The sequence below is a fragment of the Momordica charantia genome (genome assembly GCF_013281855.1).
Source record: "Momordica charantia cultivar OHB3-1 chromosome 2 unlocalized genomic scaffold, Mcharantia_2.0 BLBB01000002.1, whole genome shotgun sequence".
Classification (NCBI taxonomy): domain Eukaryota; kingdom Viridiplantae; phylum Streptophyta; class Magnoliopsida; order Cucurbitales; family Cucurbitaceae; genus Momordica; species Momordica charantia.
The window spans coordinates 4,418,147-4,479,094 of record NW_028275160.1 but is presented as its reverse complement, the minus strand read 5'-3'; the positions used below and the strand labels follow the sequence as shown (position 1 = coordinate 4,479,094).

The following is a 60,948-nucleotide window of genomic DNA, read 5'->3' as shown; positions in this document are numbered from 1 at the left end:
GAAACGTCGACATTTCCATCAACATATCCATGTTTCTACGGGTTTGATATTGACATGAGGAATAAATCGACATTTCCATCATAGTTCAAAAAAATCGACAAAATATAAAAAATATCAACAAAATGTCACTCAGATAAACATAATATTAACTAGTTTATAAATAGGAAAATATTCATTTGTTAATTTAAATATTTTTTTATGATTTTTTAATTTTTATAACTTTTACATAAATATCCATTGACATCGACATTAGCATTTTATCAATATTTCCATCTATATTTCTATAAATTTAAGACCTCGACATTTTCAACGACATCAACATTTAAAAATTTATTGGCAACTAATTATGTTTCTTGTTTATGAAATATTTTCAAAATTGTATAGAAATCTTGAAAATAATAAAAAACAAGTTTCTTGTTTCCATTTCCAATTTATTACCAAACATAAACACAAATATTGTTTGATCAAGGCTTGGCTAACTTGTTGTTAGTATCTTATTTAATAGATTACCAAACACCATAATACTTTTATATGAAAAAACATAAATCCTCATAATAGAACTAGCATTAGAGAATATACTCGAAGAAAGAGAGAAAAAAAAAAGGTAGCATCAGAGAAATTAGCAAAGTTTTATATGTAATCAGCAAATGGTTCTGCTATTAATTCGAATCTTATTGCATCTTATGATTGAATTAATCAAGCTTTGCTGCTTCTCACATGCCTTTGGCAGAAGGCTTTCAGCCTCCGGAGGCCATCTTCAAGAGTTGCAATATCAAGTGCAAAAGATATCCGCAGCCAATTCTTCAACCCAAACACAGCGCCTGGAATTATACTTAGATTAATGATTGCTTTCTCTATGAATTATGATCAAGTTTCTGCAACAAAACTGAACTAAAAGTTCCACTATAGAGCTTACCGGGAAGAATAATGACAGATTCCTCTCTAGCCAACTGAACACAGAACTCAATATCATCTTCAATGCCTTCCAGAAGGGATGGATCAAGTTTCACCTGCAACCAAATGGAATTGTTTTGTTAACTGTAAAAGGCAAAGATGATCATAAACGTCGGGATCAGGTTACACACAACTCGACAGCATTCGACATAGGAAAACGCAAAGATTTAGTTTACAGCTTTGTCTTTCTGACCGTTGGAATGATCCGTATTGGTTGATCATAAAATGCATAGCAAATGCTTCTAAACGTTAAATATACATTGACCAACAATGTTCTAGTTTTGGCCTTACCATCATAAACATGGAACCTTCTGGTTTATTGGTACAACTGATGCAGGGGATTTCCTTCAGTCCCTCACAAAAGGTATCTGCAGCCTCTCTTAGCAGGTTGTTTATACTGGAGAAGAAATCCTCCTTTGTTGTCTCCAGAATCTGAGGAATGGCTGCCTGATAAACGCACACAACAGGTTACAAACCAAGGGAGTTTTGGTTTACATCTCAATGTATGTATGTTACCAGTTGAAACAAACCTGAATGATAGTGGCAGGAACCATCGCAAAACTGATATAGTTCTTGATGCGCTCAACAATCTAAGCAAAGACAAAAGACCATAAAAACAGGATGCAAGGTTTCGATTCTTTCTCACAAACAGATATGCAAAAGAAAGATATCAGACCCCAGAGTGATGAAGAATTCCATGTGGGTCATTAGCCACAAGCCAACCAAATCGCCATCCAGGTACAACACATCTCTTAGATATTGATCCAAGGGTGATAACAGGGGCAATTGATGAAAATGCTCCCATTGGGACAAATGGGTTACAGCCAAAAGTGAGATTGGCATACACTTCATCAGAGATTACCAGAACCCCAAGTTTTCTTGCTGTCTCTGCAATCTGAAAGGAGACCACAAATGAAGTTTGGCCCTCTCTTTTCTCGATCAAATTATCCGCCAGGAAATGGATGAACTCACCTTCTGTAGATGCTCTCTTGTGTAGACACTCCCGCAGGGGTTTCCTGGGTTGACGACGACCAACGCAACAGTTTTCTCGTCTGCCAGAGCTTCAATGGCGTCGAGGTCGACTTCCCAATCCTTTTGAGGAATAAGATCGAAATGGCGAGTTTCAAGGTGGGCGAAAGCAGCTCGCAGCTCATAGACGGGGAACCCTGGCCTTGGAAGCAAGATATTGGCGCCTGGGGAGGAAGATAGAACCGTCAATATGGTTTGAATCCCTTGTATACACCCAGATGTTAAATAAACATCATCCGCCGCTACACTGAACGGAAGATCACGAGATAGATGATCGGCAACTGCCCTAAAATTACCGATTGAAATCGATTAAATCACACGATTAACACAATGTTCAACTCAATGGATACAAGAATAGGAAGCAGAAAACGAAGAAGAGCTTCATAATGATGGCACAAACCTTCTTGCCTCCGGAATACCAAGAGTAGGAGAATAGCGTTTAAACTCATCAGAGCGAACGGCATTAACGATGGCGTCTTCAGCCGCTGCAGCAGTACGGTAGCAAGGAACGGAGGAGGTGTCGCCATGGCCAAGAGGAATGACGACCCTCTTGTCTTCGTCATTGAGGCTCTGCATCAGCCTGGTGGAGACTACGTTGGCTGAGATCCCCGGCGGCTTGAACAGGTCTGAGTTGCTCTCGAAACGCCATTTTCTCGACCCCTTTTCCATGGCCTCTTCCAATTTTCAAAATACCCACAGGATCCTGTACTGGGGTTGTAACCAGCGATTGGGGAAAAGAAGAAGAAGAAGATTCAACAAAACTTCACAGAAAGAAATTGTGGGAATGTTGTTTAAAGAGTTACAGGAATGAATGAACTACTCCGGAATTTTGCCGCTCGCGATGCTGAGGATAAATAATTTTGATGCAGAGAAATTAATTCAAACTGGATGGGACATACTGCAAACTCAAAATATCTCGACAAAGTTGAAGTAAAGACGAACGAAATCAAACTTTTTTTAATGTAATAACATATGAGTACGGATTCAGAAAATTTTCTAATAAACGACATGTATTTATAAATATATCATTACTTTTTTTCAAAAATGTCACAAAAATAATTTTTAATTAGTAGTATCTGGTGTAAGTTTACAATTTATGTCATTTTTGTTAAATTTTAAACCTAATACACAATGCTATATATAAAAATACATGTACTTTTGTGTTATCTTTGTAATTCTCTCTTTCCAATTTGTAATCATGGTAACTGATAAGTAGTAGCACTGTTAATGGTTAAATACTTAAGTTTTATCCTTTCTTTTATTTATTTTTTTCAAAAGAAAACAAATCTTTTGTTATATTTATTTATGCATTCATCTCCCCTAATTTTAAAAAAATATATATATATAAGAATGGATTTAATTATCATGCTTTCCAAATTAACTTTTTGAAAGACGACAATTATAGAAATAAATCCAATAGTTGTATCAAATGCAAATTCAAAGTAAATTTTGGCTTTTATAAAAAAGCTACTGCACATTGGAATCAATTTGGTGGAACTGGAACGCTGGCTGAACATTGAAAGATTTGTTGGATCGCCCAGAAAATTAAGATTATCTTTGGACTCGTTTGTTTTTCTGAGAAGGTAGACGTCAAATATCTATAGATGCATGAAATTTCAGATGTTTGGAATTTTAAATGTCTGACAACTTCATGTTTGTTTCGAAGGTAAATTTATAAGGATATCTGAAAATATTTGGAGTGTCGATTTATTCTTGAGAATGTGTTAAATTTATAGAATGTTTCAAAGAAGAAGATATGCATATTTATATAATTTATAAATTCATTTAATATCATAGATTTATTTTAAATAATTTTATTTTTTATATGTTATTTTGTATAATAAATTAATTCATATTAACTTAATATATATTTCATTTTTAACTTTAATAGTTTTCGAAAAAGATAATCATATAGTTTATGCTATCTTGGTGAAATTTATTTATCCTATCATCACATTATATTTTTTAAGAGGAAAAATATCACAAATATGTTAGTTGGTAAAAAAAAATGTTGCTTTAAAATTATATTTATGATAATAAATATTATTAATAATGTAATTCCTTCAAAATTTTAAAAATAAATGGATATATTATATAATTTAATTGCAATTTATTTTACATGTAAATCTAATGTACAAATATATTTAATAGCATAAAGTTGTTTATTAGTTATGAATACATTAATTTATTTTAATTATAAATTTGAAATATTAAAATAAAAATGATAAAATATTAAAAATTAAAAAAAAATTGATGAAAGAAAATATATGGAGAAAAAATGAATGGAAAAATGTAAAAAGTAGATGCTCTCGACAGGGGAATCTTGGAAACTCGTGTTTCAAAAGAGCATCCAAAACCCATATGGGCATCCTAGGATACCCGAGCATCTCAAGATTCTCGAATATCTTAGATTCTCGTAAAAAAAACGTAGGAATCCAGATGTCCGTCCAACGGAAATCTCGGATTTCCACGAAACAAACGACCCCTTAGAAATACCAGAGTTATTTCTATGAGGGACATTGAGAAATTCGATGATGAAATCTCTTAGTATATAAAGAGAAAATGGTTTGGGATTCCCTTTTCCCTCATTTTCATGTGTTTGGCCAAGTTCCTTGATGAAGTGCATTTCCTTTAAACATTTTAAAATAATAAAAAAAAAACAGCTACTATTCATATATGTGGATCTCTATTTTCATGAACTTTGTGAGGATCTTTATTTTTATAAACTTTGTGAAGTTAGTGTATGCATTCTATTAGTTAGATTAGTTTCTAAACAAATTGAAATTATTTTAATTCATTTTGGTTTGATTTCTTATCTTTAGTATTGAGCACTTAAATTAATTAATTAAAATTTAAATTAATTAATTAAAATTCTATCAACCAGCATTAACACCTTCATCTAGTAAACTAACTCTAAATTAGAACTTCAAATCTCTCCCGTGACGTAGTTGATATACTCAAAAAAAAAAAAAAATCAAAATCAAAATCAATCATGCACATGCAATTAGTTACATGTCATATTCAATAATTTTTCCATCACAGCTCTATCCCTACGAAACTATTGTTTAAATTATATTTTCGTCCCCAACATTCAAAACTAAAAATAAGTATTCTGTTATGTTGCCAAACCGACCTCTGACCAGAAGGTCATGAGTTCGAACCCCCACCCCGCAATGTTGTACTAACAAAAAAACAGTATTCTGTCATGTTATATTTCATGAACTTTACATAAAACTATTTCCTCATCATAGAATATATAAATATGAATAATATTCTTTTCTTTTAGCACGCTGACTTACATTGTGATTAACACAACATAATAGCAATGAACAAGAATAATTCTTATTTCTTAGAAGAGAAACCAACTTAGAGGAGCAACAGTCGATCCATTCATATCGTGTATATGCCAAGGTAATTCATAACATATTAAATCATATATAAGTGGCCACTATAATTTGAACTAATTCCTTCTAAGCTCTTTACTATTGACATTGGTCCTAATCATGATGATTAGACCTCTCGGACAATTACAGAGTGGATTCTCCAGGTTCCCAATTAAAAATGAATGCCTTGAGAGGGACAATAACAGTTAAAGCATGGCTACTGTCTGATTTTGATAATCTATTCTACCCCAGGTGAATTAAACTCAAGTTTCATGATTTTTGCTTTGCCTTTTTCTAATTTCTCCTCATCAATGTAAACGGATGAAGTTATTTCTGTTACCGTAGATGCCGATCCATTCCGGCAGAAATTCAAGAACAAGGTCCTTAATATTTAATACAGCAGCTGAAATGAGATGGACTTTTCAGCAGTGGGATGTTACAGAAGTTTTGACACCCTGGAAATGCCAGCTTCATCCTTGAAGAAAAGATAAAATTTGACTTCATTAATTTCACTGAATGAAAAATCGCACCTTGAACATAGCCATTATGTTATCTCATTCCACGACGTCAACTGAAACATAGCTACAGGAACGCTGTAACAAAAACCTCCAGGATTTCATATTTACAGATTCTCTCATATTGTATCAGCAGGGTATAATTAAAAATGTTCCTATCACTAAAAGTAAAAGGTATGGAAAATTGAATACCAAGTTAAAAAAAGATATGCGTATAAGTATCAGGTGTTACTTGTTAACTCTGCCCCTTTCGGCGATATCCTAGAATCTGAAATCAGATAAAGGATGATGGATTCAGTGAACCAGCAAATCAACTTTCAAAATTAAGTTCCGATAATTGATGTCCAAGAAATAAACCAAGTTATTACTGACTACTCACCAAGTGGTCGCTACTATAGTTGCAATCTGCTTGAAGTTCTGCCAAAGTTTCTTTGCCTTCCAAAATTTGTAGCTCATATTTGAGTGGATCGAAGACAGGAGACATGATGACAGGACCCTCAATTGAGATTGAAGTATTTGTGGTCGATTGATCATCGCTGGTACTATGACAATCTTTCACCGACAATATTTCAACTTCATCTGCTTGTAGAGGTGTCTTTCGAGAGACATACTGTTTTCAATGCATCAAAAATGGAGAAAAAGCGTGATAATTGTTAGAGACATGAAAAATCATTGAGCAAAACATCATCCAGAAATAACTCTTTCATTGAAGGGTAAGGTCATTAAATGGAACTTACTTCACGTAATTGTTCAACAGTCAAACTTGGACGGCAGTGGAGATGAGGCTGCTGCAAACTTGGAGTACTTTCTTTATCCACTGAAATAAGAAGAAGATGGACATCTAACTGCAATGAAGAACAGGTCTTCATAAGAAGATGGTGATTGTGAACCAGGAGGGATGGGGATCATTGACACACAGCAAGTGGTTAAAGTGTCCAGAGAGATGCAAGAAACTAAAAAAAATTTCATTTGCCAGTAACAAACGAAACCCAGTAAGATATCAAAGTAGGATAAGAGTATGTATGACAAACATCGACCTACCCACAACAACAGACATTGTTCCGTACCTCATTACTATTTTCTTCCAGGCCTCGCAGATAATTGACTAACTTCGTTAAGCGACTACTCCTAGAACTTTTATTGCTGGACCCACCACCACTCCCATGCCGTGTGTTACTACGTACACCACCGCGACCCCAACCAAGCATTTCAGAGTTCAAGACAAGACCAGGAGAAACTGTTCGGTTTTCTCTGCTCATATCTAAATCACTTTCAGCACATCCATCAGTGCATCCACTATCTATATTAGCTATTGACGAAGAAGGCTGAGAGGATCGAACTGTGGGATGTCTCTTCTTCCTCCTTTGCCTAACTTCTGTAAATCTCTCATCAGCAGAAGATGAATCTTTGCCCTCGTTATTATCATCTTCATCCTCATTATCTTCATATCCTGACACTTCATCTCCTCGACCGTTTTGTCTCCTCAGATGAGCATTCCTATGGTTGCGACGCGACCTTGTTAGAATTCCACCAGCCATATCCTTGCCTAATATGCGTTTCTTACTGAGTGCTTCTGATTGTCGCTGAAATATTTGTGCAATTGATTCCTGAATCTGTACTACAAAACACGAGAACATGAAATTACACAAGCTTGGACAAAAAAGACATTAAGAAAAAAAAAAGGCTCTCTGGATTTGAAATGTCCTGTTAGAGTCTCATAACATCAAAGTTAGTTCACAATGTTCATTGAACAAGCTATGGACTAGGAAAATTCACTTCAAAATGTTGTTCTGAGAGTCAGCAAGGAAAATCTCATTGATGAAAATAACATCTCAAAATTCAGCTTAAAGTACTATAAAATGCAAGCAGACTAGACATGTAGCTCGGAATGGAACCTGACCTGTTTATTACGATTCCTTTCCTCCTCGTGAAATGTTAATTCCTGAGACCAAAATCAGAAAATAAGTGCCACCATTAGGGATATAAAAAGAAAACAAAATATGAGACAAGCGACAAACACCTCCTCCTCATATTTATCAATATCTGGATAAAGGGCAGCAATCAGTGCATCATAATTAGGATCATCTCTCAAAGAACGTCTACTGGCACAATGTGTGCGGCAAGCAGGACATTCGTTGTTCCTAAAGTTACAAACATAATACAATAAGTTCATGGTATATAACTTATTCTAGTTCTCCATAATAGACTCAACAATAAGGTGAGGAGATGAAACCAACATAAAGTTCAAATAGAATGGTATAGAAATGACAAGGACTAATTCATATACCCCAGCCGCATTGATTTGTCAATGCATTCTCTACAGAACCGGTGCAAGCATTCCATTACGGTTCGTGTTTTCTTAATAATCCCTGTCAAGGTCAACAAGATTTCTGCTTTCTTACTTGATTAATAAGAAACAAAGAAGGTAGGATTTCAAAGTGATCTACCTCAAAATTCAAATAAAGAGGAGCCAGAAGATTTGTTCAATTACAGTTTACAACTCTCTAGTTTTAAACAGCAGCCAAATGCTGATTTATCTGAATCGTAAGTCATAAAACATATGCCATGACAGTCAATATTCATGTATTTCTTCTCTGTTACCATTTTCCTTCCTTTTTCTTAAATAAAAAACAAACTCTCGAGAAAGAAAGTGCAACCCAGAGTCAAAAAGTTACAAGGAGGGGCCTCCAATCATTTAAAATTAAGAGTAAAGAATAATTACAACAACAGCAACAGCAACCAAAAAAAAAAAAAACAGTCTCCAACTTTTCTGTTAGAAAAAGCCAATAAAGAGGGTTAAAATGGCCACACTTCAAATCTTCTGTTAGAAAAACTCCGAGCCCTTAAAGATTATTCTGTTTCCCTCGAATCAAAATTCTGTGCCCCAGCTCTCTATTTCCCCGTTACTGTTTTCTTGAGAGTTGGCTTTCTTATCATTGAGGTTTTTGAAGAACATATGTTTATCAACGACATTTAAAGCAAACATACCAAGACAAATTGGGCATTGCACATCTCTCCGAATGCCTGACAGCTCTACAAAGACAAATCTGCACCACAAATATTCAGGATTAGAACTTCAAAGTTCAGTCTTAGGTAGTTACAATTACAAGGGCAATATGAGTTTCATGCAGACACCTTACATAATTACATTGTTTACAAGAACTGGTATATGTGTGAACCCACCAACAATGATGGAGGAAAAGAAAAGTAATAGATCAAATAATATCCTCAATTTCTAATAAGAATGAAAGTATATAGGTTATGCACGGATGATTCCAGATGTTAGGAAAACTTCACACTAAAAATGAATCTTGATTTCTATGTAGAGCTTCTAATTAAGAATATGAAAAATACAAAAAGTGGCTAAGCCCTAGCCAACGGAGACTAGGGTACACCAAGTAGATGTAGATCTAGTAACATACTGAACTTGTACCTGGTCTCTTAAAGGAAAGATTGAAAACCCATGATTCCTTTCTATCATACTTCACTTTTTTTCTATAAAAAAAGTGCTTTCATGAAAAAAAGTGCTTCCATGAAGGAGAATAAGTACCAAATAAGGCCATATAAAAGTACCAGCTTAGCCTAAAACTTTGAAGTAGCTTCCACCAACACTTCTGAATCAAAGGGCAGCCTAGAAACAAGTGATTTAAGTTTTCCCCCACTGCATATTTGCAAAGGATGCACCAGGAGAAATGTCTATTCTGGAAAGCCTCTCCAACACTTTCTAGAACCAACGTCCACATGAACAATATAACTTTAGGGCATTTCTTACTCCAAATCACCCTGACAAGTTCATTGACTATACTCAAGCCTTCTACAAGCTATTTGACATTCTATATTTTACAAAAAAAAATTAAAGAGTTGGTTTTTCCACGGAACAATCTTCATATTTTCAATCTCCTCAAGCACAAAATACAGATCTTCTCTTGGCATTTATAAGAGCAAATTTCCTTAAGAAATTAATTTAGGCCCCAAACTCCATACGGGAAGTTTTATGGGTTGGAAAGGCTTATTTAGAGCCTTGCTTCTCAGAAAAATCACAGTGAAAACAGAGGCTAAAATGCCCACTACGGCAGTTAATACTTAAAAGTTTAAGATTAAAATTCAACTGTCAACAAAATGAAAGTCATGGTGATCATGTGAAATAACCTAAATGCTAAATGTCAAATTCTTTTTCTGCTCCAGATCTGAATGAAGTAGGAGACACCCACGTTAGTAAGATGTATCTTACACTACAGACAATGGGGTTCGAGCAAAGTCAATGCCTCCTGAAGTTCTAGATAGTGGAAACAAGTTACTGCAAAAGCTAACGAAAGGCTCCGGAAAAACCACTACGAATGGAAACAAAGTTTCGGCGTGTTTGTTTATGGATGGCACGGGTAGAATAATAACTATCAAAATAACATACAACTTCGCAGTCATGTTACAGGAACCGCGCTCGTTCAAACTCAACGGATCAGACTGTAGAATCAAATCTCGCAGCATCACAAAATACGAAATTCTGAAATTCATGAAAGAGTAGCAATTCACACGCATTAACTAGACCCGGATCCCAAGCATGCAACTACTTACCGCTCATTAAGTCAACCGCGCCGTCTCACGGCAATGCCGAAATGAGTAGCAGCGCTTAGCAGCTGTATTTATTAAGTCGCATTCTCTTCTTTAACTATGAAGGGAACGCATTAAGAGAGCAAATGTTCGGGGAAAAAAAAACCACCATACAGCTCCAAATGAACAACAATAGAACACTACCGAAAATGGCAATCGTGCAGAAAAGAAGAAGTAGAAGGATTTAAAGGAAAGTACTCCGGTTTATCTTCAGAGCTAGAGGATAGGCTTCCTTCGGAATCTGAAAACACACGACCAGCTTCAGCAAATGGTAAACCAAGCAAGAAGCAGAAGCAGAAGCACGGAATTGGAACCATAATAACCAAGCAAACAAAATCCAAGGAGAAGGAAAAAGGAAAACACGTAACCTCTCGCTCCGGTCGCTTCCTCCAATTGCTTGTGTTGCTTTTGTTCGTCCCCTTCGTCTTCTTCGCGCCCTTCATCATCTGGGTCTCCTTCCTTCTGCTGCTTTTGCTGCTCCTCCTCTTCTGCTTCTATTTCAGTCTTCGGCTCGCGTTCCGTTCGAGATTGCTTGGCATCTTGATGGCTGAATTGTTGGTCTCGAGGCTCTTCTCCGTTCAGACTGTCCGACCAAGAACGTTTATGCGCAGGCATTGACAAAGTGAGAAATAGAGAAGGATTCGGTTTGCGGTGCGAGCAGTGAGGTTTTTGTTAAGGAAACAGAGAAGACGAAGAAGAAGAAAAGAAGAAGAGGAGAATGGAGAATGAAGAAGAAGAAGAAGACGACGAGGAGGAGGATGGGAGATTTTCGCTGCAAATTTATTCTTTGTTATTATTTATTAAAAATTATTTAATTTTTTTCTTCCTTTGCTTTATTATTGTCTGATTAACATAAATTTATAATAATTAGTACTCTTTTTTTTTTTTTAAGAGAGAAGATCGGAATCAGATGTGTTACGGCAAAGCACATATTAGCGCAGTGGACGGCCGCCTGTCACCTTGGGTAATTTCGTCAATTTCCTTCACCCCATTAATATAATTGTAATTAGATTAAACGTTAAATATATGTTTTAACCAACAATTTGTGAGTTCAAATTTCTCCCTATAAAGTTTTTTCTTTTCTTTTTTTTGAAAGAATTTTTTTAATTTAGTTTATTTAAAAAATCTTAATTTGATCTTGGTATATTTTAATATTTTTAATTTCATTAGTGAATGTTAAAATTGAATACTGATTGAGTTTAAATAATTTTAGATGACGAACATATTCAACGATAATTAACATGTACTTCTTCTTTCGAAGTTGGAGGTTTCATCCCCTATATTCTCAAATTGTTGTACTAAAAAATAATAATTTTAGATGATAAATATAAATTTACCATTGATAAGCTTTAACCTTTTACCAATAATGATGGACTAAATTAAGAAATTTTAAAACATAAAAGACTACTTTAAACTAAAAAAGAGTTAAATTGAAAAACATTATAAGACGAAAGCATATATTTAGCAAACATTAAATTAATATTTTCATGCTTAAAACAAATAAATTTGTTTGCTAATTTTCAAGTTTTTTTTAGTACAATATAGGTGGGAGTGGTGATTCAAACTCACCACATTTTTGTTTAAGATAGATATCTTTTGATCGAAGAAAGTCAATTTGAGTCATGTTCACATTGATGCTAATTTTCAAATTTTTCTGTACACTTCTCATGATAGTTTATGACATACAAATGATGAAAATCACATTCTTTCTCTTAACAAAACGAATAAGTCTTTTTAAATTAAACGTTATTGTTTAAGTGTAGAATTCAAATCATTTATTTTGAAATAAATATCAACAATTTTATAAAATTCAAAATCATAAATTAATTGACTTATTATAGAATATTCGACTTTTGAGTTGATGATATATATCTTAATGATTGAGTAAAGGTTGTTGATTTTAATTAGTTTGACAACGTTCATTAAGCATAATAGAAATTATGTGAACAAATACAAATGAAAAAGTAAAAAAAAAAATACAAATGAAAAAATATTTTTAAATTGATATACAGTATTATTTGATGGGTCAATTTGAATATGGTTTGTTAAGGCATGTATCATAGAAAAAGAGGTTGAAGTTTCGAATCCCCAGATTAAATAGCAAAATTATCTCATGAATACATTTTTTGTTCTCTTTTTGTGTTCTAATGGTAATACGACATAGTGGCTGGCTTCTCATACTAATTGATGCAAATTGTTTTAGTACAACAAATAAATGTAAGGATTCAAACTTATAATCTCTTGGTCAGAGACAAGTATAAATTATCGCTAATCGAAACTCATATTAACAATGAATGCAAAATTTTACACGAGCATTTGAATGAAAAAATAATTTATTTTAGAATTAATTTCAAAGATGAATATGTAAATAGTTCAAACTCAAATCATCAAGACATATTAATAACCTTATTCTACAAGTAAAAAGTTGAATCTCAATGCTACCTCCTAAAAAAATATTCTGAAAACCATCAACTCAATTTTTTCAAAAGTGTCATTATGCCTAATTATTTAATAAAAATTAATTATTAATGCAAAAAAAAAAAAAAACTTTATCTAGTAATGCCTGACCTAAAATTATATGTTTCATATATTAACTATTTTTTAAAAAATAAAAGAGAGCTTTTACGGGTGAATTTAATAAATAATGAACTTTAGAAAAAAAATGTAATTTTGAAAGTAATAACAAAATACGTAAATTAACCTAGAAAGTCTATAAGCTAAAATATGACACAGGTATGATAGTTTGTGGTCAAAGTCGGAGAATGACATATGTTCAACAAAAACGACACGCAGGATTTGATGTGTGAAACATAAAAGTGAATTCGCATATTTACTAATGAAAGTGAGTTCGGCATGTAATTTTGCCACTCTATTTTTTAAAATAGTTTCAAAACAATTCTATTCCTGTAATATTTTTTAAAATACAATTAAAAAAAATCCAATTTTTACGGCGCACGAACGAATAATGGAAATCATTGCTCAGCATTGGGAAAGAAGGGCAAAAAAAAAAAAAAAAAAAAAGTGGGCCAATTTTGGCCAAAACCTAGAAACTTGTCTAGGGTTTTTTTTTAAAGTATTATTAAGTCTAAAATATATTTTAGAAATATGTTTTTTAACTATTTTTAGAATACGGTAGTTTTTTTAGAATTATTTTATAAATAATGTTGACCAAGAAAAAAAAAATACTTCTGGTCCAAAATACATGACAATTTGACGATTTTGCCAAGTTATTTAATGTAATTGTCTATTCCGACAATTGTTTTTAAAATACAATATTCTCTAAAATTAATTTTCCTAATTTCTTATTTTAACGACCATTTTTAGAACTTACCCCTTATCTGTGTGTTTTGTCTTTGTCATATTAAATTTTCCTTTTTCTTTTTGGCTTTGACTTCTTTTTTCTTCTTTTTTGTTTGGTTATATTTCTGTTTATACAAAAGGGGCAAATTCGAGTGAAAATATTATGTATTATGAAATCAATCGAATGGATTAATTTTGAACTATATTTACCAGTTGGTTAGATTTTTTAAAGAGTAGGTTTTAAAAATAAATTGATGAGTTCGATTTTGATAAATTTTACGGATTTAAATTTGATTTTATGGTCCTTTTACTAATTTGATCGGTTTGTCGGTTTAGTTTTCAAAAAATTCAATTATAAATGTCACTCGTTACAAGCTTTTGTTACTAAAATGGTAATCGATGACAGATAATTATATAATATTTATAAATATAGCAAAAAATATAATATTTTACAAATATAATAATTTAATAGTATAGGTATCTATGTTTTTAGCTGGTGCTAAATTTGTAATTATTTTGGACATGTCGTTTTTATTTTTTATTTTTTAAAATTTAATTATTATTTTTATATATTTTTTAGAATGATCCCCTGCCCTGGGAGAGTCCAATGCAGTGCAAATTAAAACTTAAACAACTTTTATTACTTTAAACAGAAAACAAAGATTCTAAGTAAGAAGAAATTTTAGTGACTTGTACAACCCTAATGAACTACAGATATTGTATCAATGTACAGAAAAGATATACATTATACAAACAATACAGATCAGCCAGTGGATGAGTTTGTTGATGAAGCCAAGCCTCACATTTTGTAACCCTCTACATTACATCTTAAAAAGCTGCTTCAAATCTGCTCTTGTTTTCCCAACCTGAGACAAACAAATGGCTGCAAACATGAAGATGGAGCCATTTGCAATGCAGTTGAATTTGAAGAACTTCTAAAATAATGTCTCGTATCAAAACCCAGATCATACGTACCAAAATTTGGGGGCAAGGCAATGCAATGTCAGTTGATTGTAAATGGATGTAGATACGATGCTACTAGGTACAATCAGGCAGGCGGCAGCAAACGGCGACAAGTCGGGCATTCCATCTTGATATCCATCCATCTTTGTAAGCAACCCGAATGGAAGAAATGATCACATGGTGTAATCTATATGATACGAGGCACCGAGTTAGCGTTGATCATGAGAAATTAGCGGGATGCTGATAGATTAACGAAGATTCGTGCAGGCATACCATGCAATCGTTGGGGCGTGTAATATCTATGGTGGTCATACAAATAACACAATCCGTGGCGTGGTTCCCATTTTGATCTAACCTCCGGTAGTAGCTATATTTCTCGGGTAGAATCTGCAACAAATTTGCAAAAGCAATATGATAAATTCATACACCGGTTTAAGCAGGGGGCACGACAACATCACGAAGGGTAAGATGCAAGAAAGTATTAGTCGATCCTAACCTGACGAGGGATGAACCACCGGGATCCTAGGTAGTGCTGAAGAAGAAGAATGGCCACTTGGAGAGAAGTAAAGACGCCCAAACAAATGCACCAAGTTTTGTCAGGCTGGATACGCATGAAGTTGTGGGGGCAGCCGAAGACATACATTGGAATTGCGAGCCGAGTCACAGTTATGCCTAAGATGTAATATATGTGCAAAGGTTTTCTCGAGTCCCGAACAACGTTGGTGACTATTTGAGGTATCCAAAAGGAATACATGAGGAGAAGAATTGGTCTCAGAAAACGATGCAACTCGTACATAATAAAAATGCCTCCCAAAAGGATTCCATCTGCAGATAGTCATGAAAGATTGATTAAGAGGTTCAAGAATTTAAACAGAACCGGCAAGCAAATGATGGTCATGATTCGATACCTAAATATTAGAGATGAAATTAAATGCACATCATCTTAAATATATTTAAGCAGAAAATTACAGTGATATGCACTCTTTGTAGAAAAGGTCATATTAATGAGTTTCCCAGTAAAAATCACACGGTATATTTGATATGCAGATTGAAGAAACTTCGGTTGAAATAAGATACTCACAGAAACGGCTATATAGAACTGAAAGTTCACGTCTCATGGTTTCCCAACCTTCTCCACTGTTCATGGGCCTACTGGCTTTCCATATTGCAAGAAGATATCGCATCTCAAAAATTGAGAACACGACGAACTTGAAAAATGCAGCAGTTGCAAATGCATTAAATAAGGATTCTGAAGAAAAAAACAGTAGCAAAGCCCAGTTAATAAGATATACTAGAAAAAGTTTAATTGTTCTGAGCGGATAATTAACCTAAAATGTTAAACTACACAAAAAAGATGACTATAACAAGAAATGATCCAGAGCACAAAGGTTTGCTACACGCAAAGGAACTATGATCTCTACTTTTGAAGAATTCAACTTCAACTTCTATGTGACCGATATGCCTTAATAGACCATAGTGGCAGTATAAATTAAATAGAGGCTACAAAACTCTTCTGTACAAGAATATGACAAGATCACAGAAAACCACCGTACTATTAATATTCTACAAGAAATGATTTATCAACATAGTTCTCGTATTGCAGTTTTAGATGGGGGATCCAAACTCCTAGCATTTTGGAATTCTCCAAAAGTAGTCCTGAAAACTTGAGAGGCCTCAGTCAGCAACAACCGAGATATCATCTCTAGGCTAAATTATACCGATTGCCCTTGATGTATAAAATTGGCTTCAACGACATATCCACCTGAAGAGGAGGGAGGGATATCAGGGGTTGAGTTCCCTTCCCACCAAAACTGAAAGGCCTTCTCGATTACTCCCGTCATTTTCTTGCATTAATCAAATGATGGTTGGTTCAGCTATTTACCCGTGAATTGTCCCTCATATCCACTTGAAGAGGAGGGATGGAGATCACTCCTTTTCTAAACCATATGTCTCAAACTCAAAGCCTACTGAGGCTTCCTAAAGTCTTCTTTGTCAATGGTAATAGCTTTCATAGGATTCTGTATCTTCCCCTCTTGAATATATTCTTCACTACTGTTAGACTTGAGTAAGGCCTTCTAGCAGACTCCATCTTGATGGAATAATTTCTTGGTTATCACTATCGCAATATCCCAACTAACAGTGTCTGCATCCAGACCACTCCTTGCCTCAATTGCAACACTTCTTTCCTCTTGTACCTGCATTAATAACATTGAATACCCTTCTATCATTCTTTGGAAGCTCTTCCACCCCTCTTGGCCCCAGTCTTCAAGGAACATGATGCAAGTCTTCCTTCCATGAGTATCAAACTAGAAAACTTCCCAGCTATCCTCTCTTTTTCAAGTTTTCTCAATCCTCAAAACATAATCATCACAGTGTATTTCCCTAAAGAATCAGTGTCCTCTCAATATCCTAAGGATACTTCTAAGAAAGTCGCAGAGGGGTAGGTACCAAGGTAAAGTTCTTCTCAATTTCACTTACTACTAGGCTTTTGGCCATTTCACAATTGAAGTTTTATTCCATAATAAAGTCCTAATGAGGAATTTTAGACCGTAGATTATAAGTAACAGAAGGGAAGCTGGAAACCATAACTTAATTTAAACTTACCAACTAATATTCCTGCTGTCAAATGCAGAAGACATAAATAAGCGTCCATAATAGCCTGTTGACCGATCATTAGTATTGAAACTTTGGCTGCACCCTGCAAGATATAGATGGCAAAGTTAAAGGCATTGACGAGTTGAATGACCCAGAAACTATAGCTTAAAAGAAGTGGTACAGGTAGAGTATCAATATCTGGCACATAACCAGTATCAGAATCCATGGGAGCTATACGTATTTCCCAAGAGAAATGTTTAAAAGTAGAATTCCTTACAGATTGAGTGTTGCTATGTTCCATTTGCCGAATCAAGAGAAGTACTTGAAGGAAAGAGACCTGATAAAATTTTGTTAAGAAATCCAACTAAATTTTATTTTCAAATAAAAAGAAAAAGCACTCATTATAGAAATGTAGGAGAAAGGTCCAGGAATCAAAAAAAGGATACAAAAGTGACCATCAAGGTATAATTCACTGCTTTGTTGTAGTAGATCTCAATGTTAACAGAAGTGGCATTTAGTACTAAGGGTGAGAAGCAATCTCCATCATCGTCTACTGCAGGACTCTCCATTAATCCTTCAATATGGTAATGTTCACGTTCTCCATTTACTGCAAGGTATATAAGTCATGAAGTAAAAAAAATGACTAACAAGAGAAGTTAAGATTTAAGAAAAGATCAAGAGTAAAGAAATCTACTGCAGGACTCCCCATTAGTTTCATGCTCTTTTTAACCTAGTGGGTTTCAGTCAAGTGCTGATTTAGTTTTTGAGATCCTCCATCAGCTTCGTTTTGATTAAAAAAATTAGGGCTCAGATTACATAGCTGGGAATCAAGAGAACTATGCCCATAAGCCTCAGGTTCACAGTGACATGATTTATATACCTTATTGCACTAGAAACAAGGTCACGCAGTATTGAATTGTTTATGACATTAACGATATGAAGAGAAATAACAAGAATACTGTTCCTATTGAAGTTCTATTGGGGATTTTGAAGAAATAAACAGAGATGCTACTAAACCTGATTTTGAGTTCATGTGGTCGAAATTGCAATTCTGATACTAGGAAGCTGAATTTTTGTTTAAGATGGTGAAGAAAACTGATGCTGGACAGACACATGTGATATACAGTTTTAGGTTGGTGCATGTTAGGATAGGAGGAGGTATCAGGGTATTGAAAGAGATTGTCCCACTCAGCTACAACTGATGATTTCACTTTTATCACTACTATCGATTACTTCTGCGAACAGGAATGCTGAGAGAAGACGCAGGAAAACTCTTCAGCTGCATAAGAATTGGTTCTACTCCGTCTTTTCCCTCTGCAAAGACTTACACAACCATGATTGTGGCTCTTGTTAAGAATGGTAGAACAGAAGAATGCTTCAAGTTTCTGGAAGACATCACAAGCAGTGGTTGCCTTCCTGATGTTTCTATGTACAAGGAACTAATGAAGGAATGTCTGTGGCCGGAAAAGTTCTGCTGGTTACATGTTTCTGGAAGAATGTAAAAGAAACTTTATCCTCCTGATATAGTTGCTTATAAATGTTTCCTCAAGGTTCTCAGTGGTAATAAAAGAAAGATTGAAGTCAGCTGCTTGCCCAAGTTTGCAGACTTATAACATGTTTACTGGCAAATGGAGCTTTCCAGACTTCGATTGACTTGGATTAGAAGGGTTGCACAAAGGATGTTGATACTTGATATTTATGGTATAATGGTTGAAGTGCTTTTTGGTTGATATAAAATTGGAGACGCATATTTTCTCTTACGTTGAAATGGTAAACAAGGGAATGAAACCGCCTTATAGGGAATTTGCCATATCTCTGGTGCAACTATATGTTAATGGTAATATCCAGGCAATCCACAGGCTTTCTGAATACATGAGAAAATGCTACAACCTTGGCATGGAAAGTTGCATAAATACACTTTATTGGGAAGTTCTTATATACTGGGTAAAACAAGGATAGCTACACACTCGGGAGAAGACAACATATAAGAAAGCAAGAATCATACGCTGAGACATCAAGTACCATTTTGTGCAGAGGAGAAATGTGATATTTGAGCTGCTATCTCGATATTGCAATGCTTCTCCATTTCATAAATTGGTGCTGCAATGAAAAACAATAGATTCAGTACTGACATAGTGGAAATTGGGTTTGAAGTCCAGTGAGAGAAAATTACAATGGCTTCTTCTCCACATCTTATCTTGTGGAGATTCTTGGAACACCTGGGAGGAGAAAACTCCAAGCTGTTCAGAAGTTATAAAGAAGCTTCATCAGTAAGGACATTTCACATGATGAAATCAGATGTAATATTTAAAGAATAACAACATTCATCCTCAGAGGAGAAAGTCTAACCAGATGATAAGGATTGGATAAGATACTGTCAACTTCTTGTTTATATTCTCCTCCCTTTCCACTGTAAATAGATAATGAGAATAAGATTATTGTAAAAATTGAAATAACAAAACCAGGACAGCTTTAATAATTTAATCAACATGATAACACAACAATCACCATTATAATAAACCACGCAACTACAGTAAAAAGAGGATGAGCTGTAAGAGACTGGAAATAGCATTTAGCACACCTCCTTTGCAATGTCCTAAAAAGTGAACCCATCGAATATGAAGATGGCAATCACAGACACAGGTTAAGGAACGACGATTTTACAGCGAAAATATTAGTAACTGGAAATTTACCTGTTAGCTACCATCCGAAGCTGTCTAAAAGGCCAAATATATACACCCTCAACCTTAATTTGAACTCCAGCAACATCATGTTCATTATCAATTACATCATGGAAAATAACAACCCCCTGTCAAAAGCAAATTGAAAGACATAAAACAAGCTCCAGATAGAACAGAAATATCATGGCAAGTGACATATATTATCAGTTTCTTATCCCAAAAAAAAAAAAAAAGGAAGAAGGAAATATCATGTCAAGTGAACACTTCCATTGGTATTGGCAACATGCAATAGAGCCAGTTTCTATTGAGTTGTAAATTGTAATAACATTAATTTGAAGATAGGACTGGGGTGAAGTGAAGAGACATTTTTTGATCGGACACCAAGTAGATGGCACCAGATTTGTAGAGTAGGAATATTAAACTTCTACGTGGAAACTATTGACAGGAAGTTGTGGAATAACAGGGCTCAGACTTAGAAATCCAGGTTAATATTTGTGAGATAACTTCCCAGGGGCTAACCCAATCAAAAGCCAGTCTAATTTTAGGAAGTTCAATACCAAAAGAATGAAAAAGATCCATCCAGCGTGGAAGAGATTTATCGGGAGAAAAGATGGAAAACAAGAGCATAGAAGTTCTAGTGTACAAGAGCCAGAAGTTCTTAGTAACTAAATTTGTCAAGTACATAAATACATAATCCATTTGTCTCTACAGCATCTACACATGACAAATTGAATGGTCAAATATTTTCACCAAATGCCTCACCTGAACATAATGTACACCAGATATTTTTGTTGGCGTACTAATTAATTCAATGATTGAATTGCCATTGGAATTTCTGAAATCTGGAAACCTGGAAGAGTTATTTGTGGAATCTAGAAAACTCCAACTGCCTGCAATTCACATTTCCATGCACAAACTTAGTACTTTTTAGATAGTCGCCAATTGGCGTAAGAAATATAGTCCCCATTAAACCCATTCTATTTGCACTTTTTGCAAGTAATATAGTGGTAGTTTAGTTGGACGAAAATAAGAAACTTGATTGGAGCCCATTTTTTTAGTTCGGCTCCCTTTTGTTGGACTGTTTTTTTGTATGCCCTCTTTTTTGTTTCATTGTTCTTGATGAAAATTTGATTTTTCTCCTCAAATTTGGACGGAAGTAAGAAATAAAAATCATCAAGCACAGCAAATTTTCTGCAAGAAATATTCCCAAATGATTTATAGTGACTACGTAAGGCGATACATATTAAACTTGACACAAGTGAGTTCAAACATTTACCACACAAGACAAAATCATGTAAAAATAATGAAGTAGCTCAAGTTTAAAACTTGATAACAAGAAGAACATCTGGCCATGATGGATGAGTACAAACCTCTATACGTTCCCGTAATATTCCATTCAGAAAATGGACCCAAATCACTCTTATCTTTTCTTACGAACAACCACTGCAAAAGAAAAAAAAAACAAATAAAAAGGTATCAGAATAACATATTAACAAAGTTGACCAATATTTTTCACAGTTACAGATTCAAAATCTGATCATAAAAAGGGTGCAACTATCAGGATCAAATGGAATAGAAATTTGACTGACAACTAAACATGAGGAATTGGATAAAATAAAATGTTGAACAACTGAACTAAAAGGAAGAGTTTCAACCGAAATAAATCGAGGAGCTAAATGCTAAAAACGAAATGAAATCCTAGCAATAGAGGCTAAAGAGGAGAAACAATAATCCATTACAATTTGTGGAATGGCATCACCTAATCGCGTGCCTGAGGCTAAAAAATGCTTTCTACTACAGTTGAGCTAAGTCTTTAAAATTGACAATGTGTTTCCAAATTTCGTATAACAAAGTTCAGCACGTTGCCACTTTCCCATTGCCACGTCCAAATATTGTTCGAGCATGAATCTCAGCTACTTTCTAATTTATGGATAACGGCAACTACTTCAATGGGGATATGGTGTTCGTAGCAAGTCACCCAAAAGTTATTTTGAGGGGAAAAAAAATCTCTCTTGCTCATGCTTTTACAGCTTATTGAGACATTTCAAAGAAAGCCGGAATCATCTGAAGCTCATGAAATCGAGTCAAATTGCACCGTATATTGTACACCGACTGATTAAACCAAAAATGATACGGCTAAAAAATACTTAAATAACAATACACGAAACTATACTAATTTTCACCAAATTGATCAAGAACATTAACCAGAATCAATGAACTAAACCATTAAAATAAAGAAGAAAAAAAAAAGTGAACACTACCAACCTCATCGCCCCATGACCGAGCCCTCTCCCGCAATGGTCTCAGACCATCCACAGGCTGGGAAACCAAAAAATGAAAAGCCCACAGAGCAAAAACAGTTCGGGAAAAATTTCCTAATCTTCTCTGGCACTCCGAAAAACCAAAACGTCCTCTGCTCACCATATCAGGAAAAATAATGCCCAAAATTCAACTCCAATTATTAACCATAAATCCCAGTGTTTCGAATCGACAACAGAAATCCCAGAGAAATACAACAAAACCCATTTGAGCACAGAGCTTAAAAGAGAACTCGATTGCTTCAATTTGAGTCAACCACAAGAACTACCAAGAAGCACGACACCCACAATCGGATACAGATGGTGAAAGCTGAACGACTAATTAACCTTCTCAAGCAAAAGCAAAATCGGAAGCCCTGGTTCACCGGATGCCGCTGATCCAGCTATACTTATAAACAAATGCCAAATAGTACAGTCGAACCCTGTACAAAAATACAATTATTTTATTCAATAATTAATTTACGCATTCTGGACAAAAGAGCTCGCGTGCGTGTTTTTGTTGATGCGAAGCTGGATGGATTAGAGGCAGGCTGCTAATGGTTGACTTTAGGAAAAAATCCGACCATCCGAAGAATTCGAAGAACCCAACCGACGGTTAGATAAGTTTTCGATTTGGGTTGGGTTAAAGAAATTAAGAATCGATTAGTTCGGTTCAAGCAGACCGAACCGGTATATATATGTTAGGGTTTTGTAATTAGGTTTTCTTATTATTTCTCTCACTTCACTGCCGCCTCTTCAGCATTCGCCTCTGGATCTCACGGCCTCCACCACCCGGTTCTCGATCACTCTCTAGTCTCTCTCTTCTCTCAAATCTCAATCTCACCTCTCTCAGTCTCGCCCAATCTTATCTCTTCTCAATCTCGATCTCACCATCTCTCACACTTACGATTTATTTCCGCCGTTGGCCGTTCCTGTTCGTTTCCCGTCCATCTCCCATCGCGGCTGTCCTTCCACCGTTGCTGCTGTTCCTCCACCGTCGCCGCTGTTCTTCATGTGCGTGATTTTTTTTTTTTTTTGCAATATGGTTAAAAAAAAGCAATTGAACCCAACCTCACCATGTTCTGTTCCAAATCTTGCCCCAATATCTCTCATTCTTGGATCATCTTCATATCTCTTTCATCTCATTAGAAAATTTTCAGTTTGGGGTATTTTTTTTCCTAATGATTGTACACCTAAAAAAGAAGGAAAAGAAAAACAACCCGGGACCGTGTTGGGTTGGGTTGTCCAATAAATTCGGTTCTATCGGGTCACTGAACCACCCAATTCGAGTTGGTCCAAAAAATCTTTCCACCCAGGCCAACCCCTAATTGAACTTGATAGACAATGTTCTCTGGGAATCCAAAACCTTTGCTTTCTTAATCTAAATGATACAATTATTAAAGAAAGTTTCGCGTTTTATTTATAAATTGTTTTGTAAAATGTCTTATAGTACGGTGGGTATTGGTTCTGGGCATGGAAATGACATTTCGATCTTTTAAAAGGTATAAACACAGCTACTCGGGTTCGGACCAGAATTTGGGTCGACCAATTTAGAGCGACCCTGTTATTTTTACTCGCTCTTGGACTAGACTCGAGTCTCGCAAGGCAGCGGTGTGACCATGGAAGCCGGAGGAGCGAAGGGAACGGTGACGTCTCTGTCCTCCTTGTTTCCCGCCGAGGATGCACACAAGGCAGCGGCGCGTGTCCAAGATACGCTTTCTGAGAAACAGAAGGAGCTTGACTGTCTCCGAGGTTTCATCTCTGATAACGCTAACCTGATCAACCTCGTCCAGAAATTACCTGAAGAGCTCTACCATGAAGTTATGGTACCTTTGCTTCTTCCCTTATATTGGGTGTTGAGCGTTTTTACAGTTATTTGTGCTCCAATTTTTATGTTCGATTGAGATTGTGTTGATCATTTGATGAGTTGTTTTTGGTGGTTCACTGTGGTTATTTGGTAGGTTCCATTTGGGAAGGCAGCGTTTTTCCCTGGGCGTTTGATTCATACCAACGAGTTTCTGGTAATGCATTCGTACGCTCAAAGAACTAGTTTCTTGGAAACTTATTTTCTATTTCATCGATGAGAAGGGTCAGGATATAATTCGCCCATGGGTTCTTAATGTAGATATTCCTGTTGCTTTTCAAGAAGTAGCTGTTTATTTCAGTGAAGCACATGGGATTGGTTTCTATCATTCTTCTTTTTTCCATAGCCAAACGACTCATATTACTCTCTGAGTACATCTGTAAATGTTTATGCTGAGTTGCAAAATTAAGCGAAAAGAGAACATTTATGGGCGACATAAGATCACCGTTTAGGTTTTGATCACTAAATTGGAAATGTTTATGCTGAGTTTTCTGGACAGAATATGTGGGGAGTTTTTCTTGTCAAGACATCGAGTTGAGAGCCAGACTTAAATCCAAGTGCAGGTTCTTCTTGGAGAAGGTTATTATGCTGAGAGAACATCCAAACAAGCAGTCGAGATCTTGAAAAGGAGAGGTAAAGCTTTGGATTCTCAAGTTGATTCTCTGAAGGCCATGATGGACGATCTTAAAGCTGAGGCCTCATTTTTTGATGCTACTGCATCTGAAGCTGCAGTAAGTTTAGATTCTCATAAGGCCATAACTCTAGTTGCCTTATGGGTAAAAGAAAAAAAAAATTTACAAAATTCTCTAGACGACGAGCTTTACCTAGAACTAGAAGCTAGGAAAATGTACTTTAGCTATGTTGGCCCGATTATCACAAAATTAATCTTATCGATGTTCATTTCATATTTCCAACAGGAGGGTCTGGTTGAGATAAAAGAGGAGTATGTGGAGGAAAACTCTAGTGAGCGGGAACCCGAATCAGGTAGACTCTTATATCTTTTCCCTCCTTTTGTTGGCGTGTTAAGTTTTGCTTAAGATTTAGTTGGTATTAACTATTAAGAGACTCTTCCGGGAAGTACTAGCTAGTCTTGAGTCAATTGTGTGAGTCAAGCTGTCATTTGACGTTCCACATTTGCTTCCTCTCAATTGTACTGTTTATGAAGTATCTCTGCACTGACAATTTGGTATTGTAAGACATGAGGCTTTGTCTGCCTTATTGCAAATATGAATAAATGTTCTTAACTCTACGGAGTTCCCACATTCTTTTGTATGCATCATAAGCATTATTGGATATTAATAGAACTACTTGTAGGCTCAGGTAAAAACTGATGAATTACGATGATATCTTGGTTATATGAACTCCATGGCTCACATCTGCCATTGTTAACGTTTCTTTTTTCAGGAGTAAACAAGCAAGATGTTCACAGTGTTCCTGAAGTTGATAAAGCAAAAATAACTGAAGAAGATGAAGAGTATGCCCGTATAATGGCCAGATTGGATGAGCTTGAGAAGGAAGAAGAACTTGCGGCTGGAAACGACAACCAAGGTGATGAAGAAGATGAGGAAGAAAAAGGAACTTCAAATCAATCTTTAGAGAAGTTTCATGATGAGGAACTCAGATTTTCAAAGGTAATGTTAGGATTAGATGCCTTGACTCGGAGGTTTAAAGCTCACAGAAACAGATGGTCATCCACAAACTTACTAGATGGATTGGTGATGTACCCATTAACCAATTCTGATGATTGGTATCTTTGAAACTTTTTCAGACGAGTACATCGCCGTGGCAGAGGGAAAAAAACATAGGTAGTGAAGAGCCACTGGGCAAGTATCAGCAGCAAGAAGAAGCTTCTAACGATCCATCAAATGTGACCAAGCTCTTATTTGTTCTTTTTTAGCATTGATATTTCTGTTATCTAGTTAATACAATTGTTTCATTAAAACAAACATTCATTCTTATATTTTGTATATTTTATTATGCAGTGTACAGGTTTGTCAGTACAATCTTTAGCCAGAGGTTAGTCTTCAGACTCTTCACCTCTTCTTTCAACTACATCTGTGAAATATCAAATGTAGCTTGACATATCCGTGTGGCATTAAGTTCATGTTTCTTACTCATTAGTCATAATTACTATTTCTATAGGATTTATAAACCGTTTTTACCACCATTTCTTATCTGCTCCAACTATAACTGTTAAGAATGATTTCTCTGTCATAACTTATTCTAGAAGACACATTGCATGGCAACAATTCTTCGACTCAACGAGTGAGAAACCCTAGTTCTGCTGCAAAGTCTGTAACGTTTGCTGAAGCAAGAGAAAAGAATCAAACGTTGCCTCCATCTTCAAGTGAGGTAATTTAAAGCTTGTTTATCATATCTGATCTTTTAGATGCTCCGTTGGTTGCAAAATATGGATTTTCCTTGCTTAATCTTGAGTTGTTATCAGATAAATCAAGGCAAGTTATAATTTCTGGCCTTTTTAATCCATGGTTGTATCGTTTCTCTTTTGTGTAGGCTTTTACAGGATCTATTATAGAGCGGCCTCCTATTATATCCAAAACTTCTAAACAAGAAACAGAAACTCCACTGCAGATGGTAGGTTTGCTATTGCTTAGTTTACACCATTCTTATTGTCAGCATTCTGGCTCGTTCATTCGTTGTTGTAAAAGCTAATTACTTCTTGTCTTGGCAGCCCTCGAGTTCTCAACCTTCAAAACCAGTATCCAGATTCAAGATGCAAAGAAGATAGCTAGCTGCACACTACAACAACATACATAAAAAAAGAAATTGTTGTCAAATGTTCTTGGTTTTATATGCTAGTTTGGGTAAATTTTCGTTCGAGTTCTTTACAACTTTGATCTGGTTCTCCAACTGTACCAAGATAGAAAGGTAAGGATAACTAGTGCCTTAGATTGCAAAAGGCTGAAGGATTGATGAGCTGTCTCTGACTAACAGATTAAATTCAAGATATGGAACAATTTTGAAGGAAGAACATTCATTTCATTTTATGTCATAGTTTATTTTCTGTACAACATAGCCTAATCTAACACTCTACATCATCTACTAGTTAGAAATCACTGCCTCTACATTTTCACTAAATTTATACAAGGAGACTAAGTCGAAGCCAACATTGGAGGGGTGACTCAGCCATTTGGTATTTTCTCTCTATTCTTGTAGTCTTTAAGTACTTTCTCCCTTTGCATTGGGGTTGCAGATAGCAACCATTTGCTGAATTCTAAAGCGCCCATTCCCATGAATCCTGCAAGCTTACGGTATTGGATCTTCTTTCGGTCCATGGATGAAGATAAATCATCTGTCTCACTAATACTGTCCAGTTTCCTTTTCTTTATCTCAGGAATGCGCCACTGCCTGCGTGCACAATCTTGAGCTGTTGGCACGACCATTTTTGCTTGTGTTCCAGGTCCATTATTGACTATGTCTTCATTACGATGTGCATATACAACACCTGCAAAACGATGATCTTCATTATAAGAATTGCATGTTATAAAATATTCAGATCTTGACGAAACAAGACCACATTTCACGATGTCTAAACATACGCAAAAACACGTTCTCCAACCCAGAGTACCGTCATAAAATGACCAGATATATATATATCTCAAATGATTGGAGAAGGAAGAAAAAAAAATGGAGAAAAAAAAGAGAAAGAAAACCTACTAATGAATGCTCAGAACTGGAGATGCAAGAGGGGATAACAGAGAGAAACTTACCCAAGTCTTCAAGCGTAGGTTTAATGGGGGCAGTCTTTCCTGAATGAGTTGGCTTTCGGGGTTCAGAGACTATAGAACTGACTGCATCAGTTTCTTCAGAAGGAACAGAAGTCCCAGCTTTGGAGGAGTTCTGGTTTGTGTTAGGGGCGTGCCCTTCTTTCATTTCTTTTTCCCCATGCATCTCAATAATCTCACTAGTGAAGAGCTTATCAGATAGATCAGAGAACAAATTGCATATGCCAAAAAGCTCACCTTGGAACTCTTTACAATCCTGGAAAAGGGAACCGCAAGTGTTAAAGTGGGCAGAACTTTGTATATACTTCTGAACTTAAAATGAAGAATTTACCTGAACACCTTCAAAATATCGTTTCTCCATCTTCCCAGAGACAGCAATGTTGGATAACTGCTGCTTGTATACTTGACGCGAGTAAACAAGTTCTTCTAACGAACCAGCAGCAAGAAGGCGGAAAACAACAACGTGACGCTTCTGCCCAAAGCGAAATGACCTGTCCTGTGCCTGCAAGTCTTGGGCAGGATTCCAGTTTGGATCAAAAATCACCACTCTGTTCGCACTGACAAGGTTCAATCCAAGGCCACCAGCTCGAGTAGATATTAAGAACACCTGAGAAAAAAAAACATGTTAGAATCTCACACATGTTGAATCTACTTTGGTTCAATTTTTAAGTTCAAGAACTCGCCTGCTTGCTGGGACTAGAGTTGAAGTCATCAACAAGAGTTTGACGCAAGTTGGTCGGAGTGGAGCCATCAAGTCTCGAGAAGGAATAACCTTTACGCACAAGAAACTTTTCTAATATGTCCAGCATCCTGAAAATGGCTATTAAACTTCAGAGAGGGAAATGTTGACCTATCTAAACTCCTAATAACATCTAGCAGTCAAACAACAAAAAGGTGAAGAGAGATTTTCAGTTAAAAAGAAGTCTAGAAAATTAGCCTTTTGATCTTTCTAGAGGTGAAATGATAGTCTGATTGATATTTTGGCATACAACCTGACAGAGTAGCTGAATAGAAGAATCTTGTCACCCTGTGTAGCCCAAGAGGAAAATAATTTTTCCAAAGCTCTCATTTTACCACAATGTCTAACATCACTAAGGGCCATGAAGCTCTCGTTCTGGGCACTACCTCCAACAAGATTGATGTCAGAGCCAAAGACCATGGAAGCAAATTCTGCATCTCTTCTTTGTTTATCAGGGTCATCCCTAGGATTTGGTTTAATCAGCTCCAGATGATTGCTTATCTGAGAGTTGCCATTAAGAATTTCAATAAATATCCATAGCCAGCAGCAATCTAAAATTATACAGAAGTTCAAAGCAGTAGGGTGACAACACACCAACAGCTAAGCTATAGAGAATTTATATTACCATGTAAAAAGTAAGGATAGTTCACAAATAAATATCTATTCTGTTCAACAAAATGTTCTCAACGCACCAACAGTAACTACAATGTGTTCAACAAAATGTTATCAAAATTATCCACCAATATGACATCTAAGATTTCATCCAGTTAGTTCTCATTTCAAGAAGAAAATGCACATTCTCCTATAGATAACTTTTGATGTTAAGGAAGCACAAGGAATGTTACAAGAAGCACATAGTTAAAGCCTATGTGTTGTAGATTGTAATTTATGGGCAATATTACATGGGACTTCTCATCGTACCTAATACTTCAGTGAACTATGTACTCATAATATAGTTTCTCATTTCATATCAGAAAAGAGAAAACATTACCTGTTGAAGCTTGACAAGGCAAGGAAGAACAATACAGAAGGGGCATGACTCACAACCCTCTGGGTTGTCTCTATGAAGGTAAGGCCAGATGATTCCATCTGGCACGGTCCTTTTGCAACACTCAGCTTGGGTGAGAGGGCTACCACAGCTACAAGGAAGATCTTTATTGATAAGGCATTGGATATCTGGCAGTTGTAACATTCTTCGATAAACCCGTTTTTGTAGTTCACTCATGGCGCAGAAGACGACATTATCTTCCTTTCCCAGCATAAGATGCCCAATAGTCTCTTGCTTTGTCCTTCTTAGCATATATTTATGAAGAACTGCAGCCAAATGCTGTTTTCTCTTATCTGCAATCCGTACAAATCTTTCAGGAGCAGTTGACCTTTGGCCATGCTTAAGAGGTTCATCATAGAATTCACGAAAGTGCTCCCGAGTACCTAAGGATCCAGGTGCCACCAAATCAAAGAGATTAAATAGTTCCATAATTTTATTCTGCATTATAGTTCCAGTTAGACCAAAGCGCTTCAAGGTTTTTATTCCTGCACATGCGCTATAGAGTTTCGCTTTTTCATTCTTAAGTCGGTGAGCCTCATCGACAATCAAAATCTCCCATTTGATCTCTGACAGAATGCCACCATGGATTCTGTATGTATCAAAGCTAGTGATAAGTATCTCCATAGTACCTGCTTCTAGTTTATCGTAAATTGACTCGCGGTTCGCCCCATGGTAGACTGCAACACTGAAGTTGGCCCATTTGGAGAATTCATTCTCCCAGTTATGGATTACTGAAGTGGGGCACACTATTAATACAGGACCCTTTTTCTTTCCATAATTTTCCTTCTGGATTCCATCTCCATCTTTTGCATACACCGCAGCCAAGAAAGCAATAGTTTGAATAGTCTTTCCAAGCCCCCTGATCACATTTCAGAATACGAGGAACAATTACGTTGTAGCACCAGAATTATGAACAGAAAGTACATAGGTTCCATTGACAAAATTTACTTCACACAAGAAAGTAAAATTTGCAAGATACGACCCACATAGGTACCATTGACAAAGTACAGAAAGTACATGTGTAATTAATTAAACATTAGGATCTAACAAGCAACTACGTAAGTCTAAGTTTTGTTATAACAGTTAAAAGTTAGATACTTCTAAATCTAAATTATTTCAAGTACTTCCTCATTCATCGACATGTTTTAATACGTGTCTCTTGGGACGTCTACATTTTCATTCCTTTTCCAAGAGAATGGAAAGGTCGCATGAAAACAACAATTTCAACTGAAACGTGGAGCATATCAGATCACAGAGGCATTATTGAAACCTTGAAGTATACATGAAAAATAAAGAACTAAGTCGAGAAACTTTCGTTTGATATATTTATACATACATGTCATCTCCAAGAATGCCTCCATGGCCGTTCTTGTATAAACCATACAAGAATTTTACACCTTCTCTTTGATGTTCAAGTAACCTACAATTGATAGATGGAGGCACCTGCAACCAATCAAAGCCAAAAATACGAGAAAACAATAAAAGATTCATTTAGTCTTTAGAGCTTCACCTAGTAGTAAACTTAATTCAAACCAGGAACTAGCATTGCATCAAATGTGGTCAAAAATACAGAAAAAATAAATTCTAATGAACACTGGGGAACAGATTAAGAGTAACTTCAATACAAACTAGTAAAAACAATCTAGTTGTCTTCAAACATAATCATATGGAAAATCTAAAATCCAAAGGGAAAGATCGCCCTAAACCATTGGCTAAGTTGTCTACTAAATCAGGACATTTCATATGCTAAGCAAGAATTTTTCAGAAGTTTTAATCCACACCCTGGTTGAGCTTCAAAAGAAAAAAGAGTTTTAAAAAATGTGTATCTTATTATTTAAATTTGACCAAGTATATTTAGAAAGGGAAAAAAAACAATTACTTTTAAATAAAAAAAAAAAACGGAATACAGTAAACAAAAACTCCATCAATCAGGGGGATAAAGTTAGCAATTTTGCCAAACCTTGCACCCGCTGATCTAATGAATATGTTAAAATTCCTTTTAGCAACTTCAGAAGTAGCCTATAGCTCCTCATATCCCAGCCCACTCCCCTCTGCTCAGAATTAATTGCCATCCAACAGAAGACCATTTGTAGGTCTTTCTTCATTACAAGACGAAAAACTTCCATTTGCTTAAAAGGAATGGAAAAGAAGGAAGACCTGTATGAGCGGAATATCACCCTCAGACGACAAAATCAACGGCTCAAATGGTCCTGTATGATCAAATTGAAACTGGCCCAATTGGCATCTCCTCAACACGTCTGGTTCTTGCTCTTCCACCACATTCTCCTCCTCTTCCCCTTCCCCTTTCTCAACCCTAATCTGGGTCCGCTGGTTTTGACAGTGCGTTCGATTCTCAGGCGGAGGAAAGGAATCTTGTAGGCGCAGGAGCTGCAGAGAGAGAGAGGATTTGGGGGGTTTTCTAAGGTAATTAACCTCAGATCCTTGAAAGAGCGAGGGTTGTGAAGAAATCGGAGAAGCGGGTGCAGAGGCCGATGTCGAGAGGCTTTTGCAGGGTTTTAGGGTATCTTTCAAACTCTGAAACGACATGAAAATGATTTGACTTCGGGAGAGACGATCCCTTGATTCTTGATTTCAGATTCATGAACCAAATTTTTTCATCGCTGCGTCGATCAACACCGAACAACCGCCAAACCAGTCTTGGCTGCCACATCGGATGGCGCTTTCCCGACGCTACTTTATTTTGAATTTCTTAAGATTGCATCTTCAAGTCACGATTTCTTTTACTGTCTCTTTTCTACTTCTACAAATTTTTTTTAGAATTCAAATTTATTATGAGCTCAATTATAAATTTACTTCCTAAATTTAGCATTGTTTATGCAAGGATATGCACAAGAGTGTATTTCAGATTGCAGCTCGAACTCGGCCTCCGGACCGATCTGAATACTTGGGCGGACCTGCACAAAAAGGTGAGCACTCCGACGATCAAGTCAGTATAGGTCGGATTCCCAGTTTAGTTCGAGGTCAGAAATCGTCGTACCTGATCGCGGAGTGAGGTCCTCTACTTATGGGTGGTAGTCCCGCTAATCTCGCGACGGTTACACCCGGTAATCTCGGGACCGTCGGTTACACCCGGTAATCTCGGGACCGACGGTTACACCCGATAATCACGCCGCAGACAATAGCTCACATCGGCCCCCACCGAGCTTCCCGGTAGGTTGGACCTCGGCCAGGTTCACCTCGGCCCTCATACTTAGCATCTGTCAACGCTAGTGGTGGTGATCTCGGCCGTCCAAGCTGGGCATGACTCATGAGTCATCTTGGAGCACCAATAGGGGTCCTCCACGTGTCCAGGGTATTCTCTTCCCTAAACATTGGCCCCCTTTCTGTCTGGTCCGACCTCGACCTGGCAGAGAAGTTCATTCGACTTGCTTTGGACGCGTGGCGACTTCCTATTCGTGGGAAAATATAACCGTTGCGGTGGATTTATCGTCGGAATATTCAAATATTCCAACGCTTCGGATCTTAGGGAGGATCCTAGCCGCTCGTTGATTACACATGTACGGTGGGGAAATTTTTCCGACGAGCTATAAATACCCCCAACCCTTCAGGTCATACCTTACGTTTCCTGAATTCTTGGAGTTCGATCTGAAGGCAGCTCGAACTCTTGGTAGGTCGGTCTCTTCCCTCACTTTCTCTTTCGAACGTAGTTGCCATGTCGTCCTCTTTTAGCAGTAACTTAGGATCCGATGAGGATTTAGCTCGTAGGTTAGAGTCCGAGCTCGAGGAGATAGAAAACTTTAGGTTCTCCGATGACGGGGAGGATAGTGATGCCTCCACCTTGGGTCAGGGTTTGGAATACCCTTCTAGGATACCTGAGCACTACCTCGGATCCCTTCGTAAGGGGTTCGCTATCCCTGAGAACATCCTCCTTAGGATTCCGGAGGAGGGGGAGAGAGCTGACAATCCTCCAGAGGGATGGGTCACTCTCTACTTAAAAATGTTTGAGTACGGCCTAAGGCTTCCCCTTCACCCTTTTGTCCAAGAATTTCTCTTCCGGACTGGGTTGGCTCCGGCTCAAGTGGCCCCCCAATGGGTGGGGTGTCATTTTCGCTTTGGCCATCCTTTTTTGGCTACAAGCTCGGGATAGTGAAGAGGCCGAGCTGTTGGACGTAGACCAACTCCTCGCGTGCTTCGAAGCGAAAAGGATAGCGAAGAAGCCTGGTCGGTTCTATATGTGCGCAAGGAAAGGCGCATGCGGTATAGTTAAGGGGCCGACCTCCATCAAGGGATGGGTGAGGAAGTGGTTCTACGCTTCTGGAGAATGGCTTGCAAAGGACGAGTCAGGTCGTTCCTTCTTTGACGTTCCCACTAGGTTTGGGAACCTAGGTACGGAGTAGTTCTTACTTTTTGTGATCTTCTTTCCTGTCATTCAGGTCTAACTCGGATTTTGTCTTCGCGCAGTTTCAATCCGACCAGTCCCCGAGCTTACGCAAGCCTCCTTCGACACGTTGAAATATTACAAGGAGCATTTTCCGAGGGGTAGGAAGGTCGGAACCTTGGTGACCGACAAGCTGTTGCTTGAGTCCGGGCTGCTAGATTACAACCCTGCAGTTCGGCCCATTGAATCCTCAAGGCCGAACTCCGAATTAGGTATGCCGAGCTTGCTACCCCCTCCATTTCCTCTAACTTTGTGTTGATTTTTTTTTTGTTTTGCAGCCATGGTTTGCGGGTTCGTGAGTAACGTGAAACGCAAGTCCAAGGGCCGAGCCCATGCTCTTGAGGCCGCCCAGAGTTCGAAACCTGCCACTCCTACTGTAGTAGGGCCAGCCTCGAAAGATCCAACCCCAGTGATCGAGCTGGAGTCTTCTGGGGGTCCTTCGAGGGAGAAGCGCCCCAGGGATCAGACCGAGGCGGTGGACGTCTTGCCCTTGGGCGAGGAGGTGAGGGAGGAAGTCCCTCTGAAGCGAAGGAGGAAGAAGAAGAAGACCACCTCCCCTTTGGAGGTCAGAGCTCGTGGGGTCCTGCCTGCGAGCTTCGCAGATCGGGTGGACGATCCTGAAGCCAAGATGGGTGGGACGTCCAACGTGACGGCACGGTTCAGAGTTGAGCCGTCAAGTTCTGGGGTGAGGGACCAGGTGTCCCGCATCTCGACTGCAAGTTTGGACCGCTGCCTAAGGAGGGCGTCCAAATTTGTAAGTGACCCAGGGTCCGTTCTGTAGAGGACCATCGACTACGCCGCTGAGGTAAGACTGGTGTCTCCATTTTTGCTCAATTTACCTAACAGGTAGCTTGGTCTAATTTTCTTCTTGGTGTTTTTCCTCAGGCGTTTGTTGCTTCCATTCAATCGGCTCTGGCCGTGAAGGCCGAGCTGGATGGGAGGGAAGCTCTGGCAGCGAGGGAGAAAGAGGAGTTCTCTGCTGCCTTGGAGGCTGCCTCTTCCACCATAAAGGATGAGCTGCTGAAAGCTCACTCCGAGGTGGAAATTTTGAAGGCTGAGGTGGAAGCCAAGGCCGAGCTGCTGAAGAAAGAAGAGGACAGACGCAAGGCCCAGCTCCGAGCTGTCCATGCTATCACAAGGGCTTGGAGAAGGAGAAGTTCCAACTCCTCAAGGAGAAGGACGACATGCTCCAGGCGCTTGAAGCAAAGGAGGAGGAGCTGAAGCATGCGACTGCCGAGTTGGAGACGGTGAAGGAGCGTCTCAGCAATGGAGCCTTATTGGAGGAATCGTTTAGGCAACATCCTGACTTCGATGGATTTGCCAAAGACTTCTCTGACGCGGGCTTCAAGTTTCTCATGAAGGGCATTGCTTCCGACATGCCTGACCTTCAGATCGATCTCGGTGGTCTGAAGAAGAGGTACGCTGAGCAGTGGGCGTCTGGGCCTAGCAGCGCCCCTGGCCCCCGAGCGTTGGTGGATAAGTACAACAGAGATCTGGACTCTGACTACTCCGACCTCGAAGAGGATCAGGTCGGCACCACTCAAGAGGGCGCTCCTCAAGCAGGCGCTCCTCAAGCAGGCTCTTAGGCGACCACCCTTCAAGAGGCTTTTCGCTTTCTTTCTTCTCTTTTTTTGTTTGTAAGTGTCAGGGCAGAGCTGCAAGGTCTATAAGCCTTGGCTCTGCTCTCCATTTAATGAAGAAGCTTTGTTCGTTTTTACTTTGGTGTTGGCAACATCTTTCCTTTCTTTGCTTTTTCTCCGAACTGCAGCCAATGTCACCTTGCACCTCTTACTTTTGAGATCGCACCTTCAATTAAAATAATTGAAAGTTTGAATTTGAATCTCTGTCTAGTGTTCAATGCATTGCACCAACTCTGGACTTTTTAACATCGCACCCTTAACTTAAAAACGTTAAAAGGCTAAAATCCTAAGTCCGTAGCTGTTCTTCATATCGCACCTGTACCCTCAAGTTCGGAGGCTTGACCATTTTGAACTTTTCACATCGTCCCTTTACCTTGAAGGTTTGAATTTTAAGTTCGTCAGTGGTTTTGGCATCGCACCTCGTACCCTTAGGTTTTGGAGGATTGGATTTTAACCGACTGCTGGAACGTGATCGTGTGGGAGTCCGTGGCCCCCATTTAATTTCTGGTCGAAGTCGGAATCATGAAATTAAATCATCACATTTATTCCGATCATAATTCTTTTGAAACAGTTTTTACAGATCCATTGAAAACCCTTTTGGCATTTCAAGGATAATAACGCTTCAGGTGCTCCGCGTTCCACGGGTGCGCGAGGACGTCTCCTTTCAGATCGACCAATATGTACGTCCCAGGTCGGACTATGCCCTTGACCTCAAACGGCCCCTCCCAGGTCGGGTCAAGAGCACCCACATGGGTTTGGACCCTCCTTAAGACCAGATGTCCGACCTGAAAGGTCCGAGGTCGAACGCGGGCGTTGTAATGTCTGGCCATTCTGCCCTGATATTCCGCCAGGCGTAGCTGGGCCATCGCTCTTCTTTCTTCCAACAAGTCGAGGTTGAGGAGCAGCTCTTCCTCATTTGCTGTAGGCTCGTAATGCTCTACTCTGTCAGATGGCATGCCGATCTCAACCGGGACTACAGCTTCGGAGCCGAAGGCCAGAGAGAACGGGGTCTCACCCGTCGATAAAACCTGGGTGGTCCGGTACGACCATAAAACCTCTGGTAGCTCCTCGGCCCACCTGCCTTTCTTGGAGTCCAGTCTAAGTTTGATGCCTCGCTTGATGATCTTGTTGACTGCCTCCACCTACCCATTTGCTTGCGGATGTGCGGGGGACGAGCTAAGGTGACTTATGCCAAGCTTGCTGCAAAAGTCTTTGAACTTGGCGTTGTCAAACTGCTTCCCATTGTCTGTCACAATGGCCTGCGGTATACCAAAGCGACATATGATATTTGTCCATACGAAGGACGTGACTCTGGATTCCCTTATGTGGGAGAGCGCCTCGGCCTCGGCCCATTTTGTGAAGTAATCCACAGCAACCACAGCAAACTTGGTCTGGTCTTTGCCCAAAGGGAAATGACCAATGATATCTACCCCCCACTGCGCGAATGGCCACGGGGCCGAGATGGGGGTGAGCAGCTCGGGAGGCTGGTGGATTATGTTTCCGTAGCGTTGGCAATTGTCGCAAGTTCTAACGAACTTCTTGGCGTCCTGGCTGAGGGTCGGCCAATAGTATCCTTGTCGGATCACTTTGGCTGACAGCGACCGGGCGCCTGAGTGATTGCCGCACACTTCTTCGTGGATTTCTCTGAGGACGTATTGGCCCTCTTCAGGGGTTAGACATTTCAATAGAGGCAGGGAAAAGCCGCGTCGGTACAACGCTCCACTTCGGACCACGAACCGAGCTGCTTGTCTTGCCAACCTTCTGCGCTCCTTGGGGTCTTGTGGTGAATTGCCCCTAATAAAGTCCACAATCGGGTCCATCCATGAGGACTCTGGAGCGTCGATCTCCATCAGATCTGGCTCTGAGATCGAGGGATTATCTAAGATCTCGACGGGGACCGACCTAGCCAGGTCGGTCTCGTACGCTGATGCTAACTTGGCCAAGGCGTCGGCATTAGAATTTTCTGCTCAGGGAACCCGAATTACTTCGTAAGTTCGAAATTGGACGAGGTACGATCTGACCTTGCCCAAATACTTCTCCATTCGGGAGTCCCTGGCTTGGTACTCTTCCGTGATCTGGCTCACAACCAGCTGGGAGTCGCTGAAGATCTTAACACAAGAGGCCCCCAATGCTCTGGCGATTCGTAGACCAGCAATAAATGCTTCATACTCAGCCTCGTTATTGGAAGTCCGGAAGCCGAACCTCAAGGCATACTCAAATCGCTCGCCTTCTGGTCCGAGCAAGAGGACCCCGGCCCCGCACCCCTTCTCATTGGAGGATCCGTCGACATAGATTGTCCACGGTAGGTCGGACTTGCCAGGCTCGGAGGGTGGTGTGAGCTCGGCTATGAAGTCTGCCACCGCTTGCCCTTTCAACGCAGCTCTAGGTTCGAACTGGATGTCGTATTCACTTAGCTCTATTGTCCACTTCATCAGGCGTCCAGAAGCTTCTGGCTTATGGAAGATGTTTTTTAGGGGCAAGTTAGTGAGCACCACCACAGTATGGGCTTGGAAGTATGGTCTAAGCCGTCGGGCCGAGGTGACTAAAGCGAGAGCCAACTTTTCCATCTGAGGGTATCTAGTCTCGGCTTCGGTCATAGCCTTGCTTGTGTAGTAGAACGGGTTCTACTGCGCTTCCTCTTGCCTGATTAGGGCCGAGCTGACGGCACTGTCAGACACTGCTAAGTACAATTGGAGCTTGTCCCCTGGCAGGGGCTTGGCGAGCAAAGGTGCCGAACAGAGGTAGCTCTTCAATTGCTGAAATGCTTGTTCGCACTCTGCTGTCCATTCAAACGGCCCTTTCTTTCGTAGGACTTTGAAGAAATGGAGGCATTTATCTGTCGATCTTGAAACAAACCGGTTCAGGGCTGCAATCCTGCCATTGAGGCACTGAAGCTGTTTCAGCGTTTTGGGTGCCTCCATCTCGAGCACGGCTTTAATCTTTTCGTGGTTGGCCTCGATCCCCCAGTGGTTCACCATGAAGCCAAGGAATTTTCCCGAAGAGACTCCAAAGGCACATTTAGCTGGGTTGAGCTTCATTTGATATGTCCTTAGAACCTCGAAGGCTTCGGTCAGATCGGAAAGATGCGACTTAGACCGCTTGCTCTTGACGAGCATGTCGTCCACATACACTTCCATATTCCGGCCGATCTGCTTGGCGAACATTTTGTTCACCATTCTCTGGTAGGTCGCTCCTGCGTTCTTTAAACCGAAGGGCATGACCTTGTAACTGTACAGACCTTAGTCTGTTATGAATGCGGTATGATCTTGATCCGGGACATGCATCTTGATTTAGTTGTACCCAGAGTAGGCATCCATGAAAGTGAGCAGTTCGTGCCCGGCTGTGGCACGAGCTGATCAATCCTCGGCAGTGGAAAACAATCTTTCGGGCATGCCTTATTTAAGTTCGTAAAGTCTACGCACATTCTCCACTTTCCGTTAGACTTTTTAACTAATACAACATTCGAGAGCCACTCGGGATACGAAATTTCTCTTATGTATTTAGCTTTCAAAAGTTTGCTAACTTCCTCAACAATTACATCACTCCTCTCCTTGTTTATAGGTCTTCTTTTTTGTTTTACAGGTCGGAATGATGGATCTATGCTGAGGCGATGCGTCATAATTCGCGGGTCAATGTCAGGCATGTCCTCATGGGACCACGCAAAGACGTCCGAGTTGGATCTGAGGAAGTGGATTAGCTCCTCTCTGTCGGTGGCCCCCAACTTGGTTCTTATGCTTACTTGCTTCCGGGACTAAGCAGAGGAACAAGCTCGAGCTCCTCAGTGGGTGCGGCAAACTCCCTCCTCAGCAGGTCGGCCTCGAACTCGAGCGTCCCATCCCTACTGGCGAGAGTTTCAAGGGCGCAGACCGATGAGCCTTTGAGTGCGGAGGCATAGCACTCCCTCGAAGCGGTCTGTTCTCCTCGGACCGTGCCCACGCCATTAGGGGTGGAATACTTCAAAACTTGATGAAGTGTCGAGGGAAGGGCCCGAAATGAGTGGATGATGGGTCTCCCAAAGATGGCGTTATAGGCCGATCTACCGTCAATTACCACGAACTCGGCCATTTGGGTGACCTGAGTTTGGTCCTGCCCAAGCGTGACCGGCAAGTCGATGCAACTCTCTGGGATGACCGATTCTCCAGAGAACCCAACCAGCGGTGTCGGGCTTTTCTTCAATTGCGACCTCGTCCATCCTAGGGCGAGGTAGGTCGGTAAGGACAGGATGTTAGCAGATGCGCCTCCGTCTACCAGCACCCTCCTGACCACCACATGATCAATCAAGGGAGCGATCACAAGTGCATCATTGTGGGGCAGGTGGACCTCCTCCAAGTCTGCACCGTCGAAGGTGATTGGGCAGGTCGGCCTCTGCTCCCTGATGATGCACACCTCCCGCCTGGCTGCACGAGCTAACTCCTTTCTTTTATATCCGGACTGACCCCCGCTTGGCCCTCCGAAAATGGTATTGATGACCGCAGGTCGGTCAGTGCGCCGGGGCGGCGTCCTCGAACGCTTCCGCTCTTCCTTTTTCTCTGCCGAGCTGGTCCTGGGCTTTCCCACAAATTTCTTGAAGTAGCCATCTTGAATTAGATCCTCAATTTGGCGCTTCAACTCCCAGCAGTCCGACGTGTTATGGCCGTGCTCCCGATGGAAGCGGCAATACTTGTCCTTGCTGCGCCTCTCCGGGGCTCCCCGAAGCTTCTCAGGACGCTTGAGTAGTTTTTCCATTTCAGACTCCTCGATGTTCGTTAGGATCTCGGAAATTGGAATCGTGGTCGGGGTGAAGCGTTCGTAAGGTCGGCTCCTGGTAGGTCCGTTCTCCGCCCTTCGATACTCAGCTCGGCCGCTGGAAAAGGATCCCTTGTCCTTGGACTTGGGATCTGCCTTTTCTATGACTTTTCCACTTTTGCCCTGGCCGATCTTTCGTTCTGGTCGGCCGGTTTTGGTTCGGAGGAGCTCCTGTCCATCGATGACTTTCTTCGCCTTCTGAAGCACCTCGGCGAAGATGGCCGGGGCCTCCTCTCCAAGTTTCACCGTGAGGGCTTCGTCGGCTAGACCGGTGAGAAAATAGCACATGGGCGAGTCATCAGAGCAGTGTGCGACCTTCAATTGCTCCTCCTGGAATCTGGTGACATATTCTCGCAGCGTCTCACCCTCCTTCTGTCTGATGGTGGCGAGATGGGTCGCTTTCTTTTTGTCATAATGCCGAGAAGAGAACTGGGCGAGGAACTCCCTTCTCAGCTGAGAGTAGGTCGAGATCGACCTGGCTGGCAGTCTCCGATACCATAATCGCGCGCTGCCAGTAAGCGCGATCTGAAAGGCGCGGCATTTGATTGCATCTGATGCCGCTTGGAAATCCATGAGGCCTTCAAAGACCTCAACATAATCCTTGGGGTCCTTCGACCCATCATAAGGCTTCACGGTAGGAGCTTTGAACTTCGGAGGGATCGGTGCTTCCAAAACGTCCGAGGTGAAGGGCGATTCTCCCAAGTCGCCATCGTTCAGTGAACCTTCTTTCTGCTCACATTTGACCTTTAAGGCCTCCACCTGAGCGTCGAGCTGGCCCCTCAGCTGGTCGAACTCCTCCCTTGTAATCACTCCTACAGGAGTTGCTGGGTTGCGAGAGGATTCAGCCTGCTGGTTGGAGCTCCTGTGTGAGCGGGATGGTGACTGTCCTTTTTGGAGAGATGAGCCTCTCTTTCTGTTGAGGTGTTCGCGGAGGTCTCCTCTCTGGCGAGTGTGTCCCTCGCTCTCGTTGTCTTCGAGATGTTCCTCCTCGACTGGGCCGAGGTGGGAACCCCTTTGCTCGCGTATGCCAACGCGCGTCACTCGGTTCTCAGATCGAGACCCTGCGCCTGCAGCTAATATCATTTCGTTATACATTTTCTCCATGGACCGCATTTTCGTGCGCATTGCCTCCATTTCTCTCTGGAGTGCGTCCAAGTTCTCACTTGTCGGGGCCGGGGCTGGACCCCGGGCGCCCTTCTTAGAGGTTCCACCTCGGCCACGGGTGGCCTTGGATGTCCTTGGGGGTGCGCAGGTGGTAGAACAGGCGCGGTGATTCGTGCCGACCTGCAGAGGGGTCTGTTGCTAGGCCGTCGTGACCTTGCCCCTCTACCACTGCTGCTCCGACCTCCCTCTGGTGGGCATCGCTGGCAGCTAGGGTCCTTCGATCTGCCGTATTGGTCGAGTTTGCGGGTTGAACCATTTTCGCTTGCGTGTTGGTTTAAAAGAATTGGGATGACTTAGATTGTCGTTCCCCACAGACGGCGCCAAATGTTTATACAAGGATATGCACAACAGTGTATTTCAGATTGCAGCTTGAACTCGGCCTCCGGACCGATCTGAATACTTGGGCAGACCTGCACAAAAAGGTGAGCACTCTGACGATCAAATCAGTATAGGTCGGATTCCCAGTTTAGTTCGAGGTCAGAAATCGTCGTACCTGATCGCGGAGTGAGGTCCTCTACTTATGGGTGGTAGTCCCGCTAATCTCGCGACGGTTACACCCGGTAATCTCGGGACCGTCGGTTACACCCGGTAATCTCGGGACCGACGGTTACACCCGATAATCACGCCGCTGACAGTAGCTCACATCGGCCCCCACCGAGCTTCCCGGTAGGTCGGACCTCGGCCAGGTTCACCTCGGCCCTCATACTTAGCATCTGTCAACGCTAGTGGTGGTGATCTCGGCCGTCCGAGCTGGGCATGACTCATGAGTCATCTTGGAGCACCAATAGGGGTCCTCCACGTGTCCAGGGTATTCTCTTCCCCAAACAAGCATGTTTATCAAATAATTTAGTTTGATATAACAAATAAATAGTATTGTAAGAAAAATAGAAAATTATATAAAATATAATTTCAAGAATGATGAAGCATTTTCTTTTAGTAATTGGAGATTTTAATCCTGAGATATATGTCTTCATCTTAAATTGTTATTAGATATTAGATTCAAAATTTAAAAGCAGTAAAATGGTAAACATTAAATAATATATATGAACTACAGACCAGTCAATAAGCCCACGAATCATCCCTTGATCTTAAATTTAAAAGTGTTTCGTATTATGTGTTCGTTCATATGTTGTCTCCATTACATTATAACAATATTTTTTACAATAGAGATTATCTGTTTGTTATAAAAATATATATAGAGAGGGAGTAAAATTGTTTTAAAAAAACAGCTAGGAAACAACTAGGATATAATAAAAAATTACCAACCGAAACTTAGCTTAATTGATTAAGACACATCTATCTCTGACTAAAAGATTTCAAGTTTAAAAAAGAACAATAATTAAAAGCTAGAAGTATAACTCAATTGGTTAATTAAAGCGGGAAAACATATAAATTATTAATATATTAACATAAAATAAAGAAAAATAATAATGTTTGCCAGCTTAACTTGAGCTAATTCACAAGTTAATTCAATTAATTACGATATTATCTTTGACCAAAAAGTCGTGAGTTCGAATTACGTGATAATAATTACTAATCCAAAATAATAATAAATCATGTTTTCTATCCCTAACTAAAAGTCTAAAACAACAGGCACTGAGACGGATCACTTATCTATTAGGTTACCAACCAATATTAACTATAAAAATACATGCAAAGTGAACCGAGTCATTCAATTTTTGCTTCTTTCCTAACTTATACCAATATTTCATTACATTATGTTCATGAGGGTTTTAAACTATGAGTTTGTATTTGTAGTGAATTAGAAGTCTAAATCAAACGGACCTTGCATATATATTGAATACGACTCGAACTCAAGACTTTTTGGTCAAATATGGTACCTTAGTCATGCTATGTTCGGATTCACATAAAATAGAGATATATAGCCAATAATTATATAGATATCTTTTTTTTTCAATTCAACAAGTGGGGGTGGAGAATTCAAACTCATGACCTTAGTTAAACTCATGTTAGTAATTATATATTTCTCTTTATTAGAATAATATATATATTTATAATTAAAATGTACATACGACAACGTAACATGTTAGCCGAATTATTATATGCCTTAAACAATTGACTTATGCTCATTACTCACATCCATTTTTTTAGTTCTCATATATAAAGATAAAATTTTGATAACCACAGTGAGCATGCAACGAGGTTGTGAGTTCAATTCTTCAACCACACATGTTGTATTAAAAAAAGTATATTATTATTATTTTAGACATTTTTTTATGATTTTTTTAAGGAATTTTTTCTTTTATGAATTGGTTTAACGTATAAGTAAGAAATTGTTTTCCTAAATAAATAAAAAAAGTAAGAAATTATCAAAACAAACAAAAAACAACCGATTTTTCCATATATGTGTAGACAAAGGCTTTATGATTCTTAATGAGCAATATGGATGCATACCATTTTAGAAACACCTACAACCAACATTTTTCTAATTATGAAATGCATCATTAGTGCATGATTTTCAGTCAGGTATTTAATTATTCGATATAATTAATGATGGAATCAACCCTATTAAATCTTTTTGGTACCCACACACATCAATGACAAATCAAATTAGAGATAATTACGCATATCTAATCTTTTAGATTTTTAAAAGTTAAAAAACAAAAAGATTTTTTTTTTGTTTGAAAATAAAGTAAAAAACAAAAAGGTTTAAACTTCCTATTTTGATCCGTAAATTTTAATGTACATATTTTATTTTAATAATTGCGCGTTTTATGGTCTTTCGTATGAGCTCGAATCTTTTCTCAAAAGGGAGAGGAGTATATAGCTCAAATCTCTTTAATTAATATAATAATATTCCTTTTAAAAATAAGTGTAGCGGCTAATTTAAATATTTTTACTAAAAAAAACTCCGTTAAAATTTTATAGTATTAAATGAATGTGTCGTTAAAATTATTATTTTATTAATATGTATTTATTAGACGTACTCCAAAGAAATAAATCTTAAGGACATGTGATTGAGTTAAATATTGTTGATGTACTAGTTTAATTTTATGAGTCAATTAGTATCTAAGTGTGATATTCATATTTTCAAATATGTCAATAAACCATGATTTCATGGAAGGACGACATTCTATAAATAAATTGTGAAAAATTATAAAGAATAATAGTTGTTACATATTTACAAATTTAGCACAAGAAATAAGATTTTGCTAAATATGCAAATTTTGTAGGATGAGTGTCTATCACTAATAAAAATTTATTGGTGCGTATAATATAAAGTTCAAATATTTACCGATAAGTAAGTATTTTTCTATTGTAAAAATAAATAAATATCTTTTTACTCACCACCGTTAGAAAATTAAGAGTTATTTATTCTATTTATTCTCCTCTTTCTTTTGTATGGCTTCGTTATCTTAGTTGTCATTGTCATTTTCTCAATGAGAAATACTTAGCTTTAAGAACCATCTTGTCTAGACCATCATTGAATATTTAATAAATAATGAATTGTCAATTTTTCAATAGTGGGTCGAGATAAAAATTACTTTGTTTCTGATTAATAAAGAGTCAAGTATTCGATACCAACCTATCAGTAAACACCTAAGTATGTATAGCTCCAATCCTATTAAAAATTGACGGTTCTTTTCTTCTTTTCCTATATTGATCTCTTTTAATTGTAAATACGAACGAGAGAAATGGTGGTAGAAAGGCAAGAAGAGGACACGCAAAGAACGCAAGCGTGTGGTGGCGTTTTCCAAATAGTTACCGTTGAGTCAGCTGCATGGCGTCAAGTGTAACACATTCACAAGTCCAACAATAAGGCTCCATCCTCCCTCCAGCTTTTACCAGCTCCACAGATTAATTACCATATCGAAACCGCCTCCATTCCAAATTTCATAACGCTTCCATTTCTCTCTATTATATTTTGTATCCATTTTCCAAATATTCTCCCTCTCTATCTATATATATATTTCCATTACAATTTCCTTTCCCCCAACTCAATCATCAATCATCTTAAATCTCTCCTTTTTGTTCTAATCATGCCCTCTTTCTCTGCTTTTCTGGCTCTGGCCGCTTTATTTGCCCTCACGGCGGCGCCGACCTTTTCTGAGGCTTACAAATTCGTCGTCGGCGGCAAAGACGGCTGGGTCTTCAACCCCTCCGAGCCCTTCAACCACTGGGCCGAGCGTAACAGATTTCAAGTCAACGATACTCTCTGTAACCCCACTAAATCAAATCTCACCAAGTTTTCATTTTTATTTCTGGGTTCTGCTTGTTTTTTAATATTATAATAATAATGACTCTGATCTTGTACTGGGGGCAGATTTCAAGTACCAAAATGGGACGGATTCGGTGCTGGTTGTGAGCAAGGACGATTACTTCTCCTGCAACACAAAAAACCCAATTGTTTCGTTCCAAGATGGAGATTCAATCTTCAAATTCGATCGCTCTGGCCCCTTTTACTTCATCTCCGGCAACGCCGATCGCTGCCAGAAGGGCCAAAAGCTCATTGTTGTGGTCCTCGCTCTCACGCATAACCACCACCACCGCGCTCCGCCGACCCCGACTGCAGACTCGCCGGACTCTGCCGGGGGATTCACGGCGCCAGTTCCGGCTCCGGCCAAGAATTCCGCTTTGGGAGGCGCGGCTAATGTATTCAGTTTCGGTGTTATCAGTGCTGTTCTTTTGAGTTCTTTGGTGGGGCTGTCGCTCTAGTTTGAGTTTGAATACATTAAAGTTTTCATTTTTAGATATGGGTTGTTCTCGTGGTTTGGGTTTGGGTCTGCCATTTTAATTTGTATCCAATTCAAGAATTCGTTTGAAAATTTTCTCTGTCTTTTGTCTTTTATTTTTTTATTCCAACTTTTGTTAATCTGAATGTATTCATATGGTTCATCCTTTAATATCTCTGATGTGTGCGTTTCAATCTGTCTCTGTAAAAGAGATGCATTTTTTTCTCCTCTCTCTTTTGGCTTATTTTATTTTTTCATATATCCTGAATGTTGCATTGCAGTTGTTAATTTCTTACACAAATTTTTTTCCAGCTCTCTTCTATTTTATATGTATTATTTCAGAGGGAAAAAAAGAAAATATTAGTGAGAAAAACAAGACGTACCAACAACCTCGGCGTTGTTTTGTTGGACAAAAAGTGTGTTCTTTAGGTTGTTTTGTTGGACAAAAAGCGTGTTCTTTACTCTGTGAGAGGAAATAGAAACGTGTGTCCTTTGGTATATATATTTGGACTAGGAACTTGGTAATTATTATTTATGTTATGTATATCATAATTTTATCCCTTTATATATATAAACCAAAAACCAATTAAAAATTAGATAGAGGTGTTCCAAAAATTTAATCACTTAAAGCTAGATCAATCTAACCAAAATTGTACGAGTTGTTGAGTTTTTAAGCTTATTTAGATTGGGTTCAATAAATTAAATTAAACATCTTTGTGAGTTAGGGTCAAGTTTAATTCAACTAAAACTATTTGCTTGAATTTTATCATGCTCAAACTTATAATTAACTAAATTAAATATGGATTTATTTATTTAAATTTCATTTTGTTATATAATTATATTTCTGTTCTTCGTAATATAATTAAATTGATATTGAGTTATCAATCTTTCATATATTTTTGTTTAAAAAGAAATAACTTTCATATATATATTTGGCTGACTACGTTTCGATATAAAATGTGAAAAAGAGGCGATTGAACCTTCAACTTTTGGAGAATGAATAAAATGTCTTGTCTAAACTCATGTATATATTTGTTCCAGGAGGAACACTCACTACAAGAATCATTTAATCGAGGTCTTCAATAATTGAATTGATATATTCAAGTTGGCTTAAAACCCGCACAATTGTGAACACGAAGGGATTTCAACTTTTTCCCCTATAATAAAGATAACTAGTTTCTTCTTTTCTTTTCCCTTTTTTTTTTTTTTTTTGTAAAAACGTCCATCCATCGATAAAAAAACATAAAATTGCACAATCATACATATATAGAAAAAAGTTTCTCAAAAGCCGTAAAACAATCAACGATGCAGGTTATTTTAGCCTCCACCAATCATTTCTCGACGATATTCCATCTCACGAACTAACTCTTGTGATGTTCGATCTCAAGAAAGAACGGTAGAAATTTGTGTCGGGTGGTTTCAAATCTCGTGGCTCCTAAAATGGGGATTGTAAGTAGTCGGAGTATAGGCCGCGGCCGCCCCCGGCGGGTGAATGTAGGAAGCTGCTGCTGATGGCTGCGTAATTTCTGCATCACTGGTGGATCCGTAAACTAATTTTTTCAGTCTTTCAGTTAGTTTTCTTGCTCCAAATTCGTACACAACGTCCTCAATCTACTCCACCATTCAGATTTTCTCGTCATCAACAAAAACAGGAAAAAGGATAAATATTTCACAAGTTAGGGTTCTTGATATTTTTCGTTGGTTTTTTCTTTCTCCTTTTTCATTTTATGCTTCTTGTTAATTCCAATGGAAAAATATGCTTTTAGACGTTAAATTGAAAAAAAGAAGAAAAGTTCTGTATGAAATTAACTTTTTATAATAAAATATTACAAAATTTTATGTTATATCATTGGAATTTTTAAATATTAATGGTACATTTTATATAAGTAAAAAAATGATAAATTAATGTTTTTACTCATGTGTTTGAAAATTTAGAAGAGATAAGAAATTAGGGTTTTTTTTTTTATAACGTTCATATTTTCTTGTTTCTTACTTTTTAAAAAATAAAAATGAAAAAGAAAAAGTTTTTGGTAATTGTAATTTTTTTTAGAAAAAAGATGATAGACATTTCTTGTTTCTTATAACAAATTGTAAATTAAAAAGAAATACTAATTTTTTAAAATATTATTTTTAGCTAAAAAATTATAAAATGAAATAAAGTATAATTTTAGTCCCTTAAGTTGGTGTCCAATTAAATTCATAAACTTTCTACTAATGGGTTTTTGAACTAAAAAAAATATCTAAGAGGCTGAATTTTTCAGTTTTTTGTCTAACAGACCATAAATTTCTTTTTTTAGAGAAAAAAAAAAGAAAATAGGTAATGACCTATACTAAAAAATAATTAAAAAAATAAACACAAAGATTTATAGTTTCTGTTTTTAGAAAAACGCTTGATTTCTATTTTCCTTTCTTGCCTTCCTCTAAAAACACAATTGAATTCATATATAATAGAAAACCCAAAACCCATAAAATAATAGCTTTCATTTATGTGTTTTCAGAAAGATTTTGTTGTTCGAACAGTATTAATAAGTTCTCGAAACCTACCAATCACAAAACATAACGGACTTAAATGTAACTCAACTAATTAATTACGTCATCTTACAATGTACCTCAGCGTGGAGTGTATAAAAGACAGTGGTTCCAAGAACAGAATAACTGGCATTGATTATCTGAGCTCGCTCTTCAGGAAAGATGTGAATAATCTGGTAGAATATGAACCAATCCCCCAACCCACTGGTTAGAACAACCTCCACCGCCGAACCCATTTCTCTGATTTTCAGTTCAGGCAAATTCCGGCCGACGTCGTCGCTGGACGATCTTCCGCTTCTCAGAAGCCACTCTTTCTTCTCCTGCTGCCTCTTCAGCTTCGTCTCCAATGATTTTATGTAGTTTATTGCTTCCTCTACCTGGTCAGACACGTTCATTGCCACCTCCAAACATTTCAAAACACAACAAATTATTCCAAATTGTTATTAATTGATAATTCCACATCAGAAGATAAATATTTAACTGATGATAATATTGTACAAACATACATTGGAGGGTTGGTCTGGAAGGAGAGATTTGAGTTTGGAGTAGAGCAGTTTCATCTGATTTCTTCGATTCTTCTCCATAACTTTTCTCTCCACCTTAGTGCCCGCCGCCAGCGGCGGCGGCGGCGGCGGCTGGGTTTGCCATTGCCTTATTTCTCGGTTACCCTCCATTGAAGTATTCAGATCAAATCAATCCCACCGAGACAAAACTAAAATCGAGGATGATCTTGCAACCTTTGCGTTTCGATGTTGTTATATATACACATGTTTGTAGATATTTTGCAAGGCTACAGCAATAAATTTGGAACTTAAGAGTTTAAATAAACATGGGAAACATTGAAATATGACATGGCCACATTAAAGAATTATTGGTAATTAAAAAAGAAGACAAGTGTGAACAAATTAAAAGAAGTAGTTTCTGAAAAATATTGAAGGCAAATAATATCAATCTCAAAGGTATCTATCTACGATGAAGAGATAACGAATTCGAATCCTCACTCTCACGTATTGTACTAAAAAAAATGAAAGGTTAATAATATCTCTCATATCAACAGGTCGGTTCTGTTTATCTCTCGACATAGTTTATTTCTTTCAAGTGGTATTTGCAACTAGGCGTACCCACATGTTGAATTGATTTTAGTGATACATATGCTATCTCTATTATCAAATTCTCACAAGTTTTTCCTACCTAAAAAGACTCTACTAATTGATAATTTTAAAAGATTAAAAATCAAAGTTAAAAGAAAAAATAGAAATGATTTTAAATAGGTTAAAGAAATACTTTTTGTCTTTACAAGCAACGTAACAATTTACTCTGTACTCACATATTTTAATATGTGACGATTTAGTCATTGTAATTCAAAATTTGTAACCCTTTAATCATTACCGTAAAAAATGTTACTAAATTTTAATGAGATTTCCATAGATTGATAAAATGATGATGGACCAACCTAATAAAAATTAATCTTGATGAGATATTTTATGGCATGGACTAAATTGTTTTATTTACTATAATTGATGAATTAAAGTGTTAATAATTTGAAGATATGAAGGAGGAGTAATCTCCATTGCATTCTCTTGAGACTTTTTTAGTGGAACAAAAAATAAAGTCGTGTTGACAGTGACTTAGGCGGCGACAAAGTACTGTATTGGTATAGCGTCACTTTTTTGCTGTAACATGCTATAGCGTAGTGGTAATATATATAAAGGAAACGGCGCCGGATCTGAATTTGGTTCGACGTAAAATTAAACCGGCCGTCAAGGTGGAAAAAGGAAAGGCAGGAAAAACACGTGGCCGCCGTCGGCCCGGCCGGCTCCGACGACAATTAAAACCAACGGCCGCCCCAAAAAAATTGGTGTTCCCACGTAAAGGTCACACACTCACATGTTTAATTAATAAATATAAAACAAACCGGGTGGCGTTAGTTTTAGACGCACTGAACACGTCACATTAATTATTACCAGTAGGATGCATGTCCGTACTGGACATTAAATTTTTCGTAGGTGATGTCTCAGTCCAATCAGTTAGTGGCGAGTATTAGTGAAATCGGGGTTTCTAATCCCATCATATAACTCATCTGGATTTTTGATCCTTTTTAAAAAAATCTAATTTGTGATTCCTTTTAATTTGTGACCCATTTCCACTTTTTGTCTTTGTAAAATTACCAAAATATTCTTGTTTATTTTAACTAAAATTATCCATCAATTTCTTCTCTCAACCCTTAGCATTTTTTTTAAAATTTTGAATCTAATATAGATTAATTTATTACTTAACAAACGAATCCACACAAAAAAATTTGTAGATTAAATTATCTATTAATTAAATTAGGGTGAAAAAAAGATTTGCATGATCCAAGATTAAATGCATAAGATTTGTCCGGAATTAATTACAAAAAAAAAATTAAGGTTTCATAAATGTCGTGCCAAAATTCCATTAAATCTCGAGCATTTAATGCAATATTGTCCCATTTTTGTAATCTTGACTTTTTTGTAATTAAATTCGAACAAATTATGTAATTATGTACGTTTTTATTTTTTCCATATTAAAGTTTTAATTTACTATTTGAGTTAGACATTTTTTTTAAAAGTTAGATTTTTTTGGGTTGTAATTAATTATTGTGAGATATTTTTGGAGGGAATAAAGATTTGTAAAGAGATTTGGGGGAGATGTTGATTTTGAAACATGAGGAGGGTACTACGGTAATTTCACATTTAAAAATTATGAAATTATTAATAAATAAGGAAGAATGGGGTCATAGATTAGTTTTTTTTTTTCAAAATGGGGTCATAAATCCAAAGTGAATTATGGGAGGGGTCAAAATTTTAAATTTCCCCGAGTATTAGTTAAAAAATAATTAATTGGTATCGTTATGGAGAGAGAAATACAGAATGGACGAAGCGACAAAAGGAAATTGCAGAAGACCGTCGGTCCGAGCCAATTCGGACCAACCCGTAGTCGACGTTGAGGCCTCCTCAGTGCCGAGGTGTTGAACCCTAACTCGACTCTCCTCGATCCTCGTACAATCCAATCTGAAACCCCACCTAATCTTGACCCTTGATTTGACATTATATCCACGATGAAGTACATGGGCCAAAAAGTCCAGATCTCTTAAAGATACTAGATTAAACCCTAGACAGATTAGGATTCAACTCTTATAAATAGGGAAGTAATTCAAACCTAGAGGGAGGCTAAAACCCCCTACTCTCCAATCCCCTTACTTTCCTCACTCGACTTTTCCGATACTAAATTAAGCATCGCAGTCCGTGTGGCCAAAAAGCCACCCCAGTCCTAGTGCTTTTTTGTTTTGCATATCCCGTCGATCCCTTTCATACTTAGAAGATTGGTGCAAATTTGACGAAATCTCAGGAGACCAAATTTCTGCATAAACAGGTATATGTCTCCAATCATTGTAAGTTCAATCTCACACACATGTACTTAAAAAAAAGGAAAAAAAATATCGAGTAAGTACATATTTAATCAAAATCCAAGGGGCTAAGCACCACCTCTAATTCATGTAGTTGTAAAATGTTCGTTTTGGTTCCTGTATTTTTAAAAAATGACTATTTTGGTACATTAATTTTATTTTTAATTTCAGTTTTCTATCATAATTTCAACGCGACTTCAACACGAAGTCAATGTATTTCTTGAAAATATAACTATAGCTTTATATTAAATATAGTTTTTATTGTGTGTATAATTGATGTTAAATTTTTTACAAATATGAATAAAAAAGGATCATTTTAAAGGTATAGAGGACGAAAATGAACTAAAAGGTTAAAGTACATGGACCAAAATAAACGAAAGCTTAAAATAGATTGATCAAAGTAGTACTTTAACACATTTTTATTATAATTGCTAAACAAATGATAAAATAGAGAAAAAAAACTATTACCGATATGAAATAAAATACAAATTCGAAGAAATTGTAACCAAGGTAAAAAGTGTAAAAATAGTTATTTAAAGTAGAGAGATTGAAACAAAATTAAAAGTACACCTATCAAAATTTTAATAGAAACTAAACAGGTTAGGACATTAATTATTACATTTTTTTTTTTTTTGGTAAAAGGATAAATTTATTAAAAGGAAGATGCTACGAGGGCTACATTTGACGGAGAAGAACCATGCAAAAAGCCACGTCGGAGGAGGTGGTGGAACGAAGAGAGAATTTCAATTGCTGATTTTAATTGAATAATGATTTTCTTTTGAAATGATATACACGTGTCATCAGACTTCTACTGCATTTTCAAAATTAGGTATGAATATTTTAAAATCTGATTGAAATAGAAATCTACTTTTGAGAATTGACGATTGATATGGTTTAGAAATATCTAAGAACTGCCTTTGCAAAATATATCTAAGAAAATTATTTTTAAGTATTTAAAATCTCAGGATACAAGCTTGTTTTTTTTTTCAAGAAAATGGAATAAGACAGCCGCAGGGCTTTATGACTTTTGAGATTCGAGTGTGTTCAAACAAGTAAAGTCACGAAAACATTTCACAAAAATAAAATAAAAAAAAAGTCAAGTCACAAAGACAGAAAACTCTCTCTCTCTCATGCAACGTGCAACTTGCGAGCAGTTTTCTTTGCAGAGTAAAAATTATAACATTTTTAAAGTTTAAAATGATGAAATTAGAAGTTTCGTGTCAAAATTAATATACCATATTAAATTTATGATTACCGTACGGTTAATCTTTTTTTTTTTCCCTTTAAACCAGATCAATTTCTTGAAAATATCTATAGTTAAACTCTAAAAAAAAAATTATAGATTTAGACCCAAAATCGATAGTTTGAGAATTTATTATATTTTTTTTTAAGTTCAGAGACTTATTAAACACAATACTTAAATTGGTCCGGTTTAATTTTAATCTTTTTATTATTATTATTATTATTTTAAATATTTTCATTCTAGCTTTATATAGCATTTGTGAGATCAATTGTAATCATCCCAAAATCATATAGAATTCGTTGGGGTGAACCAGTATAAATTCTCTGTACTTTTTCCTATATTTCTCTTATTGTGGAACATGCGAAGTAAAAGGTTCGAACACGAGACTTTTTGGTCATACATCCAAGCTTTAACCAGTTAACATGGGTCTGTTGGGTATATTTATCGAACGTTTAAATAAAATCCCACAAAAGGGCCGGATCAGCCACTAATTTTTATTTGATATTTCACAAAAATCGCACAAAAAAAGTATGCTTCTCGCCAAAATCTGAAACGAAAAGAAATGATATTTAAATAAGTCTCACGTCGCCACGGCGCTGTTCCCAGCTTGGGTCACATTTTTTCTTCATCTTGCCACGGATTCTCTTGTTCGAAACTTGGTGGAAATTTCTATTCTATTTTTTCTCCAAAATTTGAACTAAAATTTCGTGATGAGACCCGCTGCATAAAAAACGTTATTATTATTATTATATATCTTTTTTTTTTATGAAACTACCCAATTTTTCTAATTCTTTTTAAAAATTACTTTAGTTTTTGAAATTACCCCTTGTACGTGTCAAGGGGCTCGACATCTCAAGGAAGGAGAAATCGACTCTGCTGTGATGGTCATGAAAGGTTCACAATATTCCAAATATTTTAATCTTTGAGTGAATTTACTTTTCTGGTTTGTACAAATATTTTTGTTTTACTAATGACCAACTTTAATGAGTCGGAACAGAAATATTAGATCCACGATTTATTTTATTAATGGAAACCTGTAGAATGAATGTTTGTTAAAGGGTGGAGAGGAGAGTTTCTTTTATAATGATGTGGGAATGTAAGTCTTCAATCGATTTTCGGTGGGGACAAACAAAAGTTGAATTAATAATTTTATTTATCTATTTATTTGAATTAAATTATTTATAGATTAATGTGATATATATTACTTTTTATTATTAATTTATTATTGTTTTATTTTATTTCAGTTGAATTCAAGACTAATTTTTCTGTTGAGTTCTAACAATGACAAGAGTTAAAGATTGAAACATCTAAAATTCAAGATGATAGTAGATTTATCCATGTAGCTATATGGATGTCATTATCATGATTACTAGATGAAGAACATTTCATTTTTTCTAATTATGCAGCAAATATTTCATATTTCTTTAAATATATATTATAATAATGATAAATTATATTCTAAATAAATTAGAACTAAAGTCTCCTTTATCAGTTCAAACAATTTAATTAAGTTCTATATTTTTTAGATAATATTTTGGAGGGCTAGAAACTTATTTATACAAATGTCTAAATTTTTCTAATTTTACACTTTTAGATTTCTTCATGTAGGATTTTATTTTAATTCAGATTTTACCCTTATTTATTGCATTTACATTTATTATAGTTATTTGGTTTTTTTAAATATAAAAGATTTAATTCCATAAATTATTATCATAATCCTTTAATTATTGTGGGTCTCGTACTAATTTTCAACACAAATGTCTTAATTCACTCCTTTAAAACCTTAATTTACCCCTTCAAAAAAATTGATTTTCCCTTAATTCACTAGTCAATCTTCAAAGACGTTTCAAAATCACATAAAAATCTTTTGAAGTCTCAATAAATATATATCCGCATATTCAAAAAATATATTCAAAATCACAGTATATATCCACTTATATATCTGCATATATACATTCAAAATCACTATAGTATATATCCGCATATCCGCATATATACAAGTTGAGTTATAAGATATATCCACTTATATATCCGCATATATACATTCAAAATCATTAAAGTATATATCCGCATATATACAAGTTGAGTTATAAGATATATCCTAATTAAATCACTATACTATATACCCTCACATATACGATATTTTACACCAAATCAGAAATTGAAAACGTCTGTCGGAATGCAAACCTTTCAATCTGGAGATGAACTACTCTAGCAATTGAGAAAAATGGAGGCGGCCGGAGATGAAGGCAAGCAAACGTCGGCCGGGGACGAAGGCAGGCAGAAATGCCCGGAGAATAAGAACCGATGGAAATCTCTTTTCGAAGGCGGCCGGAGATGAAGTGCTCTTGCGACAAAGAAAAGCGGAGTCGGCCGGAGAGGAAGGTAGACAGTCGGAGAAGAGGAACGGAGGGTCGGAGGAAGGAAAACCGACGGTTGGAGGAAGAAAAGAAAAACGAGGAAGAAGAAAGGGATGCGTTTCGAAAATGGATGAATTTTTGTGGTTTTGAGATTTTTTAATTTTGGGAAGTATCATTAGCAATATTTAATATTGAGATGGATCTTAAGGATATACTAGTAATTTATGTTATGGGGTACGAGATTGTATGATGACAAAAGCGTAAATTCTATACTTTTCCATCCTTTTATATAATTATGATTTCTAAATAGACCATCTATATATACTAATCCTTTTTTTTTGTATTTTTTCTAAAATTTTACTCAACAATTCCTTAAAAATGTTACTTCTATTTGTAGATATAATGACAATAATCCCTATATATTTTTTGTATTTTTTCAAAAATTTTCCTCAACAATTCCTTAAAAATGTTACTTCTATTTTTAGATATAAATTTTAACTTATTAACTAGATAAACAAATAAGTTTTTAATTATTTCTTCAATTTTGTGGTTCAAAATGCTTACATGAAAAGTAATCGATTGGAGACTAGAGTTTATATCTTTTACATAATGGTGCTTAGAAATGATTAGCAAGATATAATTAAAACTTTAATTTACTAATTAAAATAATCTATATCAATTCTATAGATGATGATATTTTCACAAGTATAAACTTATATTATATTTTTAGATTTGATGGTTAAAAATGATCTATTATAGTCTAATTAAGTTATTATTAAAATTGTCAAGTTTGGTCAACAATAATTGACATTTGCTCAACAATAATTGACATATACTCTATTTTATGAGGTAAGATTTAAATCATATACCCCAAATTTGTCCTACCACAAAAAGTTAGTATTAAAGTCTCATTTACTAATTCTACCTATTTTCATAACTTTTATGATTTTTCTTAAAATTTCTATTGATATCGACATTTTCATCGGTATTTTCATAAAATCAAAACCTTGATACTTAGGTGAATATTGATATTTCCAACCTTGGATCAACCTGGCCCTTCAATCTTCCAAGGGAGACTCAACCTTTTTTTTTTCGCCCCATTTTTCAACGTTTTAATATAAGAGGACGATAAAATTTCATTTCTTTTTCCAAATTTTTTAATCTTTTGTTTTATTGTTCTAATATTTAAGAATTTTTGTTTTCATTTTCTCTACATCTCTTATTTTTCTCGCTCTCTCTCCTCTACTCACTTCTTTTCTTCTTTCTTAAAAATATTTATCTTTCTATAATTACACATTTTTACCCACTATGCTTTTTATCTTAATAACACTTACATCTTAGCCTAAAAAGTACAACATATATGTAGACATTAGCCTATCTACCTAAATACAAAACTAAACCTAATCATACTTTGTTAAAACATATCTAAAAAATTTTCAAAAATAATAGTTTCTATACTTTAAAATTGGTTACAACTTACTAACGAGGTTTTTTCAAAAGGGAAAAAACTATTAATAATTAGGTTAAGATTTAACGGACTATCAACTAAGGCACGTGTATATAAACTAAAACGCAATATGTGCAAAATTATGGGTTGGTTAAAATTTAGATTCAGTTCAAATTTGAATTGGTTTAGTGCTTAAATGTCTTTTTAACAAAAATTTTATGGTTATTTATTTTTCTAAAAAGAAAAAAAATCTGTTTTCTCTGATAGTTCTCAAATTTTTAATATGATATTAATGATAAGATAACCACTTATATTATTCTATTTTTATTGGATTTCCTCTGTGTTCCCGACGAGATATAAGTTCAGCAAAAATACAAAGGATCAAAATTGGTAGTTGATCTCCGACTCTCATTTTTCACACCACTTCAACCGCAGAGGCAGAGCAGCGCATTGCCGGCGGCAAGCTCTGCCGCAAATCATAAGTAAGCATAGAATTGGAGGCCTTCGCCTTGGCCGGCCGGTCGGAAAAACCCACCGGAAGTGGCGCCGGAGTCGACCTCTCGCATTTCCCTAACCACTTGGCTTGCACGTATCTGTACTTCCTCCACGGCCCCAAGTGCATCTTCTTTTCCTTCATACACTTCTCCGCCGCGTCGCACATAATTTTCGTTAATTTCCGAAGCCTCTCTTCTTTTCCGATGAACGCCTCCGGCAACCGTCTCACTAATCGCTTGTATTCTTCACTGCCTCTGGCTATTTCGAACTCCGCTCTGAAATTCAGCTCGATTATGACTCTGACTCTGAAATTCGAATCCTCCACCACTTCCAAATAAGTGTGCTCCCCTGCGTAAAAATACCCAATTCTATAAACCCTAAAAAAATAACGATGAGAATCACAGCGAGTGGTAGGATATATGCGTATACCTGATGGAATTTCCGGCGAGCTCTTCCATTTGGACTTACAGACGGCGCAATTGTAGCCGGCGTTTCTCAGCTGACTGCAGATTTCTCTCTGTACGCACTCCCGACAGACTGCTACCTCCGCCGCTCTCCGGCAATCGCATCGGATTGAGTCGAAATTTATTTCCCTTAGGGCATTCTTCGTTGCTTGCCGGATTTCTAACTCAATCGAACTGGTCCTTTTCAAAATCGACTGAGAAAAAAAAATCAGAATACAAATACAATCGGGAGTTCTGGATTCAACTTCTGTTGGCTAATTATGTAACGAAATTACTCTTATTACCTGAAGAAGCTCATTTTGGGACTTCCAGAAGGCCCTGTTTTCTTTAACAGTGGGAGAAACTTCTCCGTCATGATCCTCTTCTTCTTTTTCTTCACTGGAATCGTATGAACTTTCCGGCGGGTTTCTGGAATCTTCTGGAAACATGTCGAGGAAGCTCGCCGATATGTCGGACATTTCAAAACTTCCGCCGGAGTACCGATCCCGACGACTCGCTTCGCTTGATTTCTCGATTTCACGCTCTGGTCTCTCGTCGAACACGTCGCGGAAATGAAGGGGAAATTTATAGTCGAAGTGGGCCCCCCTCCACGTGGGACCCATTCTATTGCCAACGAGAGTGCGTGAGCTCACGCGGCGCGTGTTTGTTGAAGCTGAGTCGAGAATTATCGAGATTGTTTATAAATAAATTAACTATATTTTATTTTAATATCGCCAGCTGGAAGATAGAGATGGAGGATCCGACCCGTTGCCCGGTTTTGGTGGGGGTCCGGTCTCCTCTCTGCCTCTTGTATAAAATAAATATCCTTTTGATAGTGTCCAATATTCGAGATTATGCCAGTTTCCAGTGGCGAATAGACTAAAACACCCAGAATACAGAAATAATACGGGACTTATATAATAAAATAATAATTTAAATGGCCATTATTTATCAACCAAAAAAGAGAAAAAAAAATTAAATGGCTATGTGAAACAATACGAACAGTAATAATCGGTATTTAATTATGATAACTATATAACGAGGAGTGGCAATTTGTTATATGGGGTTGGGGCCTACTTTGATCTTGACGAAACAAAATTTTTTATTAGATATTTTATAAAGTTAATATTTGGAAATAATTTCAAAATTTATTACTTCCGATCCCAACTTCAGAATGTTTGTTTTTCTTTACTCCATTTTAGATCGACCACTATTTGTAGGTCGAATTTGAACCTCCAACTTTTTTACTGAAAATATTCTCATTTTTTCGGATCCATTTGATAAATCAATATTCATCCTTTCATATTTATTTTGAATTTTTTTAGTACTAGACTAGACTTGGTTTTTTTTAAGTACAATTGCATAGATAGCAATCTGACCCAAGTTAAAGAGTAAATCTAGTATAAGCTAAAAAAATATTTCAAATACACCAACCAATTTTGTCACTCATTGGCGAAAGGTAATTAGTATCAAAACTCGTTAAACTATGTTTAGGTCGGCCTTGAGATACTTGAATTGAAGTTTAGAAAGTGAAATTTATCCCATTACATCTAATGTGCTCATCCCACTTAATTGTACTATGAATATCCATAGATAATCTTGAGTGACCTTACCAATCTAGACATGTAATTATACAAAACTCAAACAAATGTATATTAATAATTAAAATATTTTGATCGAGGATCCCCATCCTAAGAAAAACATATGAGATAGAAAACTTTTCTCTCGACCCTTTTATACCTAGAATTTGTCAACATGAACATGACTTAACTAGACATCTACTCCTCTTAAAATCCGAGTTTAAAATTCTCACATCGAGGATTCTGCAAAAAATTTTGATGTTATTATCTAACCAATCCTAAAACTCCCTCCACACCACAACATCTCTATCAGTTTCAATCGATACTTGACCCTTCAACCTTAAAGAATTTTGTCATCTTGACGTTGAATATTAATAAACTTGTCTACAAGGAAAGTACAGTGAAATAGAATAGATTTTCATTAAAGATTCAGATCTCTTCGTTTTAATTCTACTTTTGTCACAAAAAGATTAATTTTCAAACTATAGAAAAAGAATCTAACAAATCTATGGTTGCTAATTCTATACACATTATCTGAATCTGATAACAAATGCCAAACACCACGGCAGTATCGGGTGCACTCAAAAATTCTAGTAGTGCAGTGCTTCACAACCACCTTTTATACAACCATTTAACCAAAATTCTACACAACCAAATCCCTTTTTGATTACACAACTCAAGCCAATCTCAGACCTTTGGTCTCTCCAACTGTCTCTTCTGTTGCGGGTGCAAGCGATCTCGGTTATCCACATCACATTCCATGAATCGACATCGAATGTTTTCCGGTTGTTGCTCTTGCGCTCTTCAACTGACTGTTAGCAACTTTCCCGTGTCGTGATTGTCGAGCGTATTCTTGAATCTGACGGTCTCGCTCTTTCAGCAGCTTGTCTAAGTTGTTTGATGGACCAAGGATTGGACCGGAAGTGTAAAGCTTGTTCATGTCTGTCCCATGAGCAAACTGAACCACGTAACGAATAAAGATCAGTATCCCAGTCAGTCAAAAGAACATCATTCATACAT

General features: G+C 37.4%; 9 protein-coding genes across 16 annotated transcripts in view; 2 read left to right on the top strand and 7 right to left on the bottom strand.

Annotated features, from left to right (window-relative positions):
• Positions 1-610: 610 nt before the first annotated feature.
• Positions 611-2,954, bottom strand: LOC111017967 (nicotianamine aminotransferase 1). 2 transcript variants are annotated; one of them, XM_022293870.2, is made up of 8 exons: positions 2,804-2,954; positions 2,384-2,691; positions 1,927-2,269; positions 1,631-1,849; positions 1,485-1,544; positions 1,246-1,401; positions 917-1,010; positions 611-821 (listed from the first exon to the last, which is right to left on the bottom strand). In XM_022293870.2, exons 2-8 carry the CDS (start codon positions 2,650-2,652, stop codon positions 697-699), a joined length of 1,266 nt encoding a protein of 421 aa, XP_022149562.1. In that variant the 5' UTR covers positions 2,653-2,691; positions 2,804-2,954; the 3' UTR covers positions 611-696. The 2 variants fall into 2 exon arrangements, with proteins under 2 accessions (XP_022149562.1, XP_022149561.1); XM_022293869.2 differs by having other exon boundaries at positions 2,384-2,941.
• A 2,395-nt stretch (positions 2,955-5,349) lies between these two features.
• Positions 5,350-11,271, bottom strand: RING1B (RING 1B). 4 transcript variants are annotated; one of them, XM_022294026.2, is made up of 11 exons: positions 10,858-11,271; positions 10,688-10,730; positions 8,870-8,928; positions 8,169-8,250; positions 7,902-8,022; positions 7,782-7,823; positions 6,949-7,494; positions 6,619-6,726; positions 6,261-6,491; positions 6,114-6,149; positions 5,350-5,841 (listed from the first exon to the last, which is right to left on the bottom strand). In XM_022294026.2, exons 1-10 carry the CDS (start codon positions 11,102-11,104, stop codon positions 6,117-6,119), a joined length of 1,512 nt encoding a protein of 503 aa, XP_022149718.1. In that variant the 5' UTR covers positions 11,105-11,271; the 3' UTR covers positions 5,350-5,841; positions 6,114-6,116. The 4 variants fall into 4 exon arrangements, with proteins under 4 accessions (XP_022149718.1, XP_022149717.1, XP_022149720.1 ...); XM_022294025.2 differs by having other exon boundaries at positions 6,074-6,149; positions 10,858-11,270; XM_022294028.2 differs by lacking the exon at positions 5,350-5,841 and adding an exon at positions 5,905-5,959.
• Positions 11,272-14,402: 3,131 nt separating this feature from the next.
• LOC111018054 (transmembrane E3 ubiquitin-protein ligase FLY2) lies at positions 14,403-22,755 on the bottom strand. Of its 2 annotated transcripts, none has more exons than XM_088120504.1 (15): positions 22,294-22,755; positions 21,399-21,471; positions 20,791-20,918; positions 20,041-20,156; positions 19,697-19,757; positions 19,521-19,587; positions 19,370-19,447; positions 17,794-17,954; positions 17,625-17,684; positions 17,357-17,450; positions 15,834-16,001; positions 15,249-15,577; positions 15,026-15,139; positions 14,765-14,939; positions 14,403-14,672 (listed from the first exon to the last, which is right to left on the bottom strand). In XM_088120504.1, the coding sequence occupies exons 1-14, from the start codon at positions 22,450-22,452 to the stop codon at positions 14,838-14,840; spliced, it is 1,710 nt and encodes a 569-aa protein (XP_087976630.1). In that variant the 5' UTR covers positions 22,453-22,755; the 3' UTR covers positions 14,403-14,672; positions 14,765-14,837. The 2 variants fall into 2 exon arrangements, with proteins under 2 accessions (XP_087976630.1, XP_022149687.1); XM_022293995.2 differs by having other exon boundaries at positions 14,403-14,655; positions 22,294-22,754.
• A 139-nt stretch (positions 22,756-22,894) lies between these two features.
• On the top strand, positions 22,895-27,197 carry LOC111018055 (Prefoldin chaperone subunit family protein). Of its 2 annotated transcripts, none has more exons than XM_022293998.2 (11): positions 22,895-23,339; positions 23,828-24,151; positions 24,287-24,346; positions 24,753-24,920; positions 25,107-25,173; positions 25,594-25,820; positions 25,958-26,056; positions 26,172-26,205; positions 26,420-26,541; positions 26,704-26,784; positions 26,882-27,197. In XM_022293998.2, exons 2-11 carry the CDS (start codon positions 23,945-23,947, stop codon positions 26,936-26,938), a joined length of 1,122 nt encoding a protein of 373 aa, XP_022149690.1. In that variant the 5' UTR covers positions 22,895-23,339; positions 23,828-23,944; the 3' UTR covers positions 26,939-27,197. The 2 variants fall into 2 exon arrangements, with proteins under 2 accessions (XP_022149690.1, XP_022149689.1); XM_022293997.2 differs by having other exon boundaries at positions 22,907-23,339; positions 26,417-26,541.
• On the bottom strand, positions 27,168-32,414 carry SWI2 (switch 2). The gene is made up of 8 exons (XM_022293994.2): positions 31,880-32,414; positions 31,059-31,165; positions 29,666-30,581; positions 28,928-29,175; positions 28,619-28,745; positions 28,267-28,542; positions 27,921-28,191; positions 27,168-27,655 (listed from the first exon to the last, which is right to left on the bottom strand). Exons 1-8 carry the CDS (start codon positions 32,267-32,269, stop codon positions 27,333-27,335), a joined length of 2,658 nt encoding a protein of 885 aa, XP_022149686.1. The 5' UTR covers positions 32,270-32,414; the 3' UTR covers positions 27,168-27,332.
• Positions 32,415-45,555: 13,141 nt separating this feature from the next.
• On the top strand, positions 45,556-46,598 carry LOC111011044 (early nodulin-like protein 4). The gene is made up of 2 exons (XM_022284657.2): positions 45,556-45,889; positions 45,996-46,598. Exons 1-2 carry the CDS (start codon positions 45,712-45,714, stop codon positions 46,385-46,387), a joined length of 570 nt encoding a protein of 189 aa, XP_022140349.1. The 5' UTR covers positions 45,556-45,711; the 3' UTR covers positions 46,388-46,598.
• Positions 46,599-47,418: 820 nt separating this feature from the next.
• LOC111011315 (transcription factor bHLH162-like) lies at positions 47,419-49,699 on the bottom strand. Its single transcript, XM_022285027.2, has 3 exons — positions 49,440-49,699; positions 49,014-49,334; positions 47,419-48,015 (listed from the first exon to the last, which is right to left on the bottom strand). The coding sequence occupies exons 1-3, from the start codon at positions 49,605-49,607 to the stop codon at positions 47,824-47,826; spliced, it is 681 nt and encodes a 226-aa protein (XP_022140719.1). The 5' UTR covers positions 49,608-49,699; the 3' UTR covers positions 47,419-47,823.
• Positions 49,700-57,706: 8,007 nt separating this feature from the next.
• LOC111011220 (uncharacterized) lies at positions 57,707-58,927 on the bottom strand. Of its 2 annotated transcripts, XM_022284921.2 has the most exons (3): positions 58,654-58,926; positions 58,335-58,563; positions 57,707-58,253 (listed from the first exon to the last, which is right to left on the bottom strand). In XM_022284921.2, exons 1-3 carry the CDS (start codon positions 58,825-58,827, stop codon positions 57,826-57,828), a joined length of 831 nt encoding a protein of 276 aa, XP_022140613.1. In that variant the 5' UTR covers positions 58,828-58,926; the 3' UTR covers positions 57,707-57,825. The 2 variants fall into 2 exon arrangements, with proteins under 2 accessions (XP_022140613.1, XP_087976689.1); XM_088120563.1 differs by having other exon boundaries at positions 57,707-58,563; positions 58,654-58,927.
• Positions 58,928-60,324: 1,397 nt separating this feature from the next.
• The window catches only part of LOC111011200 (putative serine/threonine-protein kinase At1g09600), a 4,197-nt gene continuing 3,573 nt past the window's right edge, over positions 60,325-60,948 (bottom strand). Inside the window, exon 8 of the mRNA XM_022284888.2 lies at positions 60,325-60,886. Coding sequence (XP_022140580.1) covers positions 60,680-60,886 — 207 coding nt within the window. The 3' untranslated portion in view covers positions 60,325-60,679. The remainder of the gene's footprint in view (positions 60,887-60,948) is intronic.

What these genes read in the sequence shown, in the direction of transcription:
- RING1B (XM_022294026.2), bottom strand. Translation starts at nt 11,104, where the DNA reads ATGCCTGCGCATAAACGTTCTTGGTCGGACAGTCTGAACGGAGAAGAG. An exon ending in GCAATGCCCAATTTGTCTTG is followed by an intron (nt 8,251 to 8,869) that starts GTATGTTTGCTT and finishes TGACCTTGACAG; the next exon opens with GGATTATTAAGAAAACACGA. An exon ending in AAAGGAATCGTAATAAACAG is followed by an intron (nt 7,495 to 7,781) that starts GTCAGGTTCCAT and finishes TTTGTAGTACAG; the next exon opens with ATTCAGGAATCAATTGCACA.
- SWI2 (XM_022293994.2), bottom strand. Translation starts at nt 32,269, where the DNA reads ATGTCGTTTCAGAGTTTGAAAGATACCCTAAAACCCTGCAAAAGCCTC. An exon ending in ACTCTAGTCCCAGCAAGCAG is followed by an intron (nt 28,543 to 28,618) that starts GCGAGTTCTTGA and finishes TTTTTTTCTCAG; the next exon opens with GTGTTCTTAATATCTACTCG. An exon ending in GATATTTTGAAGGTGTTCAG is followed by an intron (nt 28,192 to 28,266) that starts GTAAATTCTTCA and finishes TCCCTTTTCCAG; the next exon opens with GATTGTAAAGAGTTCCAAGG.
- LOC111011220 (XM_088120563.1), bottom strand. Translation starts at nt 58,827, where the DNA reads ATGTCCGACATATCGGCGAGCTTCCTCGACATGTTTCCAGAAGATTCC. An exon ending in CCCAAAATGAGCTTCTTCAG is followed by an intron (nt 58,564 to 58,653) that starts GTAATAAGAGTA and finishes TTTTTTTCTCAG; the next exon opens with TCGATTTTGAAAAGGACCAG.
- LOC111011315 (XM_022285027.2), bottom strand. Translation starts at nt 49,607, where the DNA reads ATGGAGGGTAACCGAGAAATAAGGCAATGGCAAACCCAGCCGCCGCCG. An exon ending in TTCCAGACCAACCCTCCAAT is followed by an intron (nt 49,335 to 49,439) that starts GTATGTTTGTAC and finishes AAATGTTTGGAG; the next exon opens with GTGGCAATGAACGTGTCTGA. An exon ending in TTTATACACTCCACGCTGAG is followed by an intron (nt 48,016 to 49,013) that starts GTACATTGTAAG and finishes ATGGTGGAGTAG; the next exon opens with ATTGAGGACGTTGTGTACGA.
- LOC111017967 (XM_022293870.2), bottom strand. Translation starts at nt 2,652, where the DNA reads ATGGAAAAGGGGTCGAGAAAATGGCGTTTCGAGAGCAACTCAGACCTG. An exon ending in CAAGAGAGCATCTACAGAAG is followed by an intron (nt 1,850 to 1,926) that starts GTGAGTTCATCC and finishes GTCTCCTTTCAG; the next exon opens with ATTGCAGAGACAGCAAGAAA. An exon ending in GAATTCTTCATCACTCTGGG is followed by an intron (nt 1,545 to 1,630) that starts GTCTGATATCTT and finishes GTCTTTGCTTAG; the next exon opens with ATTGTTGAGCGCATCAAGAA.
- LOC111018055 (XM_022293997.2), top strand. Translation starts at nt 23,945, where the DNA reads ATGGAAGCCGGAGGAGCGAAGGGAACGGTGACGTCTCTGTCCTCCTTG. An exon ending in AGGAACTCAGATTTTCAAAG is followed by an intron (nt 25,821 to 25,957) that starts GTAATGTTAGGA and finishes AAACTTTTTCAG; the next exon opens with ACGAGTACATCGCCGTGGCA. An exon ending in CAGAAACTCCACTGCAGATG is followed by an intron (nt 26,785 to 26,881) that starts GTAGGTTTGCTA and finishes TTGTCTTGGCAG; the next exon opens with CCCTCGAGTTCTCAACCTTC.
- LOC111018054 (XM_088120504.1), bottom strand. Translation starts at nt 22,452, where the DNA reads ATGGTGAGCAGAGGACGTTTTGGTTTTTCGGAGTGCCAGAGAAGATTA. An exon ending in CTTCGGATGGTAGCTAACAG is followed by an intron (nt 19,758 to 20,040) that starts GTAAATTTCCAG and finishes ATCTATTTACAG; the next exon opens with TGGAAAGGGAGGAGAATATA. An exon ending in TATCCAATCCTTATCATCTG is followed by an intron (nt 19,588 to 19,696) that starts GTTAGACTTTCT and finishes ACTTCTGAACAG; the next exon opens with CTTGGAGTTTTCTCCTCCCA.
- LOC111011044 (XM_022284657.2), top strand. Translation starts at nt 45,712, where the DNA reads ATGCCCTCTTTCTCTGCTTTTCTGGCTCTGGCCGCTTTATTTGCCCTC. An exon ending in TCAAGTCAACGATACTCTCT is followed by an intron (nt 45,890 to 45,995) that starts GTAACCCCACTA and finishes TACTGGGGGCAG; the next exon opens with ATTTCAAGTACCAAAATGGG.